This window comes from Elephas maximus, chromosome X (genome assembly GCF_024166365.1).
Source record: "Elephas maximus indicus isolate mEleMax1 chromosome X, mEleMax1 primary haplotype, whole genome shotgun sequence".
In the NCBI taxonomy this organism is placed as follows: Eukaryota; Metazoa; Chordata; class Mammalia; order Proboscidea; family Elephantidae; genus Elephas; species Elephas maximus.
The window spans coordinates 73261712-73333800 of record NC_064846.1 but is presented as its reverse complement, the minus strand read 5'-3'; the positions used below and the strand labels follow the sequence as shown (position 1 = coordinate 73333800).

Genomic DNA, 72089 nt, shown 5'->3' with positions numbered 1-72089 from the left:
GCTGAAGATAATTTAAAAACTGTTACAACAGTACATCAACAGGGAACTGTCAGAAATTCAAGCCAGATTCAGAAGAGGTCATGGAAAGAGAGATAACATTGCTGATGACAGATGGACCTTGGCTGAAAGCAGCAAATACCCGAAAGATGTTTACCTGTGTTTTATTGACTATGCAAAGACATTCAACTGTGTGGATAATAAGAAATTATGGATAACATTTCAAAGAATAGGAATTTCACTTAACTGTGCTCATGCTGAACCTGTACATAGACCAAGAGGAATTCATTAGAACAGAACAAGAGGATACTGAATGGTTTAAAATCTGAAAAGGTGTACATCAAGATTGTATCCTTTCACCATACTTATTCTAACTATATGCTGAGCAAATAATCTGAGAAGCTGGACTATATGAAGAACTGGGCATCAGGATTGGAGGAAGACTCATTAACAATCTGTGATATGCAAATGACTCAACCTTTCTTGCTGAAGGCAAAGAGGACTTGAAGCACTTCCTGATGTAGATCAATGGCTACAGACTTCAATATGGATTACACCTCAACATAAAGAATACAAAAATCCTCACAACTGGACCAATAACCAACATCATGATAAATGGAGAAATGAAATGTAGTTGTCAAGGATTTCCTTTTACTTTATCACAACCACTGTACATGGAAGCAGCAGTCAAGAAATCAAAAGACTCATTGCGTTGGGCAAGTCTGCTGCAAAGGATCTCTTTGAAGTGTGGAAAAACAAAGATGTCACTTTGCGGACTAAGTTGCACCTGACCCAAGCCATGGTATTTTCAATAGCCTCATATACATGAGGAAACCCTGGTGGCGTAGTGGTTAAGTGGTATGGCTGTTAACCAAAAGATCAGCAGTTCAAATCCACCAGGCCCTCCTTGGAAACTCTACGGGGCAGTTCTACTCTGTCCTATAGGGTCACTATGAGTCGGAATCGACTTGACAGCAGTGAGTTTGGGTTTGGGTTTTTTGTCCATATACATGAGAAAGCCGGACAATGAATAAAGAAGACTGAACAAGAATTGATGCCTTCGAATTATGGCATTGGTGAATGTCTTATCCATCCAGTGCTGCTATAACAGAAATACCACAAATGGATGGCTTCAACAAACAGAAATTTATTCTCTCACAATCTAGTAGGCTAGAAGTCCAAATTCAGGGTGTCAGCTCCAGGGGAAGACTTTCTCTCTCTGTCAGCTTTGAAGAAAGGTCCTTGTCATCTATCTTCCAGTGGTCTAGGAGCTTCTCTGTGCAGGAATCTTGGGTCCAAAGGACTCACTCTGCTCCCGGTGGTCCTTTTTTGGTGATATGAAGTCCCCATATTTCTCTGCTTGCTTCTCTCTTTTATATTTCAAAAGAGATTGGCTCAAGACACAACCCAATCTTGTACATTGAGTCCTGCCTCATCAACATAACTGCCACTAATCCCATTTCACTAACATTGTAGAGATAGGATTTACACCACATAGGAAAATCACATCAAATGACAAAATGGTGGACAATCACACAATACTGGCAATCATAGCCCAGACAAATTGATACACGTATTTTTTGGGGAAACAATTCAATCTATGACAGTGAAGAATATTGAATATACCATGGGCTGCTAGAAGAAAGAACAAATCTGTCTTGAAAGAAGTACAGCCAGAGTATTCCTTGGAAGCAAAGATGGTAAGACTTCGTCTTACATGCTTTGGACATGTTATCAGGAGGGACCAATCCCTGTAGAATGACATCATGTGTGGTAAGGGAGAAGATCAGCAAAAAATGAGAAGACCTTCCACAAGGTGTATGGACCAGTGCCTGCAACACTGGGGTCAAACACAGCAATGATTTTGGGGATGACACAGGACCAGGCAGTGTTTCATTCTGTTATATATATGGTCTCTATGAGTTTGAACCAACTCGACGACACCTAAAACAACAACATATATATGATATAATGATATATGGTATATACAAAAAAAAAAAAAAAAACCAAGCCCACTGCCGTTGAGTCGATTCTGACTCGTAGTGACCCTATAGGACAGAGTAGAACTGCCCCATAGAGTTACCAAGGAGCACCTGGTAGATTTGAACTGCCAACCCTTTGGTTAGCAGCCATAGCACTTAACCACTATGACACCAGGGTTTCCTATGGTACCTACACACAGTGGAATACTATGCAAAAATAAAGAAAAATGATGAATCTGGGGAACATCTCACAACGTGGTTGAATCTGGAGGGCATTATGTGGAGTGAAATAAGTCAATCACAAAAGGACAAATATTGTATGAGACCACTATTATAAGAACTCAAGAAAAAGTTTAAATGCAGAAAAAAATTATTTGATGGTTATGAGGGTGGGGAAGGAGGGGCAGGAGAAATCATTAACTAGATAGTAGACCACTTCAGTGAAGGAGAGGACAGCACACAATATAGAAGAAGTCAGACCAAAGAAAAGCATGGAAGTTTTCTACACACAACCAAACACTTTTAGGGGCTGTGTAGCTGGGGCTGGGACCTGAGGACTATAGTCTCAGGGGACATCTAGGTCAGTCATAACATAGTTCATAAACAAAATGTTCTACACGCTACTTTGGTGAATATCTTCTGGGGTCTTAAAAGCTTGCAAGTGGCCATCTAAGATACATCTATTGGTCCCATTCCACCTGCAGCAAAGGAGAATGAAGAAAACCAAAGACACAAGGAAAATAATAGCCCAAAGAACTAAACAACCACATGAACCAGAGACTCCACTGGTCTGCGACCAAAAGAACTGCATGGTGCCAGGCTACCACCAACAGCCACCCTGACAAGGATCACAACAGGCAGTCCTGGGCAGGGTGGGGAAAAAAATGTAGAACAAAATTCAAATTTATGGAAAAAGACCAGACTTGCTGGTCTGACAAAGACTGGAGGAACCCCCAAGACTATGGCCCCGGGAGGCTCTGCTAACCCAGAACTGAAACCATTTCCTAAGCCCACTTTTCAGACGAAGATTAGACAGGCCTATAAAACAAAAAATAACACACTTTAGCAATGTGCTTCCTAGTTCAATCAAATATATGAGATCACATGGGCAGCTCTTGCCCAAAAGGAGAATGAGAAGGCCAGAAAGGGACAGGAACTGGTCAAATGGACACAGGGAACCTGAGGTGGAAAAGGGGAGTGTGCTGTCACATTGCTGGGATTACAACCAAGATCACAAAACAGTATGTGTATAAATTTTTGAATGGGAAATTAACACGAACTGTAAACATTCACCTAAAAAGCACAATTAAAAAAATATGAAATGCATAACCATCTATATCCTAGGCATTACTGAACTGAAATGGATGGTACTGGACATTTTAAAACAGAAAATCATATAGTATACTATGCCAGGAATGACAAATTGAAGAGGAATGGTGTCGTGTTCATTGCCTAAAAGAAAGTTTCAAGATCTATCCTACAGTAGAAAGCTGTCAGTGATAGGATAACATCCATAATCCTACAAAGAAGACAGATTAATATGACTATTATTCAAATTAACACACCAACCACTAAGGGGAAAGATGAAGAAACTGAAGATTTTGCCAACTTCTGTACTCTGAAATCGTGGGATGACATCAAGGACATCATACATGAGGAAAGAAACCAAAAGGTCATAAAAAAGAAAGAAAAGACCAAAATGGATGTCAGAAGAGACTCTGAAACTTGCTCTTCAAAGTAGAGTAGCTAAAGCAAAATGAAAAAATGATGAAGTAAAAGAGTTGAACAGAAGATTCCAAAGAACGGCATGAGAACACAGTCTTATAATGACATCCAAACACCTGGAGTTACAAAATCAAAAGGGAAGAACATGCTTGTTATTTCTCAAGTAAAAAGAATTGAAGAAAAAATTCAAGTGTCAAGTTGCAATATTGAAGGATTCTATGGACAGATATTAAACTAGGAAATCAACTGCCGTCGAGTCAATTCCAACTCATAGTGACCCTATAAGACAGAGTAGAACTGCCCGATAGAGTTTCCGAGGAGTGCCTGGTGGATTTGAACTGCTGACCTCTTGGTTAGCAGCAGCAGCACTTAACCACTATGCCACCAGGGTTTCCATATTAAACTATGGTGTGGTTTAAAGTCAGGAAAGCTATATGTCAGGATTGTATCCTTTCACCATATTTAATCTGTATGCTGAGCAAATAATCTGAGAAGCTAGACTATATGAAGAAGAACTTGGCATCAGTATTGGAGGAAGACTCATTAACAACCTACGATATGCAGATGTTTCAACCTTGTCTTCTGAAAGCAAAGAGAACTTGAACCCCTTCCTGATGTAGATCAAAGACTATAGCCTTCAGGATGGATTACACCTCAACATAAAGAATACAAAATCCTCACAACTGGGCCAATAAAACATGATAAATGGAGAAAAGATTGAAGTTGTCAACGATTTAGTTTTACCTGGATCCACAATCAACCTCAATGGAAGCAGCAGTCAAGAAATTGAACCACATATTTTATTGGGAAATCTGCTGCAAATGACCTCTTTAAAGTGTTAAAAAGCAAAGATGTCACCTTGAGGACTAAGGTGCACCTGACCCAAGCCATGGTGTTTTCAATCACCTCATGTGCATGTACAAGCTGGGCAATTAATAAGGAAGACCGAAGAAGAATAGATAACTTTAAATTATGGTGTTGGCAAAGAATATTGACTATACCATAGACTGCCAGAGAAACAAACAATTCTGTCTTGGAAGAAGTACAGCCAGAATGCTCAATAGAAGCAAGATTGGTAAGACCTCATCTCACATACTTAGGACATGTTATCGGGAGGGGCCAGTCCCTGAAGAAGGACTTCATGCTTGGTAAAATAGAGGGTCAGCAAAAAAGAGGAAGACCCTTGTGATGGCTAAGGTTGTGTATCAACTTGTCTGGGCCATGATTTCCAATGATTTGGCACTTATGATGTAGTTTTACAGTCGTATGATGTTGGATCACGTTCATGAGGAGATTTGATATAATGTGATCACCACCATGATGGGATCTACTGTGAGCAGTCAATCAGTTGAAAGGGAGTTTCCTTGGGTATGTAGTCTGCATCAAATATAAGTTGGCATTCTGGCAAGGCTCATGGGCTTTTGCTTGCTCTGGATCTTGCAGCTGGCTCCTCTTGATGACCTCTTGTTCTTGGGACTTGAGCCGGCAGCTTACTGTGGTCTTTCTTGCCGATCTTGGGATTTGCTGATCTTCGCAGCCTGTGAGCAAGAGCCATGCTATATGACCTGCTAATTTTGGTTCACCAGCCCCTGAGGCTACATGAATCAGGGGAAACCTCCACCTTGACCCGCGGACATGAGATACTCCAGCCTCTGCAACCGTGTAAGGCAATTCCTTGATATAAATCTCTCCATATATTTATATGCTTTCCTGGTTTTGCTTCTCTGGAGAACCCAGTCTAAGAAAATCCTCAATGAGATGGATTGACGTAGTGACTGCAACAATGGGCTCAAGCATAACAACAATTGTGAGGAAGGTGCAGGCCCGAGCAGTGTTTGATTCTGTTGTACATAAAGTTCGTATGAGTGGGATCCAACTCAAAGGCACCTAACAACAACAACAACAACAAATTTCCAGAGAAGAATGTCCTGAGACCTCTCTGTGAATTCCTGTGGTGGTTAAGTGGCAACTAACCAACAAAGCACCCATGTCACTATGTAGTAGCTGTCTTACCTTGTCAAGCACCAATCAGAATTTTGTTAGCTCGTTTCCAAGGGAAGCTTAACCCTAAAAGCTTGTCTCTATGGTTTCTTCCCAAAGATCCTTAAAACAAAACTTGTAAGCCACCAATCAATGAAATGTCATTAAGTAGGTAACTAATCAACAAAGGTCTGTAGCCAATCATTATTAAGGTCCCACTTTGTCATCCTTCTCTTGTATGGTGATATATCTTAGATACCCTCTGACTGTGATTTTAGTGGATTCTGTTAGTCTCTTGTGCCTGGTGTACACTGGCAGATCCCTCATTGCAATGATTGTCTCTGTCTTGACTTAATAAAAAATCTCTTCTGATTAACGTTGAGTCTGGTGTCTCCTCCCCCCGTGACAAATTCTCCCTGTTGAACGTTAGGGAAGAGGCGCCCCTCCTCTCCTGTTCTCTCAGAAATCACTTTAGATTACTCATAATTGTACATTCATTCTCTGTCTCTTTAAAAACTATGTAAATCAAAGATGCTTCCTCAAGGATCGGGGAGCCATCTCTTTCAAATATAATCACCACACTCTTACCTCCCGGTTTCCTGGAAGGAGATTAACATAACTTCAGGCATCCTGCCATATAGATACTAGAAAAATTATAAATTTTGATAGTTCCTTAAACTCATGACTGTAACAAGTTGTATACTTTCAGCTATATAAAGGATCAGATCCCTTTCTCCGTAGGCAATCTCTTTAGTAGATTGCCTGGGATACATCAAATTCCGGTTTAATGTTTACTCAATAATAAAAAGTTTCTTTCTCTTCTATTTTTGTGGAGAGGTTTTTCAGGGTTAGGAGTAGATTTTGTTTTTAGTAATTTTTTCCCAACACATGTCACAGCTATAGATCATAAGAGCAGCAGGTAGTAATATCAAGTATTTAGAGGAAGCCACATGGCCAATGAGAAACTACAAAGAAAAACAGAATAAGTATGCATTTATACACCACTTTCTAATGAACTAATAGCCATAGTTTGGTTAGTGAGAAAAAATGATGGAAAAAATAAAAGGTATTTGGCAGGAAATACAAAGGTATCAAAAAATCTGTAACTACCTAATTAAAAAAAAAAATCGTTTTTTTTTACCTAATATCAAAACATCTGTTAATTTATAATAAGATGATATCATCCAAATAATCCTGCCTAGCAGGGACTAAAAAAAAACTGTTATACTGCTAAAAGTGTCTAATTACCCCCAGGGATTTGGCAAAGTTTACTAAACTGTTTACTTTCACTGTAGTATAAAAACTAATAGTTTTCCTTTTAAAAGAATGTGAGGGTAAAACCCATTTGAGTATGTATGTGTGTGTATGAGAGAGAAAGAGAAAGAGAGAGGGAAAAAGAGAGAGAGGACTTTAAAACAAATTATGATTGAGAGCAATAATTCCAAGATGCTTATATACAAACTGTCTATTCAGTAGTAAACACCAGAATCAATTGAATTGTTTTTATTGAATCCACTAAACCCAAACCAAAAACCCAGTGCCGTTGAGTCGATTCCAACTCATAGTGACCCTACAGGACAGAGTAGAACTGCCCCATAAATATATCAGAACAATGTGGGTTTAATCACAGAAATATGAAGATAGGAATTAGAAAGTTTGTGCTTTAAGCCAGTGCCTTTTTCCATATTCCTTTTAAAATAGTGAGCTCAAATTTTATGGATACTCATTAAAAAAATGAAGCCTTCTTAAAATTTATTGCATTGTTGTTATTGTTGGGTACCATCCAGACTATTCAAACTCATAGTGATTCTGTGTGATAGACTATAACGGCCCTGTAGAGTTTTCTTGGCTATAGTCTTTATGGAAGCAGATCGCCAGGTCTGCTGGGTAGGTTCAAACCACCAACATTTTGGTTAGCAGCCAAGTGCTTAAACGTTGCACCACCATAGCTCCTTCAATTTATTGCACACTCTGTTTTAATAAAGTCAAAAAAATTGAATAATATTCTCTATATTACTACACCATCCCTTCCCCACAACTGAAGAGTTAAATTCTGTGTTTTACAAAATAGACAAAAAGTTAAATTACAAGTGTCTGAATGATAATTGCTGGCTGGATTAAGAGTAGGAGAAATTGGTTTATGATCTCTCCCTCTCCCATCCCATTATGTCTGACCTCTTCTCCAAAACTCTGTGGTAGGTAGTAAAGAGGAAGGTTGAAATGTTTTTGCATTTGATCTATTAGTGAATAATGTGTCATGGACCTGTAACACCTGCTCGGTTTTTGTGTCTCTAAAACGAAAACTACTTAATCCCCCTAAGCTTGTCCTTTAAGTTTCTAATCATTTCTCTGATAGATTAGATTTACCTTTCAAGATGAGATTCATTCTTATTAGTATTTGTCTTACTCTCTAACCTATAGGCCCATTAGTGTTCTTTCCCCTCCTTCATTTTTTTTTTAAGGTGCTTCCAATCTCAGTACCTTAAGCAGATTTATTTTGAAATGTTTTCTATTCCACCACATAAGTCATAAATAAAAATGCTTAAATAAGTCTAACTAAATTCTGCGGTGTTCCACTGTACTCTTCTATCACTTCCACTCCAACTCATGTTACACATTGACTTTCAAATTTCTCATTAGCACATATTACAGAAGTATTCTCTATCTGCAAAACTGTGTTATTTTTGCTTATTTTTTTTTCTGGACTTTTATCAGACAGAAAGGGTAAGAAACAGAAGTGATGTCTATAAAAAATCATCTTTAGGGCTAAGCTACCTTTTATTTTGGATAAAACATTTGAATTGGACTTTTAGTTATTTTTAAGACAAGTAATAATTTTCTTGAGTAAAGTCAAAGTAGGCCAAAAGGAGATTAATCAAAAAGAGATGCTAAGTGTTCTGTTTCACAGTGTAAATTGAGAGAATCTGCAGAAAAACATTTCCCTTCCTATTTAGAGGAAACCTAACCCAACCCCACATGGGTTTAGAGTACCCTACGCCTAAATTTTTTTTTCACTTTTGGGAGATATGTTTGCCAATGCATGAGATCAAAATCAACCTAGACCAGACAACGATAGCAAACATTTACAAGTCTTCTCTTTTCTTCACCTCTTGCTGCAGGATGTTCTGAGCAGGAACTTGATTGAGTTTTCTTCATTATAACTTGTATTGGACTGCTAATTACAAGTACTGTGGACAATTACAATTGTTTTTCAGGACTATGAGGCCAGGTAGAGTTTACTAATCCTGAAATTAGGGTGTCTTGAAAAGAAATGGATTTTTCCACTGTCAATCTGCCAGGTTAAGAGGTTAATACAAGATAAGAAAATAAGGCATTTCCAAGAATTGAGGAGGAAAAGGCCTCCTCTCTCTCTTTGAGTGAGTAGAGGCATCTGGACTTGGACTCTTAAGCAAGAAGATTCTAAGAGCATTTTAACTTAGGGCAGAGGTTACTGAATTTTTACTCCTGTGCCAGGAAAGAAATCTGAAGTCAGATTTATGCCTGTAGGTTGTAAAGTAGACATATCTAGTAGTAGTTAAGTTATATCTTTTGTGCTTATTTTCATCCTCCTACAAAGACTTCAATCTTATTAAAACTATAGTATGGTCTCAGTCGAGTTATAGGAAAGTAAGATTGCTAATGAAAAATTGCCAACTTGGCTGGGCCATGACTCTCAATGGTTTGACATTTATGATGTAGTTTGGCTGTGGTATGATGATGTGATCACTTCCATGTGAGATTTGATATAATGTGATCACCTCCATGATGGGATTTGCTGTGAGTAGTCAATCGATTGAAAAGGAGTTTCCTTGCACTTGTGGCCTGCATTGAATGTAAGTGGACATTCTGCCAAGGCTTGGGGGCTTTTGCTCACTCTGGATCCTGCAGCTGGCTCTTGTTCATCTGACCTCTGGTTCTTGGGACTTGAGCTAGCAGTTTACCTGTTGTCTTGCCTGCCGATTTTGGGATTCATTGATCTTCGCAGCCTGTGATAAAGAGCCCTGCTCTCTGATCTGCCAATCTTGGGTTTGCCACCCCCTGAGGCTATGTGAATCAGGAGAAGACTCTGTCTTGATGCATGGACTTCGTCCATTTCAGCCTCACTAATCACTTGAGCCATTTCCTTGATATAAATCCCTTTATATATATTTATGGAAACCCTGGTGGTGTAGTGGTTAAGAGCTACAGCTGCTAACCAAAGGTCAGCAGTTCAAATCCACCAGGCACTCCTTGGACAATCCATGGGGCAGTTCGACTCTGTCCTGTAGGGTTGCTATGAGTTGATATCAAGTCAATGGCAACAGGTTTGGCTTATATACATACACACACACACACACACACACACACACACACACTTTACTGGGTTTGCTTCTCTAGAGAACCCAGCCTAAGATAGTGACATAATTTATAACCTCCCTCAGGGAACAATTTAGCCTTCCTATCTACTTGAACAGAAACCCTGGTGGAGTAGTGGTTAAGTGCTATGGCTGCTAACCAAAGGGTCAACAGTTCGAATCCACCAGGTGCTCCTTGGAAACTCTATGGGACAGTTCTACTCTGTCCTATAGTGTCGCTATGAGTCGGAATTGACTCAATTTGCCTGGGTTTGGTTTTGGGTTTTTATCAACTTGACCACAATGTGTTTGGTTTTGGGTTTTGGAATAAAATGCTTAAGCAATTTATTGATAGACTGGTACGTTGGAGCTAGCTGAAACCAGAGAGCTGACAGTTACCATCTCTTCTCAATTCCATGTTCAGTGACTTCATGTTGGTAGTATGAAATTGGCCATGGTGAGAGTATTTACATCATTGAAATCAGCAAACTCTAAAACCCGAACATCCCAGCACCCCTACTCCTTACCTCCCAGAGCTGGTTGTTAAAACTTCCAGCAGACTATTGAACAAAATGTTACCATCTTCAGAGTAGTTCTCCATTCACTCAGTTGATTGTCTGCTTACTCTCAGCGAAGAGTCTAGTAGTCTTACACCAGTCATTTTCTTCTAATCACTCTTTTTTTCTGTAAGTGTCTCTATCAAAATAGCAGTGTTTGAATTGGCCTGGTTTGGCCTTTTCCCATGAAATAAATTTGAAATAACATCTTGATATATTCTCATAACTAAATTTCATGCCATGGAAAAAATAAATAAATAAATTTGTTTTATGTTTTGGAGGAATAGCCAGGTGGTGAGAATAGAGTGATGTAGTGTAGTGAACAAAAGCTGAAGACAGCTGTAGCCAGCCAAATACTGGTCTCCTGAGAGTCATTGGCAAGGAAACAGTAGAGTGGCAACAAACCAGAGACTGCAGAAGAACCATGAGGACATAATCTGCCAAAGCTTTAGAAATAACTGTGAGACATAATGGAAGAGGATGGTGGTGACTTCTGATATTTTCTTTATTAAAAAAATTTTAACTCTACCTTGTTGTGATAAGTGTTATAAAAAAGTGTTATAGGTAGGAACATATAAAAAACCTCGATATTTTCTCTTTTCAATTGTGTGTACCCACCAAGGGTTTTTTTTTTTTTTTTTAAATTTTATTGTGGTAAAATACACATAATGCAAAATTTGTCTTTTTGCCAATTTTTAAGTGTACAATTTGGTGACATTCATTATATTTACCATGTTGTGCTACTACCACCACTATTTCCAGAAGTTTGTCATCACCCCAAGCAGAAACTCAGCATTCTCTAAAAAATTACTTCCCGTTATCCTCTTCCCCTAGCCCCTGGTAACTGTTAATAATCTGGTCTCTGTATAGATTTATCTATTCTAAATAATTCCTACAAGTGAAATCATACAATATTTTTCCTTCTGTGGCTGATTTATTTCACTCAGCATAGTGTTCTCAAGGTTCATCCATGTCATAGCATGTATCAGTACTTCATTTCTGTTTATGACTGAATAATATTCCACTGTATATGCCATATTTTGTTTATTCATCTATTGATAGACATTTAGGCCATTTCTACCTTTTGGCCATTGTGAATAATGCTGCAGTAAACATTGGGGGCACAATATCTGTTTGAGTCCTTGCTTTCAATTCTTCTGGGTATATACCTAGGAATGGAGTTGCTGGGTTATATGTTAATTAAATGTTCAACTTTTTGAGATACTGCTAAACTGTTTTTCCACAGTGGCTCCAACACTTTGCAATCCCACCAGCAGTGCACAAAAGTTCCAATTTATCTGCGTACTGATTAACACTTCTTATTTACTATTTTTATGATAATAGTCATCGCAAGACACCAAAATAATCTGAGGAAATGTTTAAACATCAGTTAAACAATGAAAATTGCATCTTATTAACAAATGTGATAATTCCAATATTGTTGTTAGGTGCCGTCAAGTTGGTTCCAACTCATAGTGACACTATGTACAACAGAATGAAACATTGCCCAGTCCTGTGCCATCCTCATGATGGTTGTTATGCTTGGGCACATTGTTGCAGCCTCTGTGTCAGACCATCTTGTTGAGGGTCTTCCTCTTTTTCACTGACCCTTTACTTTACCAAGCATGATGTCCTTTTTTAGAGACTGGTGCCTCCTGATAACATGTCCAAAATATATGAGATGTAGTCTCACCATCCTTGTTTCTAAGGAGCATCCTTGCTGTACTTCTTCCAAGACAGATTTGTTCATTCTTCTGGCAGTCCATGGTATATTCAATATTCTTTTCCAACAGCACAATTCAAAGGAGTCAATTCTTCTTTGGTCTTCCTTATTAATTGTCCAAATTTTGCATGCACATGAAGCGATTGAAAACACCATGGCTTGGGTCAGGCGCACCTTAGTCTTCAAGGTGACATCTTTGCTTTCAACACTTTAAAGAGCTCTTTTGTAGCAGATTTGCCCAATGCAATGTTCATTTGATTTCTTGACTGCTGCTTCCATGGGTGTTGATTGTGGATCCCACTAAAACAAAATCCTTGACAACCTCACTTTTTTCTCCATTTATCATGATGTTGCTTATTGGTCTGGTTGTGAGGATTTTTGTTTTATGTTGAGGTGTAATCCATACTGAAGGCTGTGGTCTTTGATCTTCATTAGTAAGCACTTTAAGTCCTCTTCACTTTCAGCAAGCAAGGTTGTGTCATCTGCATAATGCAGATTGTTAATGAGTCTTCCTCCAATCCTGATGCCCCGTTCTTCTTCATATAGTCCAGCTTCTTAGATGATTTGCTCAGCATACATATTGAATAGGTAAGGTGAAAGGATACGGCCCTGAGGCACATTCAAGTTTTCTGGAATTCCCATTCTTCACGATGTTATCCATAATTTGTTATGATCCGCACATTCAAATGTCTTTGCATAGTTAATAAAACACAGGTAAACATCTTTCTGGTATTCTATGCTTTCAACCAGGATCCATCTGACATCAGCAATGATATCCCTGGTGCCACATCCTCTTCTGAATCTGGCATGAATTTCTGGCAGTTTCCTGTTAATGTACTGCTCCAGCCACTTTTGAATCATCTTCAGCAAAATTTTTCTTGTGTGTGATATTAATGATATTGCTTGAGAAGCAAAGTATTATAATGAAATGTACAAAGACATGGAGTCAGAAAACCAAAAGGGAGGAACATGCTTAGCATTTCTCAAGTTGAAAGAAATGATGAAAAAATTCAAGCCTTGAATTGCAATATGAAGGATTCTATGGGGAAAATATCAAATGATGCAGAAAGCATGAAAAGAGATGGAAGGAATACACAGAGTCACTGTACCAAAAAGAATTGGTCAACGTTCAACCATTTCAGGAGGTAGCATATGATCAGGAACTGATGGTACTGAAGGAAGAAGTCCAAGCTGCACTGAAGACATTGCCTAAAAAAACAAGGCTCCAGGAATTGATGGGATACCAACTGAGATGTTTTAACAAACGAATGCAGTGCTGGAAGTGCTTACTCGTCTGTGCCAAGAAATTTGGAAGACAGCTGCCTGGCCAACCAACTGGAAGAGGTCTATATTTATGCCTATTCCAAAGAAAGGTGATCAGACTGGATGTAGAAATTACAAAACAACATCTGTAATTCCAATATTACCTTTAACCAAACTGAATGACCTATGTACTATGCTTGTGTATATGTTTCATTTATTAAACATTTGTTATGTCAAAGATAAAATTTAGTCCAAGACAAAATTAACAAAAACTTTTTATTCATAAACATGTGGTGAGGGAACCCATCTGCTTTCACTTTTGATTTTTATGGAGTAAAATGAGGAAATTCTGAGAATCTCTGACCAACAAGTGTTCTATTTAAGTGGGTTTTTCTTAAGCGTGGGAGACTTTCTAATTGGTCTTCAAAGATATTTGGCTGTCCTAGGTTGGCTGCAAGGGGGCAAGTGAGCAGTTTGGATACATTGCAGAGGAAAAGATAGATTGTTTAATGTAAGAGGTGGATGGTTTTGTATGACCAGCCATATCCTGAAAAAGTGGGAATTGATGAGGTGCTTTTTTGTAGTCAAATTGTCCTCATGGTCCTAATGGTAGTGAAGGTGGTTGCCTGTCATGGCAGGCCATTTTCTTCTTTCTCTCTCTTTTCCTCCTGGTAAACATATAATGCAGGTACTTTATGTATACATAGTTATCACTGAAAGGTTTATTTTTCAGATTTATTTCTTCCTTTTACAAGGATCCCTGGTGGTACAGTCGTTAAGAGCTTGGCTGCTAACCAAAATCTCAGCACTTTGAATCCACCAGCCACTCCTTAGAAACTCTTTGGGGGCAGTTCTACCCTGTCCTTATAGGGTCTCTATAAGTAGGAATAGATTCCACGGCAACAACTTTTTTTTTTTAACAAGGAATAAAAAATATTCAAGTGTTATTTTTCTGTACATCTCTACTAGTCTTGGTTTTACCTTCCAGACAGAGGGAACAGCAAGTGCAAAGGCCCTCAGTGGAAATAACTAGATAAAAGTTCAATGTGGGAAGAGTAATGAATTCAAGTAGAAGGCAATATAAAAAGTAGGCTACCTAGGCCAGATTATGTAGAGCCTTGCAGACCATGGCAAGTGTTTGTGTTTTCTTCTGGATATAATATGGATCTATTTGATGGTTTAGAGCAGGAAAAAGAAGTAATTTGATTTGTTTTCAAAAGATCAGTCTGGCTGTTTTGTGGTAAATAGGTATATGGAGGCAAAAGGGGAAGTAGGGAGATCCATGAAATCAACATCTCTGTATATTAGGCCCTGTATTACATCAAGTGTACGGCTTATTTAAAATCTAATAGGTATAAATGAAATTGAAATAGAAATGTATTAAATAATTTTATTATGATTAGATATTTAAAACAATGTTTACAAAGGAACTACTTAACTATTTCTTTTCTAAGAAGAAAAAATTGGAGTTCCTTGACTACTGACAAATCTGAGATTTTCACTCCTTCCATCCTCCCCACACACTCCTTTACACACACACACACACACACAGAGTGCATGCATTGTTTTAATACGGCGGTTCTCAAACTTGAACACGCACCACCATCAAGAGGAAAAACAAACCAACTAACCCATTGCCGTCAAGTCGATTCTGACTCATACTGACTCCAGACGATAGAGTAGAACTACCCCACAGGTTTTCTTAGGAATGGCTGGTGGACTCGAACTGCCAACCATTTGGTTAGCAGCCGTTGTTCGTAACCATTGTGCCACTAAGGCTCTAAATTAAGAAGACAGCTTGTTAAAACACAGATTTGTTAGGTCCCAACCACACATTTTCTAATTCTGAAGTTCTGGGTTATCCAAAACAAACCAAACCCACTGCCATCTAGTCAATTCTGACTCATAGCAACACTGTTGAAGAGAGTAGAACTGTCCCATAGGGTTTCCAAGGAGCAGCTGCTGGATTCAAACTGCCAGCCTTTCAGTTAGCAGGCTGAGCTCTTAACCACTGAGCCCCCAGGGCTCCTTAGATCTGCTAAGAAAAAAAAAAAAAAAAACATTGCCATTAAGTCAATTCTGACTCATAGAGACCCTAAAGACAGAGTAGAACTACCCAATAAGGTTTTCGAGGAACAGCTGGTGAATTTGAACTGCCGACATTTTGATTAGCAGATGAACGTTTAACCACTGTTCCACCAGGGCTCAACAGGCCTGGTTTAACCAAAAACTCAAACCAAACTCGTTGTTGTCAAGTCAATTCTGACTCATAGAGATCCCATAGGACAAAGTAGGACTGTCCCCCTCCCCATAGAGTTTCCAAGGAGCAGTTGGGGTATTCGAGCTGCCAACCTTTTGTTTAGCAGCCGAGCTCTTAACCACTGCACCACCAGGGCTCCAGGTCTGGGTTTAAAACCAAACCAAACTCACTGCCGATGAGTCGATTCTAATTCATAGCGACCGTATAGGACAGAGTAGAACTGTCCCATAGGGTTTCCAAGGAGCACCTGGTGGACTTGAATTTCCTACCAACCTTTTGGTTAGCAGCCAAACTCTTAACCACTAGCCACCAGGGTTTCCTAGGTCTGGGTTAAAAAAAAAAAAAAAAAAAAAACAAAACAAGCCAAACCCATTGCTATCGAGTCTGACTTACAGCAACCCTATAGGACGGAATAGAACTACCCCCAAAGAGTTTCCAAGGAGTGCCTTGTGGATTTGAACTGCTGACCTTTTAATTAGCAGCTGTAGCACTTAACCACTACATTGCCAGGGTTTCCAGGTCTGGGCCAAGGCCCTATAATTAGTCATTCTATAGGGTCGCTATGAGTCGGTATTGACTCCACCGCAATGGGTTTGGCTTTGGAACAAGGTTTCAGGTCATGTGTGGCTACTAACATTTGTTTCTCAAACCACATCAGCTTCATAACCATAGTCAGGGCACAGAAAATTTCCATCCAACTAAAAACTCCCTTTGTTGCCCCATTTGTAGTTGCACCCTATCCCCACCTCTAACTCCTGGCAACCATTGATCTGTCTAAACTGTTCACTTGAGCAACTTTATATGGAAAGGAAAGCCATGTGAAAAACAAATTGAGAGTTTATTTATGGTGGCAGACATAACTAACTGCTCCCCAACATTTATTCTCCTTGTGTTTTTGTAATAGAGTCCCTCACATTTTAATTGGGCACAAGTTTGTCAAGCTAGAGACTTCATTTCTTAGTCTCACTTGCAGTTAGATGTTGCTGAGGGCTTAAATTTGGCCATTGGAATGTAAACTCAAGTAATATACTCGATTTTTCAGTTGTTCCTTTAAAAAGAAGCTGTGTACCCTCCACTGTACTTTTTCCCATTTCCTGGCTAGTATGGTGATGGTGAAGGAGTCTTGGTGGCACAGAAGTTAAAGCACTTGTCTGCTAACTGAAAGGTAGGCAGTTGGAACCCATCAGCCACTCTGCAGGAGAAAGATGTGGCAGTTTGCTTCCATAAAGATACCAAACCAAACAAATCCACTGCCTTTGAGTCGATCCTGACTCAAAGTGACTCTCTAGGACAGAGTAGAACTGCTCCATAGGGTTTCCAAGGCTGTAAATATTTACGGAAGCAGACTGCTAAATTTTTTCCTGCGGAGTGGCTGGTGGGTTCGAACCGTGACCTTTTGGTTAGCAGCTGAGTGCTTTCACCACTGTGACACTTGTGCACCATCCATAGAGATTATAGCCTTGGAAATCCTGTGGGGGCAGCTCTACTCTGTCCTGTAGGGTCCCTATGAGTCGGAATCAACTTGATGGCAATGGGTTTGGTTTTTGGTTATGGTGATAGCCAGTTTCAACCATGGTGATGAGAGGATTCCCGTGGGGAATGATGGAGCAAATGGAACCTGAGTCTCTGCATCATATTGTGAGGCAGAGTTGCTCTATTCTCTGGACCTCCTGCCAGCTTGGATTTTTTTAGATGAAAGAAAAATAAAACAGGTTGTATAAACCCTCACTTGGTCCAAGGACAAGCACCACAGGTATCATATGGGAGCTGGTTGTTGTTGTTGTAGTTAGGTGCCATCGAGTCAGTTCCTACTCATAGCAACCCTATGCACAACAGAACGAAACACTGCCCAGTCCTGCGCCATCCTTACAATCCTTGTTATGCTTGAGCTCATCGTTGCAGCCACTGTGTCAGTCCACCTCATTGAGGGTCTTCCTCTTTTCTGCTGACCCTGTACTTTGCCAAGAACAATGTCCTACTCCAGGTACTGATCCCTCCTAACAACATGCCCACAGTATGTAAGACGCAGTCTCGCCATCCTTGCTACTAACGATCATTCTGGTTTTGGTTCTTCTAAGACAGACTTGTTCGTTCTTTTGGCAGTCCATGGTATATTCAATATTCTTTGCCAACACCACAATTCAAAGGCGTCAACTCTTGTTGGTCTTCCTTATTCATTGTGCAGCTTTCACATGCATATGATGTGATTGAAAATACCATGCCTTGGGTCAGGTGTGCCTTAGTCTTCAGGGTGACATCTTTGCTCTTCAACACTTTGAAGAGGTCCTTTGCAGCAGATTTACCCAATGCAATGCATCTTTTGATTTCTTGACTGCTGCTTCCATGGCTGTTGATTGTGGATCCAAGTAAAATGAAATCCTTGACAACTTCAATCCTTTCTCCGTTTATCATAATGTTGCTCATTGGTCCAGTGGTGAGGATTTTTGTTTTCTTTATGTTGAGGTGCAAGCCAAACTGAAGACTGTCGTCTTTGATCTTCATTAGTAAGTGCTTTAAATCCTATTCACTTTCAGCAAGCAAGGTTGTGTCATCTGCATAACGCAGGTTGTTAATGAGTCTTCCTCCAATTCTAATGCCTGGTTCTTCTTCATATAGTCCAACTTCTCGTATTATTTCTTCAGCATATAGATTAAATAGGTACCGTAAAACAGTACAACCCTGACACACACCTTTCCTGACTGTAAACTAATCAGTATCTCCTTGTTCTGTCCGAACAACCACCTCTTGATCTATGCAAAGGTACCTCATGAGCAAAATGGAATTTCCATTCTTTGCAGTGTTATCCATAGTTTGTTATGATCCACACAGTCGAAGGCCTTTGCATAGTCAATACAACACAGGTAAACATCCTTCTGGTATTCTCTGCTTTCAGCCAGGATCCATCTGACATCAGCAATGATGTCCCTGGTTCCACGTCCTCTTTGAATCCAGCCTGAATTTCTGGCAGTTCCCTGTCAATATACTGCTGCAGCCGTTTTTGAATAATTTTCAGCAAAATTTTGCTTGCATGTGATATTAATGATATTGTTCTATAATTTCCACATTCAGTTGGATCCCTTTCTTGGGAATAGGCATAAATAGGGATCTCTTCCAGTCAGTTGGCCAGGAAGCTGTCTCCCATATTTCTTGGCATAGATTCGTGAGCACCTCCAGCGTTGCATCTGTTTGTTGAAACATCTCAGTTGATATTCCATCAATTCCTGGAGCCTTGTTTTTTGCCAATTCCTTCAGAGCAACTTGGACATCTTTATTCAGTACCATCAGTTCCTGATCATATGCCACCTCTTGAAATGGTTGAATATCGACTAATTCTTTTTGGTGTAATGACTCTGTATATTCCTTCCATCTTCATTTGATGCTTCCTGCATTGCTTAATATATTCCCCATGAAATCCTTCACTATTGCAACTCAAGCCTTGAATTTTTTCTTTAGTTTTTTCAACTTGAGAAACGCAGAACGTGTTCTTCCCTTTTGGTTTTCCACCTCCAGCTCTTTGCACATGTCATTATAATACTTTGTCCTCTCGAGAGGCCCTTTGAAATCTTCTGTTCAGTTCTTTTACTTCCTCAATTCTTCCTTTTGCTTAAGCTGCTCGATGCTCAAGAGCAAGTTTCAGAGTCTCCTCTGACATCCATCTTGGTCTTTTCTTTCTTTCCTGTCTTTTCAGTGACCTTTTGTTTTCTTCACGGATGATGTCCTTGATGTCATTCCACAACTTGTCTGGTCTTCGGTCACTAGTGTTCAGTGCATCAAATCTATTCTTGAGATGGTCTCTAAATTCAGGTGGGATATACTCAAGGTCATATTTTGGCTCTCGTAGACTTGTTCTGATTTTCTTCAGTTTCATATTGAACTTGCATATGAGCAATTGATGGTCTGTTCCACAGTCAGCTCCTGGCCTTGTTCTGACTGATGATATTGAGCTTTTCCATCATCTCTTTCCACAATGTAGTCAATTTGATTTCTGTGTTTCCATCTGTCGAGGCCCATATGTATAGCCACCGTTTATGTTGGTGAAAGAAGGTATTTGGGATGAAGAAGTCGTTGGTCTTACAAAATTCTATCATTCAATCTCTGGCATTTCTTCTATCACCCAGGCCATATTTTCCAACTACTGGTCCTTCTTCTGTGTTTCCAACTTTTGCACTCCAATCGCCAGTAATTATCAATGCATCTTGATTGCATGTTCGATCAATTTCAGACTGCAGCAGCTGATAAAAATCTTTTATTTCTTCATCTTTGGCCAGTGGTTGGTGTGTAAATTTGAATAATAATGGTATTAACTGGTCTTCCTTGTAGGCGTATGGATATTATCCTATCACTGACAGCGTTGTACTTCAGGATAGATCTTGAAACGTTCTTTTTGAGGATCAATGCAACACCATTCCTCTTCGAGTCGTCATTCCAAGCATAGTAGACTGTATGATTGTGCGATTCAAAATGGCCAACACCAGTCCATTTCAGCTCACTAAAGCCTAGGATATCGATGTTTATGCATTCCATTTCATTTTTGACAATTTCCAATTTTCCTAGATTCATACTTCGTACATTCTAGGTTCCGATTATTAATGGATGTTTTTAGCTGTTTCTTCTCATTTTGAGTCATGCCACATCAGCAAATGAAGGTCCCGAAAGCTTTACTCCAACCACGTCATTAAGGTTGACTCTACTTTAAGGAGGCAGCTCTTCCCCAGTGATCTTTTGAGTGCCTTCCAACCTGGGGGGATCATCTTCCAGCACTATATCAGACAATGTTCTGCTGCTATTCATAAGGTTTTCACTGGCTAATGCTTTTCAGAAGTAGACTGCCGGGTCCTTCTTCCTAGTCTGTCTTAGTCTGGAAGTTCAGCTGAAACCTGTCCTCTATGGGTGACCCTGCTAGTATCTGAATACCGGTGGCATAGCTTCCAACGTCACAGCAACACACAAGCCCCCACAGTAGGACAAACTGACAGACACGTGAGGGGGAGCTTGTTAGAAATGAAGAATTTTATGCCATTCATATACTTATTCAATTAGAATCTGCAATTTAATTCACAATATTATTACTCACATAACACCTGAGAAGCACTAGGTTAAGCCACTCTTATTAGGACTCTGTTAAAGCAAAAGAACCAATTTTCTAGTTAATACATATACTAATCAAAAGAATAAAGGAGATAAGCGAGAGAAAGAAAACACACTGACTAAAGCTGAACCTAGAAATACTTGAGTAAACAATAAAACCTGGAAGGTGTAAATATTTATGGTCTGTTGAAAAAAGACTAACGACACAATTCTCTTTCCAACCTGAACTTCATAAAAGTTGATGAGTTTGTTTCAAACATGTTGTCAACATATTTAAGCTGTTAAACTCGGGCCATGCTACCAAAAAAAAAAAAAATTCCTTTTTTTCTTTCTGCAAATGGCATGATATAAAAAAGGTGATCAAATTTTCTTCAATAGATCGTGAATAGGGGTAAATTCATTTCAATTGTATAATTTATTAACAGGAGCAGTAATTCTTTCAGGCAAGTAGTAGCAGATTAGGAGAGGTAACTTTTTCAAACCGCAAGCATATAACCCCTTCCCATGCATATACAGTAAAACCTGCGAAAATCGGAGACCGTGTAAGGCAGAAACCTCTCAGAGAAGGAAAACTCAAATATTTTCCACTAACAGAGACTGATAGAAAAGTGTTAAGTGCATATTGTCAAAGGCAGAAAACTTGTGAGGCCCAGAAAAACAAGGCATGCCAATTGAGTTCAGGGCTCTCACAGGTTTCCCTGTATATCCAAGGGTTTGGGTGATACCAGCTAAGGTGGTTTGAGAAACAAATGTTAGTAGACACACATGACCTGAAACCTTGTTAGAATGGCTAATTACAGGGCCCTAACCCAGGCCTGGAAACCCTGGTGGTGTAGTGGTTAAGTGCTACAGCTGCAAACGAAAAGGTTGACAGTTCGAATCCACCAGGAGCTCCTTGGAAACTCTTTGGATCAGGTCTACTCTGTCCTACGTGGTCGCTATGAGTTAGAATCGACTCATTGGCAGTGGGTTTGGTTTGATTTTAAGCCCAGACCTGGAGCCCTGGTAGTGCAGTGGTTAAGAGCTCAGCTTGCTAACTGAAAGGTTGGCAGTTTGAATCCAGCAGTTGCTCCTTGGAAACTCTATAGGGTTGCTATGAGTCAGAATTGACTAGATGGAAGTGGTTTGATTTTATCTTAGTCCTTTAGAATTAGAAAATGGGTGGTTGGGACCTAACAAGTCTGTGTTTTGATAAGCTCTTCTCGTAACTTGAAGCCCTAGTGGTACAATAGTTAAGAACAACGGCTGCTAACCAAATGGTTGGCAGTTCGAGTCCACCAGTCGTTCCTAAGAAACCCTATGAGGCAGCTCTACTCTATCTTCTAGGGTGACTATGAGTCAGAATCGACCCGATAGCTGCTGATTGGTTGGTTTATTTTTCCTCTTGTTGTTGGTGCGTGTTGAAGTTTGAGAACCACTGTATTAAAACAGTGCCTGCAGTGTGTGTGCATGTGTGTGTAAAGGGGTGTATGGGGAGGATGGAAGGAGTGGCAATATCAGATTTGTCAGTAGTCAAGGAACTCCAATTTTTTCTTCTTGGAAAAGAAATAGTTAAGTAGTTCCTTTGTAAACATTGTTTTAAATATCTAATCATAATAAAATTGTTTGATACATTTCTATTTCAATTTCATTTATACTTATTAGATTTTAAATAAGCCATACATTTAATTAATACATGACCTAATATATAGACTTTGATTTCATGGATCTCCCTACGTCCCCTTTTCCCTCTGTATATCTATTTACCACATGACAGCCAGGGTGATCTTTTGAAAACAAATCAAATTACATCATTCTCCTTCTCTAAACCATCAAATAGATCCATATTGTGTCCAGAAGAAAACACAAACACTTTCCATGGTTTCAGCTATTGGAAATAGTCAATTTTCCAACACAATGAGAAAGGATAACTGGGAAGCAGACCTTTGGCTAGCTATTAGAATTTGAGGCATTTGGAACTCCTCTAGAGGCACCCCTTCATCTGAAAAGGAGACTATGATTAAGGAAAGGTGAAAACCTAGAAACTCAGAATTAATCATGTGCAAATAAAAGGTACAAGATTCTTGAAAATTAGATCTTAACACAAACCCTTAAAGTCCTCCTCTCTCAATGCTCTACTTAGCTTAAGTGTTCATGTATTTTAAAATGAAATAAAAATTCCTTCACTTCTAGGTATATTGAAGAGAGAGGGGAGATAAAGAACCAGACCCAGGAAGGAAAACTAACTCAATTGGCAGTACCTGGAGCAAAACCAGATAATACAATAGCTGTTTAGGTAGCCAGGTGAATCAGCTGACTTGAAGTGCATCCCACAGGCCCAAGTGGTCCCAATCCTCCAAGCACTTCGTGAAACAGATGAGCTGAGTGCCCCCTTGTTCAGAGTCATTCCTATTTAGAATATCCCCAGTCCAAGAGGTGTGATGGCACAGTGGTTAAGTACATGGCTGCTAACCGAAAGGTCGGCAGTTCGAATCCACCAGCTGCTGCTTGGAAACCCAATGAGTTCTATAGGTTCTACCGAGTCCTATAAGGGTTGCCATGTGTCAGAATTAACTCGACGGCAGCAGCTTTGGTTTTGGGTTTTAATCCACTGGCCTATCACTTGCCTAGCTATAAAGAGATTCTTTCCTCTCCGCTCACTACTACAGTTCTAATAATGGCAGGGAGACCACAGAAGCATGGTTTACAAATGTACTCATAGAACACACATGTAAGGGCTGTACTGATAAATATCACATAAAATAAATGAACACAACAGCAACAACAATAACAACAGTAAAACTAAAAAATGTCAGGGACTTTGGAAACTTCAAGGAATGAGTTCAAGATAAACAATCAGCATAAATAATAGCCCCTGGGGAAATAATAAAACTTTTTTAAAAATTAATTTTGGCTTTTATCTTTATTACTTCCTTCTTTGTATTCTCCTCGGTCTTGCAGAGGTGTTGTTTTCTTGGTTTTTGAGTTAAATATTTAACTCATTTAGTTTACCTTTCTTGGTTTTTACAAAAACGTTGAAAACTGTAATTTTGTTATTGAGTATAATGTTATTGAACGTTATATATTTTGGGTGGGTTTTTCCTTTTATTTTTAAACAGAGTCTTTTTGCCTTCCTTTCAATGTTTTCTGACTCATATTCAATTTTTTCTAATATAGGTACTGGTAAAACTGTTTCTTTTAGTTAGTATTCACATGATATTTCTTTTTCCCAGCTCTTAATTTAAAATACTTTTGGTGATATTATTCTAGTTATTTCTTTTCTAAGTTGAATGACTGTGATGACTAATATATTTGTATTTATTTTCTCTTTATTATCCTCTCACTGTTGCTTCAATTTTCTCCTTTCTATTGGTTTGATGGGGCTCTGGTGGCACAGTGGCTAAGTGTTTGGCTGCTAACCAAAAGGTTGGCAGTTTGAATCCACCAGCCGCTCTTTGGAAATCTTATGGGAGCAGTTCTACTCTGTCCTATAGAGATGCTATTAGTCAAAATCGACTCGTTGTCAAAGAGTTTGGTTTGGTTTTGGTTATTGGTTTGATAACAACATTTATATATACTTTTTTTTTTTGCTGCTGAAGATTTGGAAGCTATACATTGGATATATGTTATTTTAATTGTTACCCTGAAATTTGAAATACATGTATTTAAATACGCATATTTTAATAATAATACAATTGTAAAATTATTAAGTATTTTCTCACCTCCACCTGAAAGTAAATAGTACCTTTAAACTTTTGTGTGTGTGTGCGCTTTAGGTGAAAGTTTATAGCTCAAGTCAATTTATCATACAAAAACTTATACACATATTGTTATGTAACATTAGTTGCAATCCCTACTATGTGACAGCACCCTTTCCCTTTACACCCCAGGTTTCTTGTGTCCATTCAATCAGTTCCTGTCCCTTCCTGCCTTTACATAGCCAGGCTAGTTAACACTTACTGAACCCATACTCTGTTCCATGTTACACTATGTACTTGCTGTGCATTATGGTATTTGATTCTCCCAATAACCTTATTATTCAGATACTGTCATAACTGCTATTTTATTGATAAATTAAAGCTTATGGAAATTAATTAAATTGTCTATAATTGAACAGTAATTGACTCTAGCATTTCCTTTACCTTTGTTGAACAAAGAATACTTTTCCCCACACACAGCTGGTATATTAAGAATCTATGTCTATTAGAGTTTAGTCATTAGAAAAAACCACTAATGCATTATCAGAACAACATATTAGAATTATCCATTTCCATGGGAATTACTGGAAAAGTGAAGACATAGAAGAGGGATAAATACACTAACCATAATAGTCTGAAGCAGTGGCCTGAGCAGGAAGATCAGAGTTTTCAGAAAAAGCCCAGAGGCTATGTGCACCTGGGTGCCAAATTGGAACCATGAAGGAGAAGCTATCTGCAGAAGTTTTTGGACTTTATCATCACTGAAGGAATGGCAGTCGTGTGCTTGGTGGTTGACTTGGAACCACTGTTGGGTGGGAGGGACCAAAAGCCGAGAAGACAAACAGGAAGATGGTCCCATTGGGCACCTCTCTTTCTGTTTGATATCCTGTGTCATTTCCACTACTTTTCAAAACTATTGTCTTCTTCATTCTCAATTCCAAATCTTATACAGATTTCCTTTGCGAGAACTAAAACCTGGAACATCATGGGAAGAAGATTCTGGGAAATATAGTTCCTAGTCTTAGCCAAGTTGACATAGCTCAGTTCAACACAAGCTTATGGAATAATTTTACTTGCAATATCTGTTTGGGGAAGGTACGATATCACAATTTTTTTTTTTTAAATATTTTCCTAAGCATAGATGTGATTTTAGGTGCTATCAGAAATGTGTATTTTTTTTTTTTTATCAGAAATGTGTATTCAAGTGAGTCCTTTACCTAATGAATGAATCTAAATGCTTGTACAGCATATACATTTTAATGGTTTTTGGTGTTCCGTTCCTCAATGTTTACATTATGTTTCTTGATATGATGAAAACTGTGTTGTTTGGAGAAACATTTCACTGAAACAAAAGGCAATGGCTAGTACTCACTATTGAAACAAGTAGAAAATGTTATAGCTAATAAAACAGGCATTTTGATAGTTGAAGTATCATGAAGAGACTATGTCTAGAATTAGAACAAATCTAAAAGGGAGAACTCAAGGAGAAGTGATTGGTTTTTTTTTTTTTTTTTTTTTCCTGATCATTAGAAAAATTTAATGAAAATAACCTGTAGGGTTTACTCAGATTTTCCAGTAATAGCTTTCCTTCATTTTATGGAGGGAAATTATATGCTATAATATTCATGAATTGGAGCACTCACAAAGGTCTCTAGACTTATTGAACAAACATGGGTCTGCTGGAATTCCCATTTCTTCATTTTTAATATAAAGGAGCCACTTTAATGTAATAGATATGTGAAATAAGAAGAGAATTCTATGGGAGAAGAAATATATAAAAAAATCACCATTTCCAAAGTTCAGGTTTGAATACAATCTTGTTTAATGTCTTCTCAGCAAAATAAATTTCCTTTACTTCCTGTGTGCCTAGAATACTACTTTACACAATAATATGTGATACTAAAGTAATCTCAAATTAATCAAAATTAATATCATATACTAAGAACTATGTACTATTTGAAATTGAAGTGAATATATGATGCAAAGATACATATTTTTCAAAATCTTCCTAACCATATAAGAAAATGGTAGAGTTTATGTCTTAAGGTTCCATATCAGGGAGATATGTGTTTAAATGTTATAAACAAAAAGTATGTTCTGAAATAGAAAAGTAAATATCCATGAATTACCCAAAATAACATCTTACATTAGAGTCCAATACATACATAGCCTTCTGGAAAACATTGCCTCAACCCTGCAAGTTACTGCCACCCAGCGGGCACCATAATTGTGTCTTTAGAAGGCCATTACATCATTCTATCAAGCCAGCTGCTTCACAATGATGGGGAACATGGTAAGACCAGTGATTTCCATGAACATGGGCCCATTGCTGCACTTCATTTGCTGTGAGGTGAGTTCCTTGATCTGAGGCAATGCTGTGTGGGATAACATGACAGTGGAAAAGGCATTCTGTGACTCCACATATGGTAGTTTTGGCAGAAGCATTATGTGCAGGGGAGGAAAATCCATCGCTACAGTAAGCGTCTTTCCCAGTGAAAACAAAACACTGCCCTTTCCATGATGGAAGTTGTCCAATGTTATCAGTCTGCCACCAGATTGATGAATGATCATCCCTAGGAATGGTACTATATCGGGAACCTAATGTTGGTCTCAGCTGATGGCAGATTGGGCACTCAGCAGTGTCTGTAGCTAAGTAAGCCTTGGTGAGTGGAAGCCCATGCTGCTGAGCCCATGCATAGCCTCAGAAACTGTCACAATGGCAACTTTGTTCATGAACCCATTGGGAAATGACAGGAGTGAATGGGGCAAGAGGATGACTGGTATTCAAGTAACATGTCATCTTATTCACTTGACTCTTAAAGTCCTTCTCTACTGAGGTCACTCTTTGGTGAGCATTCACACAAGACACAAATATCTTCACTTCTTTGGTCCTTTTAGAGAGGTTTATCCACATGTCTCTTCCTCATACATCCTTGTCATCAATTTTCCAATGATGTTCCTTTTAAGTCCTTGACCTTCCATCCAAACCACTGGCCCATGGATCAGTAGAAAATTGCACATCTGGCCATTTCTTCTTCCAAGCAAAATGAAAAACCAGGAGCACCGTTCAAAGTTCTGCTCACTGGGAGGATTTCCCTTCACCACTGTCCTTCAGAAAGGGTTTGCAGTGCTGCCACTGTTCACTTTAGAGTGGTAGCTTCATATCATGCAGAAGCATCTGTAAACCAGGCACAAGTTTTCTCCTCTTCAGTCAGTTGATCATGAGGAACTCACCATGAAGACATAATTACAGACTCGGAGAGGGATGGTAATGTGACAGGAGCAGGGATCATGGGCATTTGGGCCACTTCCTCATGTAACTTACTTGTGCCTTCAGGTCCTGCTCAAGCCTGATCTTGTATATACCACTTTCATTTAATGATGGAGTGTGGCTGTACATGTCAGAATTTATGAGTCTGTGGGTCATACAACACTCAGTTCATAATGGACAGCTCAGACCACATGGTGACTTGGTGGCCCATGGTTAAGGATTCAGTTTCTACCAAGGCCCAGTAACAAGCTAAAAGCTATTTCTCAAAAGGAGAGTAGTTATCTGCAGAGGATGTCAGAGCTTTGCTCCAAAATCCTAAGGATCTGTGCTTATGATTCACCAATAGAGGCCCGGCCAAAGGCTCCAAACAGCATCTTTATCTCCCACCGACACTTCTTAAACCATTGAATCAGCCATATCATATGGCCCAAGTGGGAGAGCAGCTTGCAAGACAACTTGAACCTGTTGCAGGGCCTTCTCCTGTTCTGAGGCAAACTAGCAGCATTTTGAGTCACTTGAGAAATATACTGGAGTAGCACACCCACATGAGGGATTGGTTACTTCAAAATCCAAAAAGGTCCACCAGGCATTCTAACTCCTTTTTAGTTGCAGCAGGGGTCAGATGAAACAACTTAACCTTTACTTTAGAAAGAATATCTCAACATGCTCCACACCACTGGACCCCTAGAAATTTCACTGAGGTGGAAGGCATCCCTATTTTTGCCAGATTAATATCCCACCCTCTAGCATGCAAATCCCCACACCTCTGTCAGTTTGTCATATCTTGGTGGCTTGCGCGTTGCTGTGATGCTGGAAGCTATGCTCCTGGTATTTCAAACACCAGAAGGGTCAGTCATGCTCGACAGGTTTCAGCTGCGCTTCCAGACTAAGACAGACAAGGAAGATGGACCTGGCAGGCTGCTTCTGAAAAAAAAAAAAAAATTATCCAGTTAAAACATTACGAATAGCAGTGGAACATTGTCTGATATAGTGCCGGATGATGAGCCCTTCAGGTTGGAAGGCAATCAAAATACTAGAGGGGAAGAGCTGCCTCCTCAAAGTAGAGTCAACCTTAATGACATGGATGGAGTCAAGCTCTCAGCACCTTCTTTTGCTGATATGGCACAACTGAAAATGAGAAAAACAGCTGAAAACATCCATTAATAACAGAAACATGGAATGTATGAAGTATGACATGAATCTAGGAAAATTGGAAATCGTCAAAAAAGAAATAGAACCTGTGGCTCACAAGTGCTCTGGAAACTGCCACCTACTTGGGGAGTCATGATGGGCAGCAAAATGGTGTCTGCCAGCAGGATCATTCAGGTAGTTGAGCCACATATTCCACTAATAAAGTTCCCTGATAGAACTGACAACCCTAAACCCAATGCATCAGAAGCTTCGAGATGAGCAGGAACACCATCACACTCTTCTGCAATGTCACAACATTCTAAGAAAAGTAAATCACCAGATTTGCTGATGCATGACGGTGCGCCAGATACGGGAGAAATTATAAAAACATTACCTCCAAAATACTGAAGGAAATTTATATCTCAAGAGCAAATAGAATTTCTCCAATGTGGAGCTCCAGAATAATCACCAATAATGTGACTGCTGTTTGACGTCAGAAAAAAAAAAAATTATCTTTACAATAAAGGGCTTTCAAAATGACAAATGAGAAAGTATACATTAAACAACATCAATGAAACATTCTGTAAACAAATTAAAAATAGAAAATTTAGATGGAAACATATATCCTAATTTATGTATCTGGGTCAGCTTCTCCACAAGCTTACCAAATCACTTATATACTTTCTACTTATTAAAGTATACATTTTTTTTATTAACTTTTTTTAAGCTTCAAGTGAACGTTTACAAATCCAATCAGTCTGTCACGTATAAATTTACATACATCTCACTCCGTACTCCCACTTGCTCTCCCCCTCTTGAGTCAGCCCTTTCAGTCTCTCCTTTCTTGACAATTTTGCCGGCTTCTCTCTCTCTCTATCCTCCCATCCCCCCTCCAGACAAGAGTTGCCAACACAATCTCAAGTGTCCACCTGATATAATTAGCTCACTCTTCATCAGCGTCTCTCTCCCACCCGCTGACCAGTCCCTTTCATGTCTCATGAGTTGTCTTCAGGGATGGTTCCTGTCCTGTGCCAACAGAAGGTCTGGGGACCATGGCTGCTGGGATTCCTCTAGTCTCAGTCAGACCATTAAGTTTGGTCTTTTTATGAGAATTTGGGGTCTGTATCCCACTGATCTCCTGCTCCCTCAGGGGTCCTCTGTTGTGCTCCCTGTCAGGGCAGTCATCTATTGTGGCCGGGCACCAACTAGTTCTTCTGGTCTCAGGATGATGTAGGTCTCTGGTTCGTGTGGCCCTTTCTGTCTCTTGGGCTCTTAGTTGTCATGTGGCCTTGGTGTTCTTCATTTTCCTTTGCTCCAGGTGGGTTGAGACCAATTGATGCATCTTAGATGGCCGCTTGTTGGCATTTAAGACCCCAGACGCCACATTTCAAAGTGGGATGCAGAATGATTTCATAATAGAATTATTTTGCCAATTGACTTAGAAGTCCCTGCAAACCATGTTCCCCAGACCCCCGCACTTGCTCCGCTGACCTTTGAAGCATTCATTTTATCCTGGAAACTTCTTTGCTTTTGGTCCAGTCCAATTGAGCTGACCTTCCATGTATTCAGTGTTCTCTTTCCCTTCACCTAAAGCAGTTCTTATCTACTGATTAATCAATAAAAAACCCTCTCCCACCCTCCCTCCCTCCCCCCCTCGTAACCACAAAAGTATGTGATCTTCTCAGGTTTACTATTACTCAAGATCTTATAATAGTGGTCTTATACAATATTTGTCCTTTTGCCTCTGACTAATTTCTCTCAGCATAATGCCTTCCAGGTTCCTCCATGTTATGAAATGTTTCAGAGATTCGTCACTGTTCTTTATCGATGCGTAGTATTCCATTGTGTGAATATAACACAATTTATTTACCCATTCATCCGTTGATGGACACCTTGGTTGCTTCCAACTTTTTGCTATTGTAAACAGAGCTGCAATAAACATGGGCGTGCATATATCTGTTTGTATGAAGGCTCTTGTATCTCTAGGGTATATTTCCAGGAGTGGGATTTCTGGGTTGTATGGTAGTTCTATTTCTAACTGTTTAAGATAACGCCAGATAGATTTCCAAAGTGGTTGTACCATTTTACATTCCCACCAGCAGTGTATAAGAGTTCCAATCTCTCCGCAGCCTCTCCAACATTTATTATTTTGTGTTTTTTGGATTAATGCCAGCCTTCCTGGTGTGAGATGGAATCTCATGGTAGTTTTAATTTGCATTTCTCTAATGGCTAATGATCGGGAGCATTTTCTCATGTATCTGTTGGCTGCCTGAATATCTTCTTTAGTGAAATGTGTGTTCGTATCCTTTGCCCACTTTTTGATTGGGTTGTTTGTCTTTTTGTGGTTGAGTTTTGACAGAATCATGTAGATTTTAGAGATCAGGCGCTGGTCGGAGATGTCATAGCTGAAAATTCTTTCCCAGTCTGTAGGTGGTCTTTTTACTCTTTTGGTGAAGTCTTTAGATGAGCATAGGTGTTTGATTTTTAGGAGCTCCCAGTTATTGGGTTTCTCTTCATCATTTTTGGTAATGTTTTGTATTCTGTTTATGCCTTGTATTAGGGCTCCTAGGATTGTCCCTATTTTTTCTTCCATGATCTTTACCGTTTTAGTCTTTATGTTTAGGTCTTTGATCCACTTGGAGTTAGTTTTTGTGCATGGTGTAAGGTATGGGTCCTGTTTCATTTATTTGCAAATGAATATCCAGTTATGCCAGCACCATTTGTTAAAAAGGCTTTCTTTTCCCCAATTAATTGACACTGGTCCTTTGTCAAATATCACCTGCTCATACGTGGATGGATCTATGTCTGGGTTCTCAATTCTGTTCCATTGGTCTATGTGTCTGTTGTTGTACCAGTACCAGCTGTTTTGACTACTGTGGCTGTATAAAAGGTTCTGAAATCAGGTAAAGTGAGGCCTCCCACTTTCTTCTTCTTTTTCAGTAGTGCTTTGCTTATCCGGGGCTTCTTTCCCTTCCATATGAAATTGGTGATTTGTTTCTCTGTCCCCTTAAAATATGACATTGGAATTTGGATCGGAAGTGCGTTAAATGTATAGATGGCTTTTGGTAGAATAGACATTTTTACTATGTTAAGTCTTCCTATCCATGAGCAAGGTATGCTTTTCCACTTAAGTATGTCCTTTTGAATTTCTTGTAGTAGAGCTTTGTAGTTTTCTTTGTATAGGTCTTTTACATCCTTGGTAAGATTTATTCCTAAGTATCTTATCTTCTTGGGGGCTACTGTGAATGGTATTGATTTGGTTATTTCCTCTTCGGTGTTCTTTTTGTTGATGTAGAGGAATCCAAGTGATTTTTGTATGTTTATTTTATAACCTGGGACTCTGCCAAACTCTTCTATTAGTTTCAGTAGTTTTCTGGAGGATTCCTTAGGGTTTTCTGTGTATAAGATCATGTCATCTGCAAATAGTCATAACTTTACTTCTTCCTTGCCAATCCGGATACCTTTTATTTCTTTGTCTAGCCTAATTGCCCTGGCTAAGACTTCCAACACGATGTTGAATAAGAGCGGTGATAAAGGGCATCCTTCTCTGGTTCCCGTTCTCAAGGGAAATGCTTTCAGGTTCTCTCCATTTAGAGTGATATTGGCTGTTGGCTTTGCATAGATGCCCTTTATTATGTTGAGGAATTTTCCTTCAATTCCTATTTTGGTAAGAGTTTTTATCATAAATGGGTGTTGGACTTTGTCAAATGCCTTTTCTGCATGAATTGATAAGATCATGTGGTTTTTGTCTTTTATTTATGTGATGGATTACATTAATGGTTTTTCTGATATTAAACCAGCCTTGCATACCTGGTATAAATCCCACTTGATCAGGGTGAATTATTTTTTTGATGTGTTGTTGGATTCTATTGGCTAGAATTTTGTTGAGGATTTTTGCATCTATGTTCATGAGGGATATAGGTCTATAATTTTCTTTTTTTGTAATGTCTTTACCTGGTTTTGGTATCAGGGAGATGGTGGCTTCATAGAATGAGTTGGGTAGTATTCCGTCATTTTCTATGCTTTGGAATACCTTCAGAAGTAGTGGTGTTAACTCTTCTCTGAAAGTTTGGTAGAACTCCGCAGTGAAGCCGTCCGAGCCAGGGCTTTTTTTTGTTGGGAGTTTTTTGATTACCGTTTCAATCTCTTTTTCTGTTATGGGTCTATTTAGTTGTTCTACTTCTGAATGTGTTAGTTTAGGTAGGTAGTGTTTTTCCAGGAATTCATCCATTTCTTCTAAGGTTTCAAATTTGTTAGAGTACAATTTTTCATAATAATCTGAAATGATTCTTTTAATTTCATTTGGTTCTGTTGTGATGTGGTCCTTCTCGTTTCTTATTCAGGTTATTTGTTTCCTTTCCTGTATTTCTTTAGTCAGTCTAGCCAATGGTTTATCAATTTTGTTAATTTTTTCAAAGAACCAGCTTTTGGCTTTGTTAATTCTTTCAATTGTTTTTCTGTTCTCTAATTCATTTAGTTCAGCTCTAATTTTTATTATTTGTTTTCTTCTGGTGCCTGATGGATTCTTTTGTTGCTCAGTTTCTATTTGTTCAAGTTGTAGGGACAGTTCTCTGATTTTGGCTCTTCTTTTTGTATGTGTGCATTTATTGATATAAATTGGCCTCTGAGCACTGCTTTTGCTGTGTCCCAGAGGTTTTGATAGGAAGTATTTTCATTCTCGTTGCTTTCTATGAATTTCCTTATTCCCTCCTTGATGTCTTCTATAACCCAGTCTTTTTTCAGGAGGGTATTGTTCATTTTCCAAGTATTTGATTTCTTTTCCCTAGTTTTTCTGTTATTGATCTCTAGTTTTATTGCCTTGTGGTCTGAGAAGATGCTTTGTAATATTTCGATGTTTTGGACTCTGCAAAGGTTTATTTTATGACCTAATATGTGGTCTATTCTAGAGAATGTTCCATGTGCGCTAGAAAAAAAAGTATATTTTGCAGCAGTTGGGTGGAGAGTTCTGTATAAGTCAATGAGGTCAAGTTGGTTGATTGTTGTAATTAGATCTTCCGTGTCTCTGTTGAGCTTCTTACTGGATGTCCTGTCCTTCTCCGAAAGTGGTGTGTTGAAGTCTCCTACTATAATTGTGGAGGTGTCTATCTCGCTTTTCAATTCTGTTAAAATTTGATTTATGTATCTTGCAGCCCTGTCATTGGGTGCATAAATATTTAATATGGTTATGTCTCCCTGATCAATTGTCCCTTTTATCATTATATAGTGTCCTTCTTTATCCTTTGTGGTGGATTTAAGTGTAAAGCCTATTTTGTCAGAAATTAATATTGCTACTCCTCTTCTTTTTTGCTTATTGTTTGCTTGATATATTTTTTTCCATCCTTTGAGTTTTAGTTTGTTTGTGTCTCTAAGTCTAAGGTGTGTCTCTTGTAGGCAGCATATAGATGGATCGTGTTTCTTTATCCAGTCTGTGACTCTCTGTCTCTTTATTGGTGCATTTAGTCCATTTACATTCAGGGTAATTATAGATAAATAAGTTTTTAGTGCTGTCATTTTGATGCCTTTTTATGTGTGTTGTTGACAATTTCATTTTTCCACATACTTTTTTGTGCTGAGGCGTTTTTCTTAGTAAATTGTGAGATCCTCATTTTCCTAGTGTTTGACTTTATGTTAGTTGAGTCGTTACGTTTTTCTTGGCTTTTATCTTGAGTTATAGAGTTGTTATACCTTTTTGTGGTGACCTTATTATTTACCCCTATTTTTCTAAGTAAAAACCTAACTTGAATTGTTCTATATCGCCTTGTATCACTCTCCATATGGCAGTTCAATGCCTCCTATATTTAGTCCCTCTTTTTGATTATTGTGATCTTTTACCTATTGACTTCCATGATTCCCTGTTATGTGTATTTTTTTTTAATTAATCTTAATTTGTTTGTTTTTGTGATTTCCCTATTTGAGTTGATATCAGGACGTTCTGTTTTGTGACCTTGTGTTGTGCTGATATCTGATATTATTGGTTCTCTGACCAAACAATATCCTTTAGTATTTCTTGTAGCTTTGGTTTGGTTTTTGCAAATTCTCTAAACTTTTGTTTATCTGTAAATATCTTAATTTCGCCTTCATATTTCAGAGAGAGTTTTGCTGGATATATGATCCTTGGTTGGCAGTTTTTCTCCTTCAGTGTTCTGTATATGTCGTCCCATTCCCTTCTTGCCTGCATGGTTTCTGCTGAGTAGTCAGAACTTATTCTTATTGATTCTCCCTTGAAGGAAACCTTTCTTTTCTCCCTGGCTGCTTTTAAAATTTTCTGTTTATCTTTGGTTTTGGCGAGCTTGATGATAATATGTCTTGGTGTTTTTCTTTTTGGATCAATCTTAAATGGGGTTCGATGAGCATCTTGGATAGATATCCTTTCGTCTTTCATGATGTCAGGGAAGTTTTGTGTCAGGAGTTCTTCAACTATTTTCTCTGTGTTTTCTGTCCCCCCTCCCTGTTCTGGGACTCCAATCACCCGCAGGTTATCCTTCTTGATAGAGTCCCACATGATTCTTAGGGTTTCTTCATTTTTTTTAATTCTTTTATCTGATTTTTTTTCAGCTATGTTGGTGTTGATTCCCTGGTCCTCCAGATGTCCCAGTCTGCATTCTAATTGCTCGAGTCTGCTCCTCTGACTTCCTATTGCGTTGTCTAATTCTGTAGTTTTATTGTTAATCCTTTGGATTTCTACATGCTGTCTCTCTATGGATTCTTGCAACTTATTAATTTTTCCAGTATGTTCTTGAATAATCTTTTTGAGTTCTTCAACAGTTTTATCAGTGTGTTCCTTGGCTTTTTCTGCAGTTATCCTAATTTCATTTGTGATGTCTTGAAGCATTCTGTAAATTAGTTTTTTATATTCTGTATCTGATAATTCCAGGATTGTATCTTCATTTGGGAAAGATTTTGATTGTTTTGTTTGGGGAGTTGGAGAAGCTGTCATGGTCTGCTTCTTTAAGTGGTTTGATATGGATTGTTGTCTCCGAGCCATCACTGGGAAACTAGTTTTTCCAGAAAATCCGCTAAAAAAAAAATGCAGTCAGATCCCTATCAGAGTTCTCCCTCTGGCTCAGGCTATTCGGATGTTAATGAAGCCGCCTGGGGAGGGTGTGGGAGGGAACAGAGAGATAGGAGAGTAGCACCTCAGAATATAGCCAGAGTTGCTTGTCTTGCTTAGAATGACTATTATATCTGAGATTCCCACGGGGCGCATCACCTATGTGTGCTGGCTGTGTGGAGATTGCCCCCGGGGGGTCTGGCCCGCTGGAGTCACGGTCAGATCCTCTGCTTGCAGCCCCACGCCCAGCGTCAAGGCTCCCCTACTGGGACGGTGCACTCTCGACTCCAAAATCAGTCGCTGCCTCCTGGGGACTTCCCGTCCCTCCAGCCACGTTGCCATGCCGCCTCCGCGATCCAGTTGGGCCGTCTCCTGGGGTTAGTTCAGGTGGGTGGAGCAGCTCCCCGTGCTTTTGCCGTGACCGAGTGTCCCGGCTGGGACGCTGTTCGCCCCACTCCAATACCAGTCGCTGCCTCCCAGGGACTTCTCCTATCGGCTGCGTCCCACGCCACCCACGCGACCCAACTGGGCCCCCTCCCGGGGTTAGTTCAGGGGGGTGGAGCAGCTCTCCGTGTTTATGCCGTACCTGCGTCCAGTCCAAATCCCGGCGGGACGGTTCCCCGGCTAGAACGCTGCTCTCCCCGTTCCAAGACCAGTCACTGCCTTCCGGAGACTTCTCCTACCGGCTGCGTCCCACGCTGCCCTCGGAACCGGCTGGTCTCCCTCCCGGGATTAGTTCAGGGGGGTGGAGCAGCTCTCTGTGCTTGTGCCGTACCTGACTGGTACGCTGGCTCCAGGCTCTGGAAATAATCGCTGCTTCCCTGTATTAGTTCGTTCTCCATCTCTAAATCTGTGTTTGTTGTTCAGGGTTCGTAGATTGTTATGTATGTGATCGATTCACTTGTTTTTCCGTGTCTTTGTTGTAAGAGGGATCCGAGGTAGCGTCTGCCTAGTCCGCCATCTTGGCTCTGCCTCTAAAGTATACATTTTTAAATGTTAGCCTATTAATTTACTCTTGATTATCAAGTATTACCAGTGTTGAGCTATTAAAAGCACACAATGTCTACTAACCTTTAAAAAAAAAATAAACAAATTGAAACACATGAACATCAGTATCATCCTAGGCACTAGTGAGTTGAAATGGACTAGTATTGGCCATTTTGAATGCAAAATCATATGGTTTACTCTGCCAGGAATAGGAAATTGAAGAGGATGGCGTTGCATTCATTCTCAAAAAGAACATCTCAAAATCCATACTTAAGCACAACCTTGTCAGTTATAGGATAATATCCATAAGCCTACAAGGAAAATGATTAATACAGCTATTATTCAAATTTACACACCAACCACTAATGCTGAAGATCATGAAACTGAAGATTTTTACCAACTTCTGCAGTCTGAAATTGATCAAACATGCAATCAAGGTACATTGATAGATACTGGTGATTGGAATACAAAATTTGAAAAGAAAGAAGGAACAGTAGTTGGAAAATACGGTCTTGGTGATAGGAATGATGCCAGAGATCACATGATACATTTTACAAGGCCAACAACTTCATTGCAAATGCCTTTTTCAGCAACATAAACAATGACTATACATGTGGACCTCACCATTTGGAACACCAGAAATCAAACAGACTACATTTGTGGAAAGAGATGATGAAAAAGCTCAATATTATCAGTCAGAAGAAGGCCAGGGGCTGACTATGGAGCAGGCCATCAATTGCTTATGTGCAAATTCAGGTTCAAAAAAAAGGTTGAAGCTGAAGAAAATTAGAGCAAGTACATGAGAGCCAAAGTACTAACATGAACATATTCCACCTGAGTTTAGAGACCATTTCAAGGATAAATTTGACTCCTTAAACACTAGTGACCAAAGACCAGATGAGTTATGGAGTGACATAAAGGACATCAACATGAAGAAAGCAAGAAGTCATCAAAAACACAGGAAAGAAATAAAAGACCAAAATGGATGTCAGAAGAGACTCTGAAACTTGCTGTTGAAAGTACAGTAGCTAAAGTAAAGGAAGAAATGATGACGTAAAAGAGCTGAACTGAAGATTTCAAAAGGAAACTTGAGAAGACAAACTAAAGTATTATAATGAAATGTGTAAAGACCTGGAGTTAGAAATCCAAAAGAGAAGAACATGCTTGGCATTTCTCAAGCTGAAAAAACTGAAGAAAAAATTCAAGCCTCGAGTTGAAATATTGAAAGATTCTGTGAGGAAAATATTAAAAACACAGGAAGCATCAAAAGAAGATGGAAGGAATACACAGAATCACCATACCAAAAAGAATTGGTCGACGATTAATCATTTCAGGAGATAGCATATAATCAAAAACTGATGGTACTGAAAGAAGAAGCCCAAGCTTCACTGAAGGCATTGGTGAAAAACAAGGCTCCAGGTATTGACAGAATACCAACTGAGATGTTTCAACAAATGGATGCAGTGCTGGAAGTGCTCACTTGTCTATGCCAAGAAATTTGGAACACAACTATCCGGTCAACCGACTGGAAGAAATTCATATTTGTATACATTCCATAGAAAGGTGACCCAACAGAATGTGGAAATTATCAAATAATGTCATTAATATCACACACAAGTAAAATTTTGCTGAAGATAATTTAAAAGCATTTGCAGCAGTACATCGACAGGGAACTGCCAGGAATTTGAGCTGGATTCAGAAAAAAAAATAAAAAGAAGAGGACATGCAATGAGGGCTATCATTGCAGATGTCAGATGGATCATGGTCAAAAGCAGAGAATACCAGAAAGAAGTTTACCTGTGTTTTACTGACTAGGTAAAGGCATTCAACTGTGTGGATCATAACAAATTATGGATAACATTACAAAGAATGAGAATTCCAGTACACTTAATTGTGCTCATGCACAACCTCTACATAGACCAAAAGGCAGTCGTTGGAACAGAATAAGGGGGATACCACATGGTTTAAAACCAGGAAATGTGTGCATCAGGGTTGTATCCTTTCACCATACTTATTCAAACTATAAAATGAGCAAATAACGTGAGAAGCTGGACTATATGAAGAAGAACATGGCATCATGATTGGAGGAAGACTAATTAATAATCTGTGATATGGAGATAATGCAACCTTTCTTGCTGAAAGTGAAGAGGATCTGAAGCACTTACTGATGAAGATCAAAGACTACAGCCTTCAGTATAGATTACACCTTAATATAAAGAAAACAAAAATCCTCACAACTGGACCAATAAGCAATATAATGATAAATGAGGAAAAGATTGAAGTTGTCAAGGATTTCATTCTACTTGAATTCTCAGTCAATGCTCATGGAAGCAGCAGTCAAGAAATCAAATGACACTGCATTGGGCAAATCTGCTACCAGACCTCTTGAAAGTGTTAAAAAGCAAAGATGTCGCTTTAGAGACTAAAGGCGTGTATGACCCAAACCATGGTGTTTTCAGTCGCCTCATATGCATGTGAAAGTAGAACAATGAATAAGGAAGAGCAATGAAGAATTGAGGGCTTTGAACTATGGTGTTGGAGAGGAAATATTGAATATACCATGGACTGTCAGAATAACAAATTTGTGTTGGAAGGAATACAGTCAGAATGCTCCTTAGAAGCAAAAACGGCAAGACTTCATCTCGTATACTCTGTACATTTTACCATGAGGAGCCAGTCCCTGAAGAAGGACATCATGCTTGGTAACGTACAGGGTCAGTGAAAAAGAGAAAGACTCTCAACAAGATAGATTGACATCGGGGCTGCAACAATGGGCTCAAGGACAGCAAGTATTGTGAGGATAGTGCAGAACCAAGCACTATTGAGTTCTGTTGTATACAGGGTTGCTGTGAGTCAGAATCAACTCAATGGCACCTAACAACAACAACACACAAATATCCTACCAATAAGTCTAAGATCATTGATACTTCTTCCTTACTAGGTCCAATCAGCATAGTGTCATCAATGTAATGGAACAGTGTGTAATCTTGTGGAAGGGAAAGGTGATAAGGGTTCCTTCAGACTAAATTATGATATACCAAAAAAACCAAACCCACTGCCATTGAGTTGATTCCAACTCATAGTGACCCTATAGGACAGAGTAGAACTGCCCCCATAGAATTTCCAAGGAACTCCTGGTGCATTCAAACTGCCAACCTTTTGGTTAGCAGCCAAAGCACTTAACAACTATACCACCAGGGTTTCCAAATTATGGTACAGGTCTGAAGAATTGATATACCTGTGAGATAGGACAGTGAAGGTATATTCCTGGCTTTGCTTGCTGAAGGCAAACTCTTTCTGGTGGAGCTTCAAAACAGAAATGGAGAAAAAAAGCACTGGCCAGATAAATGGCTGCCTGACTCGACGACACTGGCTGGGCCAGATACTAGCAGATGTATTAATATGCTCAAGCAATGAAACAACATCTGGAACAGCAGCTTCAACTGGACTGGCCACATTATTAAATTCATGATAATCCTTTGTCATTCAGCAAGATCCATCTTTTTTTTTTTTTTTTTTTGCTCAGGCCAAAAAAACCAAAGCAACCAAGCCCACTGCCGTCGAGCCGATTCTGACTCATAGCAACCCTATAGGACAGAGTAGAACTGCCCCATAGAGTTTCCAAGGAGCACCTGGTGGATTCAAACTGCTGACCTCTTGGTTAGCAGCCATAGCACTTAACCACTACGCCACCAGGGTTTCCATGGGCCAAATAGGCAAGTTGAATTGTGGTGGAAATCACCAACACTGCAGATTTCAAGTCCTTGATGTTTGCACTAATCTCTGCAATCCCTGCAGGAATGCAGTATTGCTTTTGGTTTACTATTTTACCAAGTAAGGGCAGTTCTAAGAGCTTCTACTTGTCTTTTCTGCCTTAATAGTCCTTACTCCACTTGTCAGAGAACCAATGTGGAGGTTCTGACTGTTGCTGAATATATCTACTCCAATTATGCAATTTGGAACTGGGCAAATCATTACAGGATGGGCTCAAGAACTTGCTGGACACACTTGTGAGACAGACCTGAGCTAATATTCCATTAATAACATGACCTCCATATGCCCCTACTCTGGCTAGTGGACCACAGTAACTTTTTGGGTCTCCTGGAATGTTTCAGTTTAGAGCCAGTATCGAGTAATCCCCCCAAATTCTGATTATTTCCTTTACTCCAGTGAATAGTGACTGTAATAAAAAGCTGTAGATCATATTGGGGAAGGCTAGAAGAAAGATTAACAGTATAAACTTTTGGCAGTGTAGTAGGGTCCTTCCTCAAGGAGACCCAGTGTCCCCTCATTCAACAGATAGTATATTTTTAAACTGGCTCAAGTCTAGGAATTGATTGAGGGGCCGTGACTTTTTACTCCAGCAATTTGAGTTATACCGCCCTTCACTTGACCTAGAATTCTTCTGCTTGTACACATCAAATAAATATTTAGTAGATTTCCCATCCATTTCACTCCTAAGGACACTATATCTAAGTATCCAAAGCCGTAAATCCATACAAGTCATACGGCTTTGACTGTGCTGTCCTTTACAGTAGCCACACCCACCTTGTCTTTGGTGATTAAGTGCTGCCACTTGGTGCCTACCACCTCAGAGTCCAATCAGCCCCATTGTAGGTAGGTGTCTTAAATCAGTTAGGGCTGTTCTCACTGTCAAATCTGACTTACATAAAGTAATAATCACAGCAGTCTTCAAGCATGGCAGGGCTCCCTTCATAAATTTGCTCCTCACCGTTGTGGTGAAAAGTGTGTCCACTGTGCACTTCATGGGTGGGTCTGTGAGTCTAACCTGATAAATCCACTCCAACATACCAATTTCCCTAAACTTTTGGATACATTCTTCTAAGTATACCAAGGCAGTTCTGGCATTTCAACTTGGTTTTTTGTAGGACACTGCTTAATCCATGCTTCAGTGAAACAACCAAAAAAACTATTAAATCCTTCTCTAATCTCTTAAGCTGAAACATTGAATGAAGAATCTGCTGAGTGGGCCCATATCAATAAACTCAGACTGATCCAACTTTATGTTTCTTGCCCATTTTTCTCACACTCTTAATAGCCATTCCCCCACAAATTCCTCTAGATTTTGCTTGTACTTCTGTCTGGGCTGGCTGGGACGTAAGTCTCATTATAGGTCTAGAAGAAAAATGGCTAGTGGGGTTGGGCCCTGGGAAGTTTCAGAAATGTCTTGTAAGGCCTCTGCCTCAGGAGATGTCCCAGGCAATGCCCCATGTGTCATCCAAGGCAATATCTGAGACAAAGACTCTTTAGACACAGCTGGGTCAAACTCATCAGATGGACTTGGAAGGGAATATGGTTTTACTGGAGAGCATGGCTTAGCAGACAAAGATGGATTAATCTCTTCAGATGGGGGAGTGATTTAATGGAATTTAGGAGCTTGATGTCCCCAGCTTCTTAATTATCTGCCCATACGCCCCCATCCCATTTCTTTCCAATCAATAACCTCTCTTTAACTTCAGACACCATTCAAGTTTGAGAATTCAATTGAAGTTCTAATTCAGCCACTTTTAAGATAAGACTCAGGGTTTGTTTTTTGACAATATCAGCTCTTTTACAAGAAATAAGGCTTTCTTTCAGAGTACAAGAGAAATTTCAGTTCTTTTACGGGGCACTTGAGCTGTGATTCTGAAGCTTTGAGATCATCCCTTTCTTTTACCAATTTGCCTAGTGAAAGTAGAATCAACCAACCACCTTCCTTATACTTCTCAATCTGACAAAATTGTAGAAAAGTATCAAATACACAATCACCCAGAGCCTTGTATCTTACAAATATTTGATCCAATGGTAGTAATATTTTGCATATTTCTATTGCTCCCTCACTCTATGGATTAGCAGTGCCCTCTTTATTAGTAGAGACAGAGTCATCAGTGCCTTTAAGACTATGCAGACTTGAGAACCAATTCAGAAAAATCATCCTTACGATTTTATTCCTCTAAATCACTCTTGTTACCAAATGTCTTAGGCTGGGTTCTCTAGAGGAGCAAAACCAGTAGAACATATATATAAATTTTACTGAGAGATTTATTTCAAGGAAATGGCTCATGTATTGTGGAGGTTGGCTAAGTTCCAAATACATGGGTCAGGCAGCAGGTAGAGGCTTTTCCTGACTCAAGTGGTAACAGGGCCTGATGAAAATCTGCAGGTCAGGTGACAGGTTGCAGTCTCATGGGGTTGTGGGAGCTGGAAAATCCAAAATCTGCTAGTCAGGAGGCAGGCTGCTGGCTCACATCAATAATTGGAGGTCAGAGGGTGACGAGGCAAATACAGGATCAAAAGAGAGAGAAAGCCTTCCCAGAGCATCCATCTATATTGGATTTAGGCCATACCACCAAAGAAACTTCTTCTCCATCTGATTGGCTGCTCACATATGATCACAAAACTGAGGATGGTTACATAATATCTGTCAAACCACTAAGAATCATGGCATAAAACATTAACCATCATGGTATCCATGAACAATTTGTATGGCAATCTTTGCAAAAATAGTTAAGAAGTTTGCTAAGCAGATGGACTATTACAACCTTTGACAATTTTTTAAAAAATGTAATCCCTTGGGAAGGGGAAGAATCTGAGTTCCAGAGTTACCACATTATAATATTCAAATTTCTAAGTTTCAGCAAAAATCACAAGACATAGAAGGCAACAGGAAAGGATGGCCCAACAGAAAGAACAAATCAGAGATACAGAAATCATTCCTATGGAAGCCCAGATATGGATAGATTCCAGCCCAAATGTGCTGTTGTCAAGTCAATTCAGACTCATAGCAACACTATGGGACAGAGTAAGCTGGCTCCCAAGGCTGTAATCTTTATGGAAGCAGAATTCCACATCTTTCTCCCACACAGTGCCTAGTGGATTTGAACCACTGACCTTTCAGTTAGCAGCTGAGTACATTAATCTCTGTGTCACTAGAGCTCCTTATGGATATATTAAAAACAAAACAAAAAACCAAACCTGTTGCCATCAAGTTGATTTCAACTCAAAGTGACTCTATAGGACAGTGTAGAATTGCCCCATAGGGTTTTCAAGGAGGGGCTGTTGGATTTGAACTGCCGACCTTTTGGTCAGCAGCCAAGCTCCTAACTACTGTGGCGCCAGAGCTCCATATAGACAGATTAGAATCTGTTGTTGAGTTACTCCATTGATTTTTTTCCCCCATTTCTGCTAATGTATTTTTTAGCACCAATATTTGGGTTTGATGTTTTTTATAGTTTTATGTCTTTATTGAATCAATCATTTTGCTACTGTAATGTTTTATTTTTTATTGATGTTGTTCTTTAGTTCCTTGAACTTGTTTACCACTGTTTCTTAAAGTCTTCTAATGGACAGATTAGAAGACCTTAAAAACTCTATGAAGAATGGGGCATCAGGATTGGAGGAAAACTCATTAACAGCCTGTGATGTGAAGATAACACAATCTTGTTTGCTGGCAACAAAGAAGGTTAAAGTACTTACTGATGAAGGTCAAAGACTGCAGTCTCTCATATGAATTACACCTCAACATAAAGAAAACAAAAATCCTCACAACTGGACCAATAAGCAACATCATGATAAATGGAGAAAAATTGAAGTTGTCAAGGATTTCATTTTACTTGGATCCACAAGCAATGCCCACGGAAGCAGCAGTCAAGAAATCAAAAGACGCATCACATTGGGCAAATCTGCTGCAAAATACTTCTTTAAAGTGTTAAAAATCAAAGACTTCACTTTAAGGAGTAAGATGTGCATGACCCAAGCCATGGTATTTTCAGTTGCCTCGTAAGCATGGGAAAGCTGAACAATGGATAAGGAGACCAAAGAACTGATGCTTTTAAATTATGATGTTGGTGAAGAATATTGAATATACCATGGACTACCAAAAGAATGAACAAATCTGTCTTGGAAGAAGTACAGCCAGAATGCTCCTTAGAAGCAAGGATGGCTAGATTATGTCTCACATACTTTGGACATGCTTTCAGGAAGGATGAGCCCCTGGAGAAGGACATCATGCTTGGTAAAGTAGAGAGTCAGCAAAAAAGAAGAAGACCCTCAACCAGATGGATTGACACAGTGGCTGCAGTAATGGGCCCAAGCATAACAATGATTATGAGATTAGCACAGGGGCAGGAAGTGTTTCGTTCCATTGTACATAAGGTCGCTATGTGTCAGAACCAACTCAATGCCACTAACAACAGCAGCCCCCGAACTACAAGAAAATAAATTCCTGTCCCTTAAAGCTACCCACTTGTGATAATTTTTGTTTTGGCAACACTAGGTAACTAAGACACATAATTTCATCAACAAACAAAAAAACTAGTATTATAATATTAGACTACAAAGGCATGAAAAAATTATAAATTTATCTTATTGAGCTAATAATGTAAAAAGATTTACTTTGTGATATCAACACCATAAAAGAGGTGATAAATGATAAAAGAATATAATCATTGTATGTTATTGAAGTTAAATTATAATCAATTTAAACTAGGTTGTTATAGTGTTAGGATGTTGAATGTAGTCCCCATGGTAACCACTAAGAAAATATCCAAAAAATATACACATAGAAAAATAAGAAGAGAGTCATAATGGTTCACTACAAAAAGCCAACTAAACACAAAAGAAGTCAATATTGGGGGAAATGAGGGGCAAAAATATGCATAACAAATATAGATAACAAAGATCAGAGCACAGAAAAAGTAAATACAGAATTGTAAAACAATAAAGAGAACAAGAAAACCAGGGGTTTGTCCTTTGAAACGATCAATAAAAAGGGCAAATCTTTAGCAAGACTGAAAACGAGAGAAGATACAAATCACTAAAATCAAAGAAATGAAAGTAGGGGAATTACTACCAATTCTTCAAAAATAAAAAGTATTAATGAGAACATTATCGACAATTATATGCTAAAAAAATTGGATAACACAAATGAAATGGATAAATTCCTAGAAACACAAAAGCTGCATAAATTGGCTCAAAAAGAAATAGAAAATGTCAACAGACGCCTAACAAGTGAAGAGATCAAATCAATAATTATAAACCTCCCAATAAAGAAAACTCCTGGACAAGATGGCTTCACTGGGGAATCCTACTAAATATTTAAAGAAAAATTGACACTAATTCAATACTTCCTAACTCATTCTTTGAAGCCAACATTAAGCTCATACCAATACCAGACAAAGACACCACAAAAAAATAAAACTACAGAACAATATCCCTTATGAGTATATATGCAATAACACACAAAACATTAGCAAACCTAATCCAACAACATAATAAAAGAATTTTACACCATGACCAAGTGGGATTTATTCCAGGAATCTAAGAATGGTTCAACGTTAGAAAATCAGTCAATGTAATACTCCACATTTATAGAACAAAGGAAAAGAACCCAATGATAATCTCCATCAATGCAGAAAAGGCATTTGACAAAATCCAACAGCCTTTCAAGATAAAAATATTCAATGAAATAGGAAAAGAAGGGAAATTACTAAATATGATAATAAGTACTTATGAAAAACCCATATCTTACATCATACTCAATAGGAATAAGACATGTAGGCTCTCTGTACAGTGATGACTGCTATTTAATATTGTACTGGAAGTCCTAGCCAGAGCAATTAAACAAGAAAAAGACATAAAGATATCCAAATCAGGAAGAAAGAAGTACAACTTTTTCTATTTGAAGATGACATGATCCTATATATAGAAAACTCCAATGAATCCACAAGAAAACTAGAAAAGCTAGTAAACGAATTCAACACAGTTGAAGAGTACAAGGTCAACACACAAAAATATTAAGGGTTTAAAACTTGCCAATTGTGGAACTACATAGCCCATTGAAAATGGAGCCAGATAGTCCTGGGGCAGTTTCGCTACACAAGTATTCTTATAAGGTAAAAAGAGAAACCAAACCGTAGGAAGGGCAATTACAGGGAAAAGCAATGAATACTGTAATAATCACACTCTGTTTGGTTACTGATTATTAATAGTATAGTTAGTGATTAGAGATAGTTTCATAGGATACTTAGATCATGGTCACAAGATGTTTACATGTATTTTCTTTGTGTATCTTGCAAAAATATCTTGTTGGCAATAGCACCCAGACAGTACTCTTCCTGTCTATGTGTATTTTGAGGGGTGCAGATGGTCACTTGGTTAAGATCCCTTGGGGCATATGGTTTCACATTCTGGTTTTGACCACCAAGGAAAAAACATGTTTTTCTAGAAAAACATAACTGTTAGTCTAGACATCCAGTTTAAAATTAGATAGCATGGTCAACATATTATGCCTCTGTCCCACTGACTGCATTGAAAATTTTCTTTTCCTGAAATAATGGGTAAATAAAATGTGGTATATAATAGAATATTGTTAAGACGTAAAGAGAAATGAATTTCCCATACATGTTACAACATGTACGAACTTCGAAAAAATGTTGCTGAGTGAAATGTCAGACCCCAAAATACAAATGCCATATGATCCCGATTTTATGAAATATCTAGAACAGGCAAATGCATAAAGTCTAAAATTTATTATAGCGCTTACCAGAGATTGGTGGGAGAGGGAGTAGGGAGCTATTATTTAATGGGTATTGGATTTCTCTTAAAGAAGATGAAGAAATTTGGAAAAGGGAGAGTGGTATGTTCACAGCATGGTTCACATAATTCATGTCACTGAGCTAAGCTGAGCTGAGCTGAGACAGCTGACCCGCCAGGTGTCCGAAGTAACTGATAATGACAATGAGCCAAAATAAAAGTAGTAGCCAAGCCTGTAATCACTTACTGCAATAGTATAAGCAAAACCCTAAACCTGGAGAACGGTGGCTGGCTCCCCCATGTCCCATATTTCCCCAGGAAAGACACCTGGGAGAGGATGAAGTAGATCAGCACACATGTGGGAGCCATATCCCTGCTGAGGGAGCCTGGTTTATGGACCTCAGGGCCAGGGGAGAAGGTGATGAAGAAGAGCTAGTTGTGAAAAAGTACTGAGTACTGTGTCAGAGTGGGAAAAAGTATCTACAAGTTCATCCCCTTTCTTCTGCCGTATAAGGAGGCTTCCATAGAGGTGTCTGAGGAAGGCCTTGGATAAAGAGGCCTCTGTATGGAGGTGCATAGGTTAGGAATGCAGATATTTAAAACAGTATCACTGCGGGGTGTGTGTGTGGGGGGGGTGCACAGATCTGAGTTCTTGGGTGACTCCCCTCAGAGACTATAATGCATTTTCTGTTCACCAAATCTGGTTAGGGAAGGAAGAGTTTTCTCTGAGGCCTGCCAGGCAAAGCCTTTGTAATTACAAGTGGTTTGGCCTGAAAAAATCACACAGGGTTTTAGCCAGAAGCCAGACTCCTCAAATTGTACACATAAAAATGGTTGAAATGGCCAATGTTTTGTTATATATACATGTCACCACAATAAAATGAATGAGTTGAGTTGGACCAATACTCAGTAGAAATAGAATTACTCTTAAGTATATTAGACTATTCTGTACACTCTAGAAATACCTGTGGGGCAATTCATAGTTTAATGATATCCTGTGTGAACAGGTGGGTTCAAGAGCCATTGAAATTTGGTTTGTTACTCTTACTGGGGCCCTTATCTGTATATATAGTTTGTTGAAGTCCAGAGAAGATTTGATTACAGGGGGATAGAAAAAAAATTCTTTACTATAATTATGTATGTGTGAATGTGTGCATAAGATAGGGTAATTGAGTACAAGCAAAAACAATAGTAAACTCTAGGAAAGCAAGTGTGTAAGGGTGTAAAAAAAAAAAAGGTGTAGAGGAGACAAAACAGGCAGAATCTGAAACCAGATTTTTTTTTTTGTACATTAGATGAAGGTTTACAAAGCATTAAAAAATTAATACGGAATGTGGAGGGCGGAGCCAAGATGGCGCACTAGGCAGACGCTACCTCAGATCCCTCTTACAACAAAGACACGGAAAAACAAGTGAATCGATCACATACATAACAATCTACGAACCCTGAACAACAAACACAGATTTAGAGATGGAGAACGAACTAATACGGGGAAGCAGCGATTGTTTCCAGAGCCTGGAGCCAGCGTACCAGTCAGGTACGGCACAAGCACAGAGAGCTACTCCACCCCTCTGAACTAACCCCGGGAGTGGGACGCAGCCGGTAGGAGAAGTCCCCGGGAGGCAACGACTGGTATTGGAGCGGGGAGAACAGCGTCCCAGCCGGGACACTCGGTCATGGCACAAGCACGGGGAGCTGCTCCACCCATCTGAACTAACCCTGGGAGGAGGCCCAACTGGCTCTCGGGGGCGGCACGGCCACGCGGCTGGAGGGACGAGAAGTCCCCGGGAGGCAGCGACTGATTTTGGAGTCGAGAGTGCACCGTCCCAGTAGGGGAGCCTTGACGCTGGGCGTGGGGCTGGAAGCGGAGGATCTGACCGTGACTCCAGCGGGCCAGACCCCCCGGGGGCAATCTCCACACAGTCAGCACACATAGGCCACGCGCCCCGCGGGAATCTCAGATATAATAGTCATTCCAAGCAAGACAAGCAACTCTGGCTATATTCTGAGGTGCTACTCTCCTATCTCTCTGTTCCCTCCCCCACCCTCCCCAGGCAGCTTCATTAACATCTGAATAGCCTGAGCCAGAGGGAAAACTCTGATAGGGATCTGACTGCATTTTTTTTTAGCGGATTTTCTGGAAAAACTAGTTTCCCAGTGATGGCTCGGAGACAACAATCCATATCAAACCACTTAAAGAAGCAGACCATGACAGCTTCTCCAACCCCCCAAACAAAAGAATCAAAATCTTTCCCAAATGAAGATACAATCTTGGAATTATCAGATACAGAATATAAAAAACTAATTTAGAGAATGCTTAATGATATCACAAATGAAATTAGGATAACTGCAGAAAAAGCCAAGGAACACACTGATAAAACTGTTGAAGAACTCAAAAAGATTATTCAAGAACATACTGGAAAAATTAATAAGTTGCAAGAATCCATAGAGAGACAACATGTAGAAATCCAAAAGATTAACAATAAAATAACAGAATTAGACAACGCACTAGGAAGTCAGAGGAGCAGACTCGAGCAATTAGAATGCAGACTGGGACATCTGGAGGACCAGGGAATCAACACCAACATAGCTGAAAAAAAATCAGATAAAAGAATTTAAAAAAATGAAGAAACCCTAAGAATTATGTGTGACTCTATCAAGAAGGATAACCTGCGGGTGATTGGAGTCCCAGAACAGTGAGGGGGGAAAGAAAACACAGAGAAAATAGTTGAAGAACTCCTGACACAAAACTTCCCTGACATCATGAAAGACGAAAGGATATCTATCCAAGATGCTCATCGAACCCCATTTATGATTGATCCAAAAAGAAAAACACCAAGACACATTATCATCAAACTCACCAAAACCAAAGATAAACAGAAAATTTTAAAAGCAGCCAGGGAGAAAAGAAAGGTTTCCTTCAAGGGAGAATCAATAAGAATATGTTCTGACTACTCAGCAGAAACCATGCAGGCAAGAAGGGAATGGGACGACATATACAGAACACTGAAGGAGAAAAACTGCCAGCCAAGGATCATATATCCAGCAAAACTCTCTCTGAAATATGAAGGCGAAATTAAGATATTTACAGACAAACACAAGTTTAGAGAATTTGCAAAAACCAAACCAAAGCTACAAGAAATACTAAAGGATATTGTTTGGTCAGAGAACCAATAATATCAGATATCAGCACAACACAAGGTCACAAAACAGAACGTCCTGATATCAACTCAAATAGGGAAATCACAAAAACAAACAAATTAAGATTAATTAAAAAAAAAAATACACATAACAGGGAATCATGGAAGTCAATAGGTAAAAGATCACAATAATCAAAAAGAGGGACTAAATACAGGAGGCATTGAACTGCCATATGGAGAGTGATACAAGGCGATATAGAACAATACAAGTTAGGTTTTTACTTAGAAAAATAGGGGTAAATAATAAGGTAACCACAAAAAGGTATAACAACTCTATAACTCAAGATAAAAACCAAGAAAAACGTAACGACTCAACTAACATAAAGTCAAGCACTATGAAAATGAGGATCTCACAATTTACTAAGAAAAACGCCTCAGCACAAAAAAGTATGTGGAAAAATGAAATTGTCAAGAACACACATAAAAAGGCATCAAAATGACAGCACTAAAAACTTATTTATCTATAATTACCCTGAATGTAAATGGACTAAATGCACCAATAAAGAGACAGAGAGTCACAGACTGGATAAAGAAACACGATCCATCTATATGCTGCCTACAAGAGACACACCTTAGACTTAGAGACACAAACTAAAACTCAAAGGATGGAAAAAAGTATATCAAGCAAACAATAAGCAAAAAAGAAGAGGAGTAGCAATATTAATTTCTGACAAAATAGACTTTACACTTAAATCCACCACAAAGGATAAAGAAGGACACTATATAATGATAAAAGGGACAATTGATCAGGAAGACATAACCATATTAAATATTTATGCACTCAATGACAGGGCTACAAGATACATAAATCAAATTTTAACAGAATTGAAAAGCGAGATAGATACCTCCACAATTATAGTAGGAGACTTCAACACACCACTTTCGGAGAAGGACAGGACATCCAGTAAGAAGCTCAACAGAGACACGGAAGATCTAATTACAACAATCAACCAACTTGACCTCATTGACTTATACAGAACTCTCCACCCAACTGCTGCAAAATATACTTTTTTTTCTAGCGCACATGGAACATTCTCTAGAATAGACCACATATTAGGTCATAAAACAAACCTTTGCAGAGTCCAAAACATCGAAATATTACAAAGCATCTTCTCAGACCACAAGGCAATAAAACTAGAGATCAATAACAGAAAAATTAGGGAAAAGAAATCAAATACTTGGAAAATGAACAATACCCTCCTGAAAAAAGACTGGGTTATAGAAGACATCAAGGAGGGAATAAGGAAATTCATAGAAAGCAACGAGAATGAAAATACTTCCTATCAAAACCTCTGGGACACAGCAAAAGCAGTGCTCAGAGGCCAATTTATATCAATAAATGCACACATACAAAAAGAAGAAAGAGCCAAAATCAGAGAACTGTCCCGACAACTTGAACAAATAGAAGCTGAGCAACAAAAGAATCCATCAGGCACCAGAAGAAAACAAATAATAAAAATTAGAGCTGAACTAAATGAATTAGAGAACAGAAAAACAATTGAAAGAATTAACAAAGCCAAAAGCTGGTTTTTTGAAAAAATTAACAAAATTGATAAACCATTGGCTAGACTGACTAAAGAAATACAGGAAAGGAAACAAATAACCCGAATAAGAAATGAGAAGGACCACATCACAACAGAACCAAATGAAATTAAAAGAATCATTTCAGATTATTATGAAAAATTGTACTCTAACAAATTTGAAAACCTAGAAGAAATGGACGAATTCCTGGAAAAACACTACCTACCTAAACTAACACATTCAGAAGTAGAACAACTAAATAGACCCATAACAAAAAAAGAGATTGAAACGGTAATCAAAAAACTCCCAACAAAAAAAAGCCCTGGCCCGGATGGCTTCACTGCAGAGTTCTACCAAACTTTCAGAGAAGAGTTAACACCACTACTACTAAAGGTATTCCAAAGCATAGAAAATGACGGAATACGACCCAACTCATTCTATGAAGCCACCATCTCCCTGATACCAAAACCAGGTAAAGACATTACAAAAAAAGAAAATTATAGACCTATATCCCTCATGAACATTGATGCAAAAATCCTCAACAAAATTCTAGCCAATAGAATCCAATAACACATCAAAAAAATAATTCACCCTGATCAAGTGGGATTTATACCAGGTATGCAAGGCTGGTTTAATATCAGAAAAACCATTAATGTAATCCACCACATAAATAAAACAAAAGACAAAAACCACATGATCTTATCAATTGATGCAGAAAAGGCATTTGACAAAGTCCAACACCCATTCATGATAAAAACTCTTACCAAAATAGGAATTGAAGGAAAATTCCTCAACATAATAAAGGGCATCTATGCAAAGCCAACAGCCAATATCACTCTAAATGGAGAGAACCTGAAAGCATTTCCCTTGAGAACGGGAACCAGACAAGGATGCCCTTTATCAGCGCTCTTATTCAACATCGTGTTGGAAGTCTTAGCCAGGGCAATTAGGCTAGACAAAGAAATAAAAGGTATCCGGATTGGCAAGGAAGAAGTAAAGTTATCACTATTTGCAGATGACATGATTATATACACAGAAAACCCTAAGGAATCCTCCAGAAAACTGCTGAAACTAATAGAAGAGTTTGGCAGAGTCTCAGGTTATAAAATAAACATACAAAAATCACTTGGATTCCTCTACATCAACAAAAAGAACACCGAAGAGGAAATAACCAAATCAATACCATTCACAGTAGCCCCCAAGAAGATAAGATACTTAGGAATAAATCTTACCAAGGATGTAAAAGACCTATACAAAGAAAACTACAAAGCTCTACTACAAGAAAATCAAAAGGACATACTTAAGTGGAAAAACATACCCTGCTCATGGATAGGAAGACTTAACATAGTAAAAATGTCTATTCTACCAAAAGCCATCTATACATTTAACGCACTTCCGATCCAAATTCCAATGTCATATTTTAAGGGGATAGAGAAACAAATCACCAATTTCATATGGAAGGGAAAGAAGCCCCGGATAAGCAAAGCACTACTGAAAAAGAAGAAGAAAGTGGGAGGCCTCACCTTACCTGACTTCAGAACCTATTATACAGCCACAGTAGTCAAAACAGCCTGGTATTGGTACAACAACAGACACATAGACCAATGGAACAGAATTGAGAACCCAGACATAGATCCATCCACGTATGAGCAGCTGATATTTGACAAAGGCCCAGTGTCAATTAACTGGGGAAAAGATAGCCTTTTTAACAAATGGTGCTGGCATAACTGGATATCCATTTGCAAAAAAATGAAACAGGACCCATACCTCACACCATGCACAAAAACTAACTTCAAGTGGATCAAAGACCTAAACATAAAGACTAAAACGATAAAGATCATGGAAGAAAAAATTGGGACAACCATAGGAGCCCTAATACAAGGTATAAACAGAATACAAAACATTACCAAAAATGATGAAGAGAAACCCGATAACTGGGAGCTCCTAAAAATCAAACACCTATGCTCATCTAGAGACTTCTCCAAAAGAGTAAAAAGACCACCTACAGACTGGGAAAGAATTTTCAGCTATGACATCTCCGACCAGCGCCTGATCTCTAAAATCTACATGATTCTGTCAAAACTCAACCACAAAAAGACAAACAACCCAATCAAGAAGTGGGCAAAGGATATGAACACACATTTCACTAAAGAAGATATTCAGGCAGCCAACAGATACATGAGAAAATGCTCTCGATCATTAGCCATTAGAGAAATGCAAATTAAAACTACGATGAGATTCCATCTCACACCAGCAAGGCTGGCATTAATCCAAAAAACACAAAATAATAAATGTTGGAGAGGCTGCGGAGAGATTGGAACTCTCATACACTGCTGGTGGGAATGTAAAATGGTACAACCACTTTGGAAATCTATCTGGCGTTATCTTAAACAGTTAGAAATAGAACTACCATACAACCCAGAAATCCCACTCCTAGTAATATACCCTAGAGATACAAGAGCCTTCATACAAACAGATCTATGCACACCCATGTTTATTGCAGCTCTGTTTACAATAGCAAAAAGCTGGAAGCAACCAAGGTGTCCATCAACGGATGAATGGGTAAATAAATTGTGGTATATTCACACAATGGAATACTACGAATCGATAAAGAACAGTGACGAATCTCTGAAACATTTCATAACATGGAGGAACCTGGAAGGCATTATGCTGAGCGAAATTAGTCAGAGGCAAAAGGACAAATATTGTATAAGACCACTATTATAAGATCTTGAGAAATAGTAAACCTGAGAAGAACACATACTTTTGTGGGTACGAGGGGGGGAGGGAGGGAGGGTGGGAGAGGGTTTTTTATTGATTAATCAGTGGATAAGAACTGCTTTAGGTGAAGGGAAAGACAACACTGAATACATGAAAGGTCAGCTCAATTGGACTGGACCAAAAGCAAAGAAGTTTCCGGGATAAAATGAATGCTTCAAAGGTCAGCTTAGCAAGCGCGGGGGTCTGGGGAACATGGTTTGCGGGGACTTCTAAGTCAATTGGCAAAATAATTCTATTATGAAATCATTCTGCATCCCACTTTGAAATGTGGCGTCTGGGGTCTTAAATGCTAACAAGTGGCCATCTAAGATGCAGCAATTGGTCTCAACCCACCTGGAGCAAAGGAAAATGAAGAACACCAAGGCCACATGACAACTAAGAGCCCAAGAGACAGAAAGGGCCACATGAACCAGAGACCTACATCATCCTGAGACCAGAAGAACTAGGTGGTGCCCGGCCACAATCGATGACTGCCCTGGCAGGGAGCACAGCAGAGGACCCCTGAGGTAGCAGGAGATCAGTGGGATACAGACCCCAAATTCTCATAAAAAGACCAAACTTAATGGTCTGACTGAGACTGGAGGAATCCCGGCGGCCATGGTCCCCAGACCTTCAGTTGACAGAGGACAGGAACCATCCCCGAAGGCAACTCATCAGAAATGAAAGGGACTGGTCAGCGGGTGGGAGAGAGACGCTGATGAAGAGTGAGCTAATTATATCAGGTGGACACTTGAGATTGTGTTGGCAACTCTTGTCTGGAGGGGAGATGGGAGGGTAGAGAGAGAGGGAAGCCGGCAAAATTGTCAAGAAAGGAGAGACTGAAAGGGCTGACTCAAGAGGGGAGAGCAAGTGGGAGTAGGGAGTGAGATGTATGTAAACTTATATGTAACAGACTGATTGGATTTGTAAACGTTCACTTGAAGCTTAATAAAAGTTATTAAAAAAAAATTAATACGTATATTGTTTTGTGACATTGGTTGCCAACCCCATTACGTGTCAACACTCTCACCTTCTCGACCTTCGGTTCCCTGGTTCCCCATTACCAGTTTTCGTGTCGCCTCCTGCCTTGTCGTCCTTGCCCCTGGGCTGCTGTGCTCATTTAGTCTCATTTTGTTTTATGGGCCTGTCTAACCTTTGACTGAAGGGTGAACCTCAGGAATGACTTCAGCACTGAGATTAAAGGGTGCCCAGGAGCCATACTTTGAGGGTTTCTCCAGTCTCTGTCAGATCAATAAGTCTGGTCTTTTTTGTGAGTTAGAATTTTGTCCTACATTTTTCTTCAGCTCTGTCCGGGACCCTCTATTGTGATCCTGTGAAACCAGGTTCTTAAGGGTATTACTACCCAAAGTGTGGTTCTCCAACCACCAGGATTAACATCAAATAGGAGCTTGTTAGAAATGCAAAATCTCAGATTTGATCCTCAAACTCCCACTTCGATTTTTCATTTTATCAGGATCTCCAGGTGGTTTGTATGCACAGTAAAAGTTAAGAAATGATGCAAAAGCATTAAATCTATTCTCAGATGATTGTGTTCAATATAATAATCAAGGTAGTAACCTCAGGGTTAAGAAGAATTTAGTTGTCATGTCGAAGGAGTACAGAGTAAGTGAAATTATTTGAAGATACTTTGAAAGCGATAACAAAGTTGAATTTAGCAACCTTAAGGACAGAGTAGAACTGCCCCATAGGGTTTCCAAGGAGCAGCTGGTGGATTTGAACTGAAGACATTTTTGTTAGCGGCCAAACACTTAACCACTGTGTCGTCAGGGCCCCAGGGGCCACCTAATAACCCGATAAACTGATCTCAGTAAAAAGGGGAAAAACCAAACCAAACCCGCTGTCTTCGAGTGGATTCTGAATTATAGCAACCCTATAGGACAGAGTAGACCTCCCCCATTGGGTTTCCGAAGAGCAGCTGGTGTATTCAAACTGCTCACTTTTGTTTGGCAGCAGAGCTCTAAACCACTGCACTACCAGGGCTCCAAAAGCAGGGAAAAACTAAACCAAACCCATTGCTCTGAAGTCTATTCCAACTCAGAGCAACCCTGTACAGTGTTCAAATAATCATGTCAAGATTAGGCAGTGACTGATCTTCTATTCTTCTCATTCCTCTTCCCTTTATAAGTCTCACTGTAATTAGCTAACTTTCAGCCATCTATTTGCTTTCCTTTTTTTTTAAGAATGTGAATGATCTCCCTATATGCATATAAAATAACTGCCTGTGATAAACTCTGTAATTCAATTTCTTTGAGTTTTGATTAATTTTTAACACCTTAGTCCTTTCTCATCCCTTACAATAATCCTTTTTGATTAAAAGTTATCCTTGCCTGTTTTAACATTGTCCATTGCAAATTTTTCTTTGACAGATCCACACCAGGCCTATTATTAAATGAAGAGGAACGTGGTATATCAATGTTGGACAAAAGGTGAATATAATAATGTTTGTTCCTACCTAGTGGCATTCAGAATGATCTGAAATATGTATACCAGAATTGCCATGGTTTGTTTCGGGTACCAACTTTGGTAAAATTACAAGTGATCAGTGGAAATTTGATAAGCCTAACTCAGGACCACAGTTTGAGTCCATGATTATCAATTACTGATCTGAATAAAGATACTGCATCCAAATGGGGAACTTAACTCAGGCAGGATTAAGTCTCTGAATTCTTCCCTAAATTTGGTTCTATGTGACATTTTATTACCTGCTTTTGTCAATCTTGCTTGTTGCACCAAACTGTCAAGCCAAGTTCCAGGGTCTTCAACAAAAGCAGGGCTTATACACAGGCATTGGGTGGAACATCACTTTACCCATGTAGAGACAGAACAAAGTCAGCTTCAATAGTGGGTACTGGTCCGCCAGGTCAGCAAATCACTCCCCATAGCCAACACAGTGCTGGTGTTCTGTACATGCCCCTCTCATGTTGCAGTTGAGAAAGCCTGTTCCCTTCCTGCGGGGAAAAGATAGAAATGAAGTTGGCCAAGTACCGTGTGATGTGCGTGCATAAGCAGTTCCTGGGAATGTTAACGTGTGCTCAGGCAAGAGGGGAGGAACGTGCTAATACACTACCCGCTGCAACGGCACATATTTTGGGTCAATACACCCTAGGAAAGGGAGTTAACCAACACTCGCATCCCGTCCAAGAAGTCAGGCCAACTCATCTGGTAGACCCTGAGCACGGTTTTCATTCATGGGTCACAGAGAAAGGCAGTAGACTGCACACGGACTGCCCTCTTCCACTGTTGTCTTCCAGGAAATGATATTCACTATTTTTAAGGGGGAGGGGAATACACACAGAACACACAGGTATGCCATCTACTCTTTCCTTATAAACTCGCCAAACACCATTTGAATTTTGAACTTACTTGGAGATTCAAACATCTTTTACAAAATGACAGAATAAACTATTTCAATTATCTCCAAAGCCTGTTGAGAAATTATAGCAGAGCCGCTGTTCTGTCTTACTTCTCCACAGGAATATGACAGTTTTAGATAGCTAAATCTCTTCAATTGTACAGTTGTTAAATGTAATTTAGCTATTTACTGCCTTTTCCTGTGAACTTGGTTAATGTTTTATTAAATTCTCTGATTAGCATCTATTTTATGACTACTGTAAAATAGTCATAAATAATCAGAGAATAGCTCTCAAATAATAATAAAACATACCTGTCTCATCCTCTGCCTTTTGAAACTATTTGTCATACCAATGACTAGGACCAATGGAAAGGGAAACATTCATATTTTTACTGTTTTCAAATATAAAAATCTTCATTTACAATAAAAAGAACACATCACATTCATGTCATTTAATTTAGAAGTGTAATTTTAACCTCTGCATAGCTGAGCCAAGGATTTCCTTATAAATGAGATGCCTAGGATCATTTCAAAGAAGATGGGATCTTTATGTGAAAAATAAATATTTCCGTTTATTATAAATTTATGTGTATTATAATCACAGCATACAATTGCAGACTTTAACAAGTATGATATCCCAAAATTCTAAAACCAGTGAAACCCATTACCATCAAGTCTATTCCAACTCATAGCGACCCAAGAGGACAGAGTAAAATTGCACCATAGGGTTTCCAAGGAGCAGCTGGTGGATTTGAACTGCCAAGCTTTGGATTAGCAGCCGAATGCTTAACCACTGCACCACCAGGGCTCTCAAAATTCAAGGGTATCCTTACTCCTATACTCATTGTGGTCTGATAATGTCTCTGGCAAAGGGCATTGATAACCTATATAGAACTTAAAAAAGAAAAATAAAAACTTTGGAGCTCATTTATACCAATTTGTTTGCACTAAATTGTACATTACAATTTTAATGAAAAGCTACTGTTTTCATCTCAGGAGCTAGCATTTCCTCAAACAATGTGAACGCTTGCAATGTAAACACTGGTGGCATAGTGTTTAAGGGCTATGGCTGCTAACCAAAAGGTCCACAGCTTGAATCCACCAGACGCTCCTTGGAAACCGTATGGGGCAGTTCTACCCTGTCCTATAGGGCCGTTATAAGTCAGAAAAAACTTGATGGGAATGGGTTTAAGGGTAGTGGGAAGGAGGAGCCCTGGGGGTGCAGTGGTTAAGTACTCAGCTGCTAGCCACAGGGTCAGCAGTTCAAACCCACTAGTTGCTTGGTGGGAGAAAGATTTACCAGTCTGCTTCCGTAAAGACTACAGCCTTGGAAATGCTATGGGGACAGTTCTACTCTGTCTTATAGGGTCGTTATAAGTCGGAATTGACTGGATGGCAATGGGTTTTTTGGTTCTGGGTAGTGTAAAGACTTTCAAAAATAAAAGTCTGAAAAATGCACATCACAAAGAGTGAACTGTAATGTAAACAATGGACTTTAGTTAATACTAAAGTGTCAATATTAGTTCACTGTTTATAACAAGTGTGTTGTTGTTGTTGTTGTTAGGTGCCGTCGAGTCAGTTCCGACTCATAATGACCCTATGCACAACAGAAGGAAACACTGCCCAGTCCTGCACCATCCTTACAATCGTTGTTATGCTTGAGCTCATTGTTGCAGCCACTGTGTCAATGCACCTTGTTGAGGGTCTTCCTCTTTTCCGCTGACCCTGTGCTCTGCCAAGCATGATGTTCTTCTCCAGGGACTGATTCCTCCTGACAACATGTCCAAAGTATATAAGACACAGCCTTGCCATCCTTGCCTCTAAGGAGCATTCTGGCCGCACTCCTTCCAAGACAGATTTGTTCGTTCTTTTGGCAGCCCATGGTATATTTAATATTCTTTGCCAGCACCACAATTCAAAGGCATCAACTCTTCTTCGGCCTTCCTTATTCATTGTCCAGCTTTCATATGCATATGATGTGAATGGAAACACCATGGCTTGGGTCAGGCGCAGCTTAGTCTTCAGGGTGACATCTTTGCTCTTCAACACTTTGAAGAGGTCCTTTGCAGCAGATTTGCCGAATGCAATGAGTCTTTTGATTTCTTGACTGCTGCCTCCATGGCTGTTGATTGTGGATCCAAGTAAAATGAAATCCTTGATAACTTCAATCTTTTCTCCGTTTATCATGATGTTGCTCATTGGTCCAGTTGTGTGGATTTTTGTTTTCTTTATGTTGAGGTGCAATCCATACTGAAGACTGTGGTCTTTGATCTTCATTAGTAAGTGCTTCAAGTCCTCTTCACATTCAGCAAGCCAGGTTGTGTCATCTGCATAACCCAGGTTGTTAACGAGTCTTCCTCCAATCCTGATGCCCCATTCTTCATATAGTCCAGCTTCTCGGATTATTTGTTCAGCATACAGATTAAACAGGTATGGTGAAAGAATACAACCCTGAAGCACACCTTTCCTGACTTTAAACCAATCAGTATCCCCTTGTTCTGTCCAAACAACTGCCTCTTGATCTATGTAAAGGTTCCTCATAAGCACAATTAAGTGTTCTGGAATTCCCATTCTTCCCAATGTTATCCATAGTTTGTTATAATCCACACAGTCAAATGCCTTTGCATAGTCAATAAACCACAGGTAAACATCCTTCTGGTATTTTCTGCTTTCAGCCAGGATCCATCTGACATCAGCAATGATATCCCTGGTTCCATGTCCTCTTCTGAAATCGGCCCGAATTTCTGGCAGTTCCCTGTTGATACACTGCTGCAGTCGTTTTTGAATGATCTTCAGCAAAATATAGCTTGTGTGTGATATTAATGATTGTTCTGTAATTTCCACATTTGGTTGGATCACCTTTCTTGGGAATAGGCATAAATATGGATCTCTTCCAGTGAGTTGGCCAGGAAGCTGTCTCCCATATTTCTTGGCATAGACGAGTGGGCACCCCCAGTGCTGCATCTGTTTGTTGAAACATCTCAATTGATATTCCATCAATTCCTGGAGCCTTGTTTTTCGCCAGTGCCTTCAGAACAGCTTGGACTTCTTCCTTCAGTACCATCGATTCCTGATCATATGCCGCCTCTTGAAACGGTTGAATATCTACTAATTCTTTTTGGTATAATGACTCTGTGTATTCCTTCCAGCTTCTTTTGATGCTTCCTGCATCGTTTAATATTTTCCATCTCAAGAATAGATTTGATGCATTGAACACTAGTGACTGAAGACCAGGCAAGTTGTGGAATGACATCAAGAACATCGTCCATGAAGAATGCAAGAGGTCACTGAAAAGACAGGAAAGAAAGGAGAGACCAAGATGGATGTCAGAGGAGACTCTGAAACTTGCTCTTGAGCATCGAGCAGCTGAAGCAAAAAGAAGAATTGATGAAGTAAAAGAACTGAACAGAATATTTCAAAGGGCCTCTCAGGAAGACAAAGTAAAGTATTATAATGACGTGCAAAGAACTCGGGATGGAAAACCAAAAGGGAAGAACATGCTCGGCTTTTCTCAAGCTGAAAGAACTGAAGAAAAAATTCAAGCCTTGAATTGCAATAGTGAAGGATTCCATAACAAGTGTAAGACCTTAATAATAGAACCAGAGGGCAGGTGGAGAGAGAACACATATGAACTCTCTGCGCTTTCTGCATAATTTTTCTGTAATCCTAAAATTGCTCTGAAAAATAGTCTATTCAAAAAAATTAAACAATAAAACCTGATAATTTTAAATTATAGTCAAAATTAATATGGTATACTTTTAAGTCATGTAAAAAGGTCATTAAATTATTCTCTCTCAGTTTTAAACCCACCTTTTTATACTCTGCTCTGATGCTGAGACCGAGACTCTGCAAACCACATTTTTCCATTACCAGCTGGTTCCTTTATAATCAATGCCAACAGGGTTGCTAAACAGAGAGATTCTGAAAGCCTGAAGGAGAAAGAATGGTCACACTTCTTATTTTGCTTTTTGCCACTGCAGCAAGGTTTTTCACCCTGACAGTGGCATTGATTCTAGTAATAGCAATTGGTTCCAAGTTGCTGTTTTCATATTCCTAGAACCAAACTTACTAAACTCTTTCAGAAGTATCAACACCAGTTGAGCATAATCTCATCCTTGGATGTCTGATCTCAGCTTTTAATATTTTTTTTAATTGTGATTTAGCTGAAAGTTTACAGAGCAAATTAGTTTCTCACTAAACAGTTAACATACAAATTGTTTTGTGACTTTGGTTGCCAACCTCATGATGTATCAACACTTTCTCCTTCTCCACTCCAAGTTCCCTGTTTAAGTTTTAATAATTTTTAACTCTTCATCCTGTTTCTTGAGCCATACAGAGGATAGCTGCTTCCTGCAGTTATTACCCCTGTGGGACCTTAGAGTCTCCTTTTCACCATTATGGTCTTGTAATACCTGGATAATAATTCTTCAGTGTATAATCTCTCTGTTAAAATATTTGGTGCAGATTGTGTCTACTGATTGCATTCTGTATTTCAGCATCTAGTCCATTCTGTTAGTCCAAATCAAAACCATTCTTATCCTAAATAATTTGACGCTATCAACAAGTATTGGCTGAGTTAATTCTCTTTGCAAGATATTATGCTTCCTATTAGAAAAATAAAACCTTCAATTAATTAATGATCTGTTGTTAAAAGGGCACTAAATCGCAGTAATTATGACCACCAATTTTGAAATCTGACTTTATTCTCATTTCAGCCACTTATTTGATGTGGTATGACTTTGAATACCTATTATTTTTTTTAAAGATGAATGAGAATACTAGCCACTACACCGCCACTTAACCACTACACCACCAGACTTTCCGGAGAATATTAGGCAGCATATAATTAACAACAAAAAACTTTATGGAGTGTCTAAATAAGAAAGAAGCCTGTGGTAAAGTCGATTGTTAATTCAGGTCTCTGTAGTAAGATTATGCATTTATACCACTTGACATGTAACTTTGCAGTATTCTCCCACTGTGGGTGCAGAATAATTCCTCCAGTCCACTGATACTGGGCTTAGTTACTGGCCAATTGGACTTGCATTGGCTAATGAGAAGTTAACATATAGATTATTAGTAAAGTCCTTAAATCTGATTGTACTGTTTGACTTGACTTTTTTAATGTGCTCCCTTCAGTATGACAAGAACATATCCTAGGTAGCTGTTGTCCCAAGGAGTATGAGACATATCAAGCAGATCTGAATTCAACTCACAATCTGAATCCAAACCCAGTTGTCCCATGGCCTTAAACATGGCAGTCCATCTGAAGAAAGTCACCCAGCTGAGTCCAGCCAGATTTGGCCAAACAAAAGACCTATGAATGTGAGAATGAATGTTTCTCACGGCAAGCCATTGAGTTTAGGGATGGTTTGTTACATAGCATTATTGCATCCATGATTGACTAATACAATCACCATAGGCTAGGGTTCTTGGAACTTAAATTATTCAGTGGATTTCAGAAAGAATTCATAGTATATTTAATTCTTTCTTTCTTTATTTTTTCTTTCTGTATAACTACTATCTCCCCCAATAACCCAATAATCCTCCTTTAGGGCAGGGACCTTTTCTTATTTTTGAGAGTCATAAAGAGCTGTTAACTAAGAATCAAGAGAACTGAATTTGAGTCCCCATTTTCCAACTATTTGAATGACTTTATGACCTCAGGTGAGTCATTTAATCTCTCTGGGAGTATATGACACCCAAAAAAACAAACCAAACCGATTGCCATCAAGTCGATTCTGACTCATAGAAACCCTATAGGACAGAGTAGAACTACCCCATAGGTTTTCCAAGGAGCTGCTGGTGCATTCAAACTGCCAACTTTTTGGTTAGCAGCCAAGCTCTTAACCACTGCGCCACCAGAGTCCATATATACTCTTTCCTCATACAAGTTTCTTTTGCCTTTATTTCCTTTTTTAAAAATATATTTTGAGAAGTGGAAATTTTTCTTCAAAAAAATATTGCTGAAAATTTAATGTTGAATAGATAAAAGATTAGTGCTCTGATTAAAGTAGAAGTGGGTGCTAGTTCTAAATGAGACAGATTTCACAAATGACACTCATATGTTTTAATCTAGAAGCATGCATGAATAGACACAGGGAAGTTGGATAAAAGACAGACTAGGCAACTCACACCTATATACTGTAGTTTGAGGGTTGCTACTATTCTTCTGGAGCTTAAATTCCCACTACCAATGCATCAAGGCCGTCACTCCAGGAGAGTCTGTTACAATAGGGGTGTTATGTTAACTATGGTATCAATGGTGCTAACAGTTAAGTTACAACAGTAGGTTGAAGCATATGAAATTGCTGAGTTTTGAGGCTTTTGGCCTACAAAACTGCAATTTCATATGGTTCAATCTAATATTAGACAAGGTTAATGGGGTGGGGTAGGGTTCTGATACGTAGTGAAGATGTTTTTATTTCTTTTTTAAATTTTTATTGTGCTTTAAGTGAAAGTTTACAAATCAAGTCGGACTCTCTTACAAAAATTTATAAAAACACCTTGCTATATACTCGTAATTGCTTTCCACCTGAGACATCACACCTCTTCCCTCCATTCTCTCTCTTCTCATGTCCCTTCCACCAGCTTCTGACCCTCTCTACCCTCGCATCTCCCCTTCAGACAGGAGATGCCAACATAGTCTCATATGTCTACTTGATCCAAGAAGTTCATTCTTCACCAGTATCGTTGTCTACCTCATAGCCCAGTCCAAACCCCGTCTGAAGAGTTAGTTTTAGGAATGGTTCCTGTCTTGGGCTAACGAAAGGTCTGAGGGCCATGACCTCCAAGGTCATTCTAGTCTCTGTCAGACCTTTAAGTCTGGTCTTTTTATGAGAATTTGGGGTCTGCTTCCCGCTGCTCTCCTCCTCCAGCAGGGGTTTTTTGTTGTGTTCCCTGTCAGGGCAGTCATTGGTTGTAGCCAGGCACCATCTAGTTCTTCTGGCCTCAGGCTGATGTAGTCTCTGGTTCATGTGGCCCTTTCTGTTTCTTGGGCTCATAATTGCCCTGTGTCTTTGGTGTTCTTCATTCTCCTTTGCTCCAGGTGGGTTGAGACCAATTGATGCATCTTAGATGGCTGCTTGCTGACGTTTAAGACCCCAGCCATCACTCTCCAAAGTGGGATGCAGAATGTTTTCTTAATAGATTTTATTATGCCAGTTGACTTAGATGTCCCCTGAAACCATGGTCCCCAAATCCCCGCCCCTGCTACGCTGGCCTTCGAAGCATTCAGTTTATTCAGGAAACTCTTTTGCTTTTGGTTAGTCCAGTTGTGCTGACCTCTCCTGTATTGTGTGTTGTCTTTCCCTTCACCTAAAATAGTTCTTATCTACTATCTAATTAGTGAAAGCCCCTCTCCATCCCTCCCTCTCCCTTCTTGTAACCATCGAAGAATATTCTCTTCTCTGTTTAAACTATTTCTTGAATTCTTATAATAGTGGCCTTGTACAACATTTGCCCTTTCGCAGCTGACTAATTTCACTCAGCATAATGCCTTCCAGATTCTTCCATGTTGTGAAATGTTTCACAGATTCCTCACTGTTCTTTGTTGATGGGTAGTATTCCATTGTGTGAATATACCGTAAATTATTTATCCATTCATCTGTCGATGGGCACCTTGGTTGCTTCCAACTTTTTGCTATTGTAAACAGTGCTACAATGAACGTGGGTGTGCATATATCTGTTTATGTAAAGGCTCTTATTTCTCTAGGATATATTCCAGGGAGTGGGATCGCTGGATCGCATGGTAGTTCTATTTCTAGCTTTTTAAGGAAGTGCCAAATCGATTTCCAAAGTGGTTGTACCATTTTACATTCCCACCAGCAGTGTAGAAGTGTTCCAGACTCTCCACAACCTGTCCAATGTTTATTATTTTGTGTTTTTTGGATTAATGCCAGCCTTATTGGAGTGAGATGAAATCTCATTGTAGTTTTGATTTGCATTTCTCTAATGGCTAATGATCGTGAACATTTCCTCATGTATCTGTTAGCCACCTGAATGTCTTCTGTAGTGAAGTGTCTGTTCATATCATTTGCCCATTTATTAATTGGGTTATTTGTCTTTTTGTAGTTGAGTTTTTGCTGTATCATGTAGATTTTAGAGATCAGGCGCGGATCAGAAATGTCATAGCTAAAAACTTTTTCCAGCTGTAGATAATCTTTTTCCTCTTTTGGTGAAGTCTTTGGATGAGCATAGGTGTTTGATTTTTAGGAGCTCCCAGTTATCTGGTTTCTCTTCTGAATTGTTATTAATGTTTTGTATACTGTTTATGCCATGTATTAGGGCTCCTAACGTTGTCCCTATTTTTTCTTCCATGATCTTTATTGTTTTAGATTTTATACTTAGGTCTTTGATCTATTTTGAGCTTGTTTTTGTGCATGGTGTGAGGTATGGGTATTGTTTAATTTTTTTCAGATGGAGATCCATTTATGCCAGCACCATTTGTTAAAAAGACTGTCTTTTCCCCATTTAAATGATTTTGGGCCTTTGTCAAATATTAGCTGCTCATATGTGGATGGATTTATGTCTGGATTCTCAATTCTGTTGCATTGGTCTATGTATCTGTTGTTGTACCAGTACCAGGCTGTTTTGACTACTGTGGCAGTATAATAGGTTCTAAAATCAGGTAGAGTGAGGCCTCCCACTTTGTTCTTTCCATTAATGCTTTACTTATCCCGTGACTTTTTCCCTTCCACATGAAGCCAATGATTTTTTTCTCTATCTCATTAAAAAATGTCGTTGGAATTTGGATCAAAATTATATTTTATCTATAGATCTCTTTTGGTAGAATAGACATTTTTACAACGTTAAGTATTCCTATCCATGAGCAAGGTATGTTTTTCCACTTATGTACGTCTCTTTTGGTTTCTTGCAGTAGGGTCTTGTAGTTTTCTATGTATAGGTCTTTTACATCTCTAGTAAGATTTATTCCTAAGTATTTTATATTCTTGGGGGCTACTTTTATTTCTGAATAATTCTACTTGAGTGGTGGCAAAGGTAAACTATAACCACTGATATCAGTGAATGTTTTTCCATTAAGAATGCAAAGATAAATAAATGAGATTTTGGGCATGGATAATATAGTTTGAGGAATAAAAAAAGACTTCAAATATCAAAATCTGTGATTTTGAGTATCAAAAGGCAGAGCCCTGAAGGACTTGGCATAAATTTTTTTGCTTAAACAACAGATTTTGAAGAAGTCATGATAACGTAAGCATGAGTTTTCTTGCTTCAAAGGAGAGAAAAGTCCTCTACATTCAGAAAAGGAGTAGAAAGAGAAAATAATAATAATCTTATGTTAGTAAGTGTCCTTGATAAAAGATGCTATGCCTTCCTACTCTCTAAAGAAAGCTTGGTAGAGGAGCATAAGAAATCACCAATAGATCTGGGAGATTCTAAATTAGAGGAGGAAACCTTGGTGGCATGGTGGTTAAGACCTATGGTTGCTAACCAAAGGGTTGGCAGTTCAAAACAACCAGGCACTCCTTGGAAACACTGTGGGACAGTTCTATTCTGTCCTGTAGGGCCACTGTGAGTCGGAATCAACTCGAGTGTAATGAGTTTTGGTTTAAAGTAGAGGAAATCTGTGCCTTTTTTTTATTATTATTAAAGCCTAGGAGAGTTGCCAAGTTTTGTAGCATTCTCTGGTGCAAAGCAAGAAATACACACAGTAGAAATGTCTCTTTGATTTGTTTAGAATGAGATGGCTTGAGAAGATAATCTTAGAATTTCTCCCAGAAACTACGGGATGAATATTGGATCATTTCCTGTTTCTTCCAAAAGAGGTGTGGATGTTACTTCAGAGAGAAAAAAGAATGAGAAAGTAGTTGCAAATATGTCCAAGTATTTTATCAGAGACTTGAGGAAAATAGGGTATTCTATACAGATTTGGGAAACCCTGGTGGTGTAGTGGTTAAGAGCTACAGCTGCTGACCAAAATGTCGGCAGTTCAAATCCACCAGGCACTCCTTGGAAACCCTACGGGTCAGTTCTACTGTGTCCATTAGGATCACTATGAGTTGGAATCTACTCGACAGCAATGGGTTTGGTTTGTTTTTTTTAATGCAAATTTTCAAGAAAAAATAGTTGACTGTAATAACTATTTCCTCCAATCTACTCCCCAACACCATCACCATGCACATTTTGTTAGCCTTCTTAGAATCTTTATGGATTCTAAGATGAAGCTTTTTTCACTTTTTTACATATCAAAATTGGGATGTAGCTTACAATCAAGGAGGTTTAACAATTGTCCAGGTGGCAATTGTGAAGTAGTAATCATTTCCTAAATATGTGCTTACATCAAAAACATCAGCATCACCAACAGTTACATAATGGATATCAGAGGCTTGGAGACCGTAGTAGAATGCTTTGTTTAACCTCTAGGAACCAAATGGCTGAAAGGAGGTGTCAGGGGATGAGATTTATAGACATATTTAGCAACATTCCCGAAGTATTAGTCAAAATGATCTAGCTTTATTTAATTTCAAAGCTGGGTTAAGACCTCAGCACTAATGGCTGTAGTTATTTATGGATTCTTCTAAGAAATGCTGCATTAACAAAGCTGTTAAGGTCAAAAAGAATAATATCTCATAAAAATATTTTGATGACTCAGATGAAATGTGATAAGAAGAGTAGGAATCTGAATGTAAGGTAGTTTTAGAATTACCAGAATCAAATTATTTTTCTTGTATTTTTCTTTGTATGTACGCATGAGTTATACATGACAAAAATTGTCCAAGTTTAAAAATCCTTTTAAATAAGTATAAAAATTCTAAGTGATAAGATAGCATTGTGTTATAGATTAATTTTCAGCAGTTTTCCATAGTAACACATACAATAATGGTGCATCTTGCAATTGTTGGCATTTTAAATTTGATAAAACATGGCAGATGTAACTCTGGAAAGAAGGTAATAAATTGATTTTAAACAAATATTATTTGGCTGAATTTACTCTAATTGACTAAGATTAAGTGTCTGCCATCAGGTGTTTTGTAGGCTTGCATTTGTAGCCTGGAAAATAAAAACCATTATATTGGTTGATTTGTTATTTTCAGAGTAACTAGCATCACCTTGGAAAACAAAACAAAAATAATAGAGACAAAGGACGGAAAAAGTTTTAGAGCATTAGATATTTTTATGGAGTTGATAACTCAGTAGGTCCCTAAGGAAGGGAAAGCCAAATTTAGGAGTTAGCATGAGGACAGTATCGTACCTAGAAAGTCGAGCTTCAAAAAGGAGATAGTGGATGATCAGTGGAAGGTTTTTTTCTGAATACAGATGTGATCAATCTATTTTTTTTTTTTTTTTCTTAATCCTGACACCAGCTCTTTATTAGAAAATGTCACATTTTGGAAGGGTGTTGGGGAGCATAACACCCATGTTCTCTACAGTTTTCCTCACTAATTTAGCATAATGTCTGGAATTTCTCCATTACAGAGTCATTCTTTTAGCTTCTGGAAATTGTTTTAAAAAATAGAAGGGGACTACTAGAAGAGATGAGAAGAAACCTGCCAAAAACAATCAGGATTTCAAAATATTGTCTGGAGACTGCCTAGAGACTAGCTACCTAGTTCCTGACTGGTCCACAGACCCACTTCAATAAAATATCAAGGCATAATTCTGCCTGGCCAAATATCTCATTTGGCTGATATCTCCCTGTGCTTTGACTTCTATAATAATATGCATTCAAGGTGAGTGAGAGACACATAACCTACCTAAACTGACTCAAAAGGAAGTAGAAAACACAATAGACCCATTACAAGCAAAGACTTTGAATCAATAATAAAAAGCCTCCCAACAAAGAAAAGTCCAGGACCAGACAGCTGCACTGGGGAATTGTATCGAACATTTAGAGAACTGACACCAATCCTATTCAAACTTTTCCAAAGAAAATTGAGAAAGAAGGAATACTCTTTACCTCTTTCTATGAAGTCAGAGTTAATCCTGGTACCAAAATCAGACACACCACAAGAAAAGAAAACAATAGAACAATAAGACTTATGAATATTTCATTAGATGCCATTGAGTCAGTTCTGACTCATAGCGACCCTATGTACAACAGAATGAAGCACTACCCAATCCTCCACCATCCTGGCATTGATTGTTATACTTGAGCTCATTGTTGCAGCCACCGTGTCAATCCATTTCGTTGAGGGTCTTCCTCTTTTTCACTGACTCTCTACCAAGCATGATGTCCTTCTTCAGGGACTGGTCCCTCCTGAAAACATGTCCAAAGTACACAAGACGAAATCTTGCCATCCTTGCTTCCAAGGAGCATTCTGGCTATACTTCTTCCAAGGCAGATTTGTTTGTTCTTCTGGCAAGCTAGGAAATATTCAATATTCTTCACCAACATCATAATTCAGAGTCATCAATTTGTCTTTGGTCTTCCTTATTCACTGCCCAGCTTTCACATGCATATTACCCAAAAAACCAAACCACTGCCATCGAGTCAATTCTGACACATAGCGACCCTATAGAAAGAGTAGAACTGCCCCATAGAGTTTCCAAGGAGTGTCTGGCAGATTTGAACTGCTGACCTCTTGGTTAGCAGCTTAGCAGCCGTAGCACTTAGCCACTACGCCACCAGGGCATATTAAAAAAAAAAAAAAAAACCAGTGCCATCGCCACCAGGGCATCGATTGAAAATACCATGGCTTGGGTCCGGCTCACCTTAGTCCTCAAGGTGCCATCTTTACTTTTTAATACCTTAAAGAGGCCTTTTGCAATAGATTTGCCCAATGCAATACGTCTTTTGATATCTTGACTGCTGCTTCCACGGCTGTTGATTGTGGATCCAAGTAAAAAGAAACCCTTGAAAACTTCAATCTTTTCTCCGTTTATCATGATGTTGCTCATTGGTCCAGTTGTGAGGATTTTTGTTTTCTTTATATTGAGGTGCAACCCATACCAAAGGCTGTGGCCTTTGGTTTTCATCAGTAAGTGCTCCAAGTCCTGTTCACTTTCAACAAGCAAGGTTGTGTTATCTGCATATCGCAGATTGTCAATGAGTCTTCCTTCAAACCTGATGCCCCATTCTTCTTCGTATAATCCAGTTTCTCAGATTATTCGCTCAACATGCAGCTTGAGCAAGTATGGTGAAAGTATAAAACCCTGATGCACACCTTTCTGGACATTAAACCACGCAGCATCCCTTTGTTCTAACGACTGCCTTTTTGTCTATGTACAGGTATGTCAGGAGCACAATTAAGTGTTCTGGAATTCATATTCTTCACAATGTCAACCATAATTTGTTATGATTCACACAACCTAATGCCTTTGTATAGTCAATAAAACACAAGTAAATACCTTTCTGGTATTCTCTGCTTTCAGCCAGGATCCATCTGACCTCAGCAATGATATTCCTTGTTCCCATGTCCTCTCCTAAATCCAGCCTGAGTTTCTAGCAGTTCCCTGCTGATGGACTGCTGCAACCGCCTTTGAATGATCTCCAGCAAACCTTTACTTGTGCTCAATATTAATGGTATAGTTCAATAATTTCTGCATTCTCTTGTATCACCTTTCTTTGGAATGGGCACAGATCTAGGTCTCTTCCAGTCAGTTGGCCAGGTAGCCGTCTTCCAAATTTCTAGGCAGAGACATGTGATCACCTCCAGCACTACATCCATTTGTCGAAACATCTCAATTGGTATTCTGTCAGTTCATGGAACCTT

General features: G+C 39.0%; 1 pseudogene; it reads left to right on the top strand.

Annotated features, from left to right (window-relative positions):
- The first annotated feature begins 29141 nt into the window (after positions 1-29141).
- Positions 29142-29453, top strand: LOC126069232 (alpha-ketoglutarate dehydrogenase component 4-like; annotated as a pseudogene).
- The last annotated feature ends 42636 nt before the right edge of the window (positions 29454-72089 follow it).